General features: G+C 43.2%; 1 protein-coding gene across 1 annotated transcript; it reads right to left on the reverse strand.

Annotated features, from left to right (window-relative positions):
* Positions 1-2,925: 2,925 nt before the first annotated feature.
* On the reverse strand, positions 2,926-50,676 carry ahr2b (aryl hydrocarbon receptor 2 beta). The gene is given in 11 exon segments (NM_001123556.1): positions 2,926-3,755; positions 3,978-5,889; positions 5,980-6,121; positions 7,831-7,940; positions 8,196-8,398; positions 10,826-10,965; positions 11,156-11,276; positions 16,011-16,100; positions 16,771-16,871; positions 43,683-43,870; positions 50,092-50,676. Coding segments are annotated over 11 exon segments (3,177 nt in total). The 5' UTR covers positions 50,151-50,676; the 3' UTR covers positions 2,926-3,644.
* Between the last annotated feature and the right edge of the window lie 21,413 nt (positions 50,677-72,089).

Raw genomic sequence — 72,089 nt, forward strand, 5'->3', positions numbered from 1 at the left:
ATCAGGGGGGTCTGTTTGTGAACAATGCCCACTCTCTCTCTATATATATATATGATTAATGACTAAGTAACAGTCAGAGTCTGCGCCAGGGCTTTTATGTGAGTTGTGCCTACGGGCTGGGCCGGGCAGCATGGCCCTTGTAGGGTATGACTGACGTTGCTGTGTGCCAACCTGTGGCTGCAGGGGCATGGAAACCTCATCAAACCCAGCCGTCTCTGTCTCTCTGGTCTCTGCCTGCCACAGCGCAACAGCCCTGATCCCATCATTATAAAACCATACCAAGACTAATTCACTGATTGAGGATAGAAGTGGTTTCGGGGCAAGTTCAACTCATGCAGATCCAGAAAGAGGGATTTTGGATGGGCAGGGTGGGGTGGGGTTGCGAGGTGATAATGATGCCATAATGCAAACCCATTGAGAATGGTGCAAAGAGGTTTTATTTATTGGCACATACAGTACTTGTCTGTGAGTGATTGAAGTTTGGCATTCATCAATAGGACCAGGTTCTTTCATGTCTGTTTATGGTTGCAACAGATATTATCTCATTTAATTTGTTTTAATGTCAATGGTAACATTTGCTTAGATTTTTTTATTTATTCAGGAACACCTTCAGTTACAGTTGATTTAACATCTGTGTATTTAAAGCGTTGGTGGTCTGTCTGTTTGTCAGAGCATTTAAGTTAGGGAATCTGTTGGGCGCCTAACTTTCCTCTAGCTCAGTCTAGATTTGTTTTAGCTCTAAGCACAGGGCATCACTAGTTATTACAGTCACAATGTCCTAAACCCAGCCTATTTCTAAAATATATCTTCTTAAAATTTTATTTTAAACTTAACCCTAACCTTAACCCTAACCGTAACCACACTGCTAACCTTATGCCTAACTCTAACTTTAAATTAAGACAAAAAAAAAAGCACATTTTGGTTTTCCTGAATTTAATACGATATAGGCACTTTTGGTGGCTGTACTATAGCGGCAGATAGCCTAGTGGGCCAGTAACTGGAAGATCATTGGTTCAAATCCCAGAGACAGCTCGGACAACTGCTCCCCGGGCATTGATGATGTCGATAAAGGCAGCCCCCCGCACCTCTCTGATTCAGAGGGGTTAGGTAACATTTTGGTTGAATGCATTCAATTGAGCGACTGACTTGGTATCCCCTTTCCCTAGTGGAAATCCTAAACATGAGTCATGAGTCTTCTCATTGCACTGTTTACATAGGCCAGTGAGATGAATGTTATTCAGTCAACAGTGAAGAGATGCACCCTCCAGTGGCTAACAAGAGTATTTCACTTTAACAATGACCAAGTAACACAGTAGTAAGTTATTAGGAATATTTTTAATATTAAATTGAATTGTACAATTAAGAAACAAATGGTAACAAGTAAGTTGGTAATTATCAATACATTGCATACACTATACTTGGCTAAATACAAGTGAACTACACTAAATTATATATTTAGGTGGAAATAAAGGCTTACAAAGAGAATACATGTCTAACAGATGTTGTAAGGCCACTAGACATAATAAGAAAACATACAAATAAACAAACATACAACCAACAAATGCAAAAATGTAAATATTAATAATATATTGATGCTGAACTCTGCAACTGCCTGATGTTGAAGACTGTTGAAGAGTGCGCTTAAAGAATAGCTATATGGCTCAGGGCTAATATACAGTATACTGTATAGTATACCCTTCCCTTTCCTTTATATAAGCTTTGATACGAGAAACTTTATCGACATTTCAAGGCAGGCACTTTGAAAGCTTGTATATCAGCTGGTTAAAGCAACAAGAACAATTACTAAATACAATTTAAAAGCCAAAGGTAAATGTGAATATACCCAATACATACAATAGCTCCTTTTACTATGTGTACTTTCCTCTGCCTTACTGAGCTGAGTGAGCTGAAATGGTGAGAGCAGTTTGGCAGGAGAGGCCCTCTAGTTGGCCAGGTTTAGTTTCCTCCATATTCCTCTCATCTGTCTTGCCCTTTCATATGAGCAGAATGAGGAAGTAGGTCAAGGGAAATGAAAGGTGGGTGGCCATATTGATTTAGTCTCAGAGCCCTCTGAGGGAGACAAGAGATGAGTGATGACGGGAGACTTCAGTGTCAGGGGACATTTCAATTGGGAGGATCTGCCATGTTTCTGTCAATCATCGACTGACATGGACTTCCATTTGTTGAATATGCTGAGTCATCATGGCAGCCTCGTGGGAAGTTCGACTTCTAGTCCCATGTCTGTAGTAACTGTGGTTACTATACTAGTCCTTATAGGACTTCTACGTCTCCTGCGTCTCCTATAGATGCAGCATTAGGGCCCGCATTCCTCCACAGTTTGTATTATGACCACAAGAAGTTAGTGTATGGCTTAGTGAAGTTTAGATAACACCAAAATAAAACAAAAGCAAAGAAAAGCAAAAAAAGGGTTTACTACTATTGATATAACATTATCAACATACTGCATCAGAGTATTGTCAAACTGTAATGACATTTGGATACCAATAGCATTACAAGGGGTATCATCTGAAAGCACATGCCTTGCATGGTTAGTCATACTGCCTACTCTGCAACCAATGCAGACATTTCGATGAAATACATCGTCTTTTCCTCAGAACGTCTATTAGTACATTTACATTTTAGTAATTTAGCAGACGCTCTTATCCAGAGCGATTTACAGTATAGAGTCCATACATTTTCATACTTTTTACACACTGGTCCCCCTTGGGAATCAAACCCACAACACCGGCGTTGCAAGTGCCATGCTCTACCAACTGAGCTACACGGGACACTTGTACACTGCTTCATTCACTCTCCAGAACAAGAAAACACAAACACACACGAACACCTTTGCACACGCACACACGCTGTAAACATAGTCATATTCATCACAGTCATAAACACAAGTGCACTCACATCGTTTTACATAATATCTTTATATAAGAATATAGATTCAATTTCTGTATTTACACTCCATACAAAAATGTTTGTTATGACTTTATTTTTGTGTACAATTTTAGTATTTTGTTTTGTTTTCCCATGAGTGAAAACTTGAATGGTGTCCTATCACCATCCGACTATAACGTAAGTGCACAAGAAACAAACGTAAAAAAAGAAATTAATACGGCTTGCTTCATTAGAATATCACTTTGGGAATTGGTCATGACCTTAAAAAGCCATGTAATGCTCCATTATAACGCAAGCCAAATGCACTAGTGAGGATTCATACTTCATTCATATCACTGAAGGCAATTAAACAAACAAGTTGTGACAGAAACTGTTGTTACACAGTAATAAAAACAAAGACAAGGCATCAGCAAACAAAACAGAAGACAATGCAAAAATACAAAGAAAACCAGTTCAATTTGAAGTTGCTGCTTTTTGTTCCATTGCTGACAAAATTGACAAGGGGTAATTAAAGGAGTCCTTGTATTTACTGCAAACACTGATATAGGGAGATGGATGGTGTGTTTGACCACACATGATGAGGGGATGGCTTGTCTTCACAACACCCTCACTGAGACATCTCTTAAGGCAGAGGGTTGTCTATGAAAGCGTACAGACGGAAGGATGAATAGATTCATGGATGGCTTCCTCCTCTCTCTGTCCGCCATTTTTACCTCGTAAGGCAAAGTGACGCATGTTTAGAAGTTGCAATAGTTGGTTTGGTTGTGCTCTGTAAAGCACATTGATCCATTTACAAGGGGTGGTAAAGAGAATATTCCATTGCTGTCTATAACAGGGAGGCTTGGAATCTGTTGGGAGAAGAAGTATGACAAAAGATAGAATCAGATGTCTGGTTGTTTCATAAAGTTTCATATCATAAAGTAAAAATGACTCATATCAAGAAATTACTTCATAACTATTTAGGGCCCTGAGTTTTCCTATCTGCGTGAAAACCAGTTCATTTGGTAAGGAAAAAAATCACTGCTCCATCTATAACAGTAGCAGCAGAGGACGAGAGGGGGCTTAGTTACCTGTGTCTGTCCGACTCCGCTGCATCCAGCCAGGTACTGCTGCATGGCCAGTAGGCCCTCAGGGGTGGTTATTTTGGCCACCAGCGGGCGAGACAGGGGGCTGGTGCTGGCGTTGTCCTGGATGACGGCTGACGTGCCCACCACCGGCTCACTGGGGCCCCACTGGAAGTAGCAAGAGCCCTGTGGAGGACTCTGGTCCTGGGGGTCCACCATCCTACTCTGGCATACAGACAATGTGGGGGCCAGCCTGGTGCCATCCACGTGGCTGTTTCCATTAGGGAGGGGGGGTGAGATGTTCTCAAACATGCAGCTACTGGATGGAGCAGGCTGGCCATTGGCCAATCCCCCCTGCTGGGTTCGGTGGTACAGTCTGTTGGGGTTCTGTGGCCAAAGGCCTGTGATAGGGACCCTTTGGGTCTCTGTGGCTTGACTGTGACAGTCAGGGATTAATTTGTGTCCATTTGGCATTATTCCATTCTGTATTGTGCTGGCTGGGGGTGGCAGCTGCTGCTGGTTCTGGGGCCACTGCCGAACTCTCTGGATTTTGAGTGACTGAAATGGTGCACTGTTTCCCTGAAGGCAAGCAGTCGGAAGGGGATTAGATAGATTGAGATCGCTAGATTCAATCTGGGGTGAAACAAAGGCATTACTGGGAATCATGGATGCCCAGCCATCCACCAGACTAGGTGCTACATGGTTGGACTGCGGAACAGAGATCTGCTGTGGTCCGTTTGGTGCCATTGTAGCTGGCACGCCATTATGAGTGAAAAACTGTGGAGGTGACTGGTTAGAGTGGACCTGGCCAGTGATACCCTGAGGGCTTCCCATGTGGTTGTTTGGTGCCTGAGCACAGGATCCAGCCATGTTGGTGCCAAACGTAACAGCCCCGTTCTGGCCTGAGCTGTGTGGGATACTGAGCTCGGGGAGCTCCAGAGAGGGGGTGAAGATGTCGTTGAGCTGTAGCTGCTGCAGGGTGGGGATGTTCAGGTCCATCTGAGGGATCTGGGGGCCAAAGTGGGAGAGCCTCTGGGTGCTGTTGAACACCTGGTGTGGTCCTGCCTGGTTCTGTCCTGCCAAACCATCTGGTCCATTGCCTGTTACCTGACCAATTTGACCGTTCACTGGGGAGCCATTATGGATAAAGCTGCGACTGTCAAGCAACCCGGGCTTGCACTGTCCGACACCTGTAGGGCTTACCATTCCTGTGAATGGTCCATCCTGGTTGTTGTTGTTAAACATCTCTGTGAACAGGTTTAGGTTAGGGTTGTTGTTGACCATAATGGAGCAGTTGGGCTGGTTACCGCTCCCCTGGCTGCTCTCCTTGAACAAGGCTTCCTCCACGTAAGAGAAGATGTCGTTTGTCATGATGTCATCCAGCTCCGGGGAGGTATTCCCGCCACCAGTCCCGTTGGATTCCTGGCTCAGCCTGAGGAGGGCACTCTCCCATTCCATCAGCTCGGCCGCGTCCACGTCCAGCCCCTGCAGCGCCTCACACAGGTCCCCATCTCGTGCCATCTTCTGCAGGGCGTCTATCATGGACACCACCGCCCCCTTCTGCTTCACCTCACTGGGGCCGTCACCATCATCATCCCCGTCGGGCCCCTGGGGCTCCATGCTACTCTGCCAGGAGTTACAGGCCACATTGGTGAGCGCTCGGCTGTCCATGAATGCCTGGTCTATGGGTAGCTGAGGCTCCTGTGGCTGGGTGTAGACGGACTCGTCCTGCGTCAGTAAGGAGCCCAGCAGAGACTGGGGGTCCAGGGACTCCACCTTGCAGATTTTTGGGGAGTTGGTTTGGAATTCATTGGCATCCAGAGTGGGGCCGGTCTCGTACAGCAGGGCCTCCCCGGTGGTGAAGCTGAATGGCAGCTGCATCTTCCTCTGGCGTAAATGCTCCTCTCCCTCGGAATTACTGTATCATATGTATGAATGAATGAATATACAATCATATATTTTGAGAAACAATAAAAAATGATGATACAGACAGATACTGATAACTCACAGCAAAGCTCTCTGGCGTGCAATGATGAAGTCAGGCCTTCCTCCTTTGTAAATGAGCCTGGCATTGGCCTGGACCCAGACCCAGCACCCGGTCTTCTGAAGTAGTCTGAATGTTGTCAGACCACTCTCTCCTGTCTTAATCACTGAGAGAAGAAGATTCATAGCATTAGACAAATCTGCAAAAAAATATTGATCAAACGAATAAAGGGTTATTATACAGTTGAAGTCGGAAGTTTACATACACTTAGGTTGGAGTCATTAAAACTAGGTTTTCAACCACTCCAAAATGTTCTTGTTAACAAACTATAGTTTTGGCAAATCTACTGTGTGCATGACAAGTAATTTTTCCAACAATTGTTTACAGACGGATTATTTCACTTATAATTCACTGTATCACAATTCCAGTGGGTCAGAAGTTTACATACACTAAGTTGACTGTGCCTTTAAACAGCTTGGAAAATTCCAGAAAATGATGTCATGGCTTTAGAAGCTTCTGACTGACTAATTGACATCATTTGAGTCAATTGGTTGTGAACCTGTGGATGTATTTCAAGGCCTACCTTCAAACTCATTGCCTCTTTGCTTGACATCATGGGAAATTTTTAATAAATCAGCCAAGACCTCAGAAAAATAATTGTAGACCTCCACAAGTCTGGTTCATCCTTGGGAGCAATTTCCAAACGCCTGAAGGTACCACGTTCATCTGTACAAACAATAGTACGCAAGCATAAACACCATGGGACCATGCAGCCGTCATACCGCTCAGGAAGGAGACGCGTTCTGTCTCCTAGAGATGAATGTATTTTGGTGCGAAAAGTGCAAATCAATCCCAGAACAACAGCAAAGGACCTTGTGAAGATGCTGGAGGAAACAGGTACAAAATGATCTATATCCACAGGAAAACGAGACCTATATCGACATAACCTGAAAGGCCGCTCAGCAAGGAAGAAGCCACTGCTCCAAAACCGCCATAAAAAAGCCAGACTACGGTTTGCAACTGTACATGGGGACAAAGATCGTACTTTTTGGAGAAATGTCCTCTGGTCTGATGAAACAAAAATAGAACTGTTTGGCCATAATGACCATCGTTATGTTTGGAGGAAAAAGCGGGAGGCTTGCAAGTCAAAGAACACCATCCCAACCGTGAAGCACGGGGGTGGCAGCATCATGTTGTGGGGGTGCTTTGCTACAAGAGGGACTGGTGCACTTCACAAAATAGATGGCATCATGAGGGCAGAAAATGTGAATATATTGAAGCAACATCTCAAGACATCAGTCGGGAAGTTAAAGCTTGGTCGCAAATGGGTCTTCCAAATGGACAATGACCCCAAGCATACTTCCAAAGTTGTGGCAAAATGGCTTAAGGACATCAAAGTCAAGGTATTGGAGTGGCCATCACAAAGCCCTGACCTCAATCCTATAGAAAATCTGTGGGCAGAACTGAAAAAGCATGTGCGAGCAAGGAAGCATACAAACCTGACTGAGTTACACCAGCTCTGTCAGGAGGAATGGGCCAAAATTCACCCAACTTATTGTGGGAAGCTTGTGGAAGGCTACCTGCAACGTTTGACCCAAGTTAAACAATTTAAAGGCTATGCTACCAAATACTAATTGAGTGTATGTAAACTTCTGACCCACTGGGAATGTGATGAAAGAAATAAAAGCTGAAATGAATCATTCTCTCTACTATTATTCAAACATTTAACATTCTTAAAATATAGTATTGATCCTAACTGACCTACGATTTTACTAGGATTAAATGTCAGGAATTGTGAAAAACTAAGTGAAAATGTATTTGGCTGAGGTGTATGTAAACTTCCGACTTCAACTGTAAATGATGAACAAAACCTACTTCTGACATGGTTGTCTGCGCAGTACATCATATCAGCTGCATGGATGAACTGATAACCAGAGCCTCTCATACACAACTCCATCTCTGAGTAGCCCAGGACAACCTTCCCCCTGTAGAGAGATGACAACACAGGACACACCATATGAGCATTAGTGGAAAGTACAGCACATAACACATGTTCACCTGTGAAGTCATCCCTCAAACATGTTGAATATATAAGTGAAATTGTGACATATTTAAAAAAAAAAGTCATACATTTGATCAAGGCACAGGTTAAATACTACCATACGTCTTTCCTAAATGTAGGCCAAGGCTTCCAACTTTTTGGGACGCAGTGAGAATTAGTTTCAGGCCTTTAGAGTCACCTGGCATCAACACCCATGGGGGTGAAGTCGAGCTTGTGTTTGGTCTGGAAGAAGATTGTCTTCGTTCTGATCTCCAAAATGGACGGGTTCTGGACAGCGGTGGCGATGGTGAACAGGCCCAGGTTGGGCTGGTTGCGTGTCCCGTCATCCCCCAGCATGCTCTGGGTATGGAGGAACTTGAGACGCCCCTGGAAGTTCAGAGCCTGAATATGAGGAGAACAAAGGGATGTTATACTCAGAATCTTGGCTAGTGACTATAAACATTTTAGCCAAACTTTGCCAAGATCCACCACTCACTTTATACTGTCAGATTAATCAACGGTGCTGATATGTGTTATTATCAGGGTATCAAAGGCAGGGTATATTACTGGAAACTTTCAAAGCTTACCAGTAAACTACCAGAATTTTGGAAACTTTCAAGGATTTTATGTAATCCATCATAAGACATCTAGTGGCCCTTTTGGGTACTTCAGATTATCACTAGTTTCTGTAAGTATGTCTGGCCCTCTCTATCTGGCCTTATCACATGTCAAATATATAAAATAATTCAATAAGATTATTTACACAAAAAAATAGAATAACAAAGCTGGAAAGCATTATCCTAAATATAAACCATCAACTTATAGTGAATAACATTGGTGTTTTTAATGTGAGGCTTTCAGCATGATATATCGTTCATCTTTTTTTTTACAGACTTATTTATTTTACTACAGTACCAGTTTGGACACACACAGTCATTCAAGGGTTTTTCTTTATTTTTATTATTATTCCACATTGTGGAATTTTTAATTTGAGATTCTTCAAAGTAGACAGCTTTGCACACTCTTGACATTCTATCAACCAGCTTCATGGGGTAGTCACGTGGAATGCATTTCAATTAACAGGTGTGCCTTGTTAAAAGTCAATTTGTGGAATTTCTTTCCTTCTTAATGCGTTTGAGCCAATCAGTTGTGTTGTGACAAGGTAGAAGTATTATTCAGAAGATAGCCATGTTTGGTAAAAGACCAAGTCCATATTATGGCAAGAACAGCTCAAATAAGCAAAGAGAAACGACAGTCCATCATTACTTTAAGACATGAAGGTCAGTCAATCCGGAACATTTCAAGAACTTTGAAAGTTTCTTCAAGTGCAGTCACAAAAACCATCAAGCACTATGATGAAACTGTCTCTCATGAGCCCTGCCACAGGAAAGGAAGACCCAGAGTTACCTCTGCTGCTCAACTGTTCAGAGGGGACTGCGTGACTCAGGCCTTTATGGTCGAATTGCTGCAAAGAAACCACTACTAAAGGACACCAATAACAAGAAGACGCTTGCTTGGGCCAAGAAACACGAGCAATGGACATTAGACCAGTGAGATTTTTGGTTCAAACCGCCATGTCTTTGTGAGAAGCAGAGTAGGTGAACGGATGATCTCTGCATGTGTGGTTCCCACTGTGAAGCACGGAGGAGTGATGTGATGGTGTGGGGGTGCTTTGCTGGTGATACTGTCTGTGATTTATTTGGAATTCAAGGCACACTTAACCAGCATGGCTACCACAGCATTCTGCAGCGATACGCCATGCCATCTGGTTTGTGATTAGTGGGACTATCATTTGTTTTCAACATGACAATGACCCAACACACCTCCAGGCTGTGTAAGGGCTATTTGATAAAGAAGGAGAGTGATGGAGTGCTGCATCAGATGACCTGGCATCCACAATCACCCGACCTCAACCCAACTGAGATGGTTTGGGATGAGTTGGACCGCAGAGTGAAGGAAAAGCAGCCAACAAGTGCTCAGCATATGTGGGAACTCCGTCAAGACTGTTGGAAAAGCATTCCAGGTGAAGCTGGTTGAGAGAATGCCAAGAGTGTGCAAAGCTGTCAAGGCAAAGGGTGGCTACTTTGAAGAATCTAAAATCTAAAATATTTTAATTTGTTTAACACTTTTTTCATTACTACATTATTCCATATGTGTTATTTAATAGTTTTGATGTCTTCACTACTATTCTACAATGTACTGTATGTCAATATGTATTTGTTTTCAATATGTGGTGAAAAAGTCAATCATTGTACGATTTGCAGAGATAATTGAAAATAATGCCATTGTTGATTATATACTTTTTTCATTAATTAGGCTATATTCTCTTAAACCATATGGTCTTTCTACTAGAAACCCATGGACAATATGGACACAGATATAAAAAAATATATATTATATATGAAAACATTTTTTATTTTACCTTTATTTATCTAGGCAAGTCAGTTAAGAACAAATTCTTATTCTCAATGGCGGCCTAGGAACAGTGGGTTAACTGCCTTGTTCAGGGGCAGAACGACAGATTTTTACCTTGTCAGCTCGGGGATTCAATCTCGCAACATTTCGGTTACTAGTCCAACGCTCTAACCACTAGGCTGCCTGCTGCCCCAAAGTTATTCAAAGTTATTCAAGTATAAATTACCAAAGTTACAATAGATTGCCATAGAGTTTCTGTTAATTACCAAAATTACTGAAGATTCTACTAACTTTGGTAAATTATCGGTAGCTTTGCAACCCTAGTTCTTATGACACAATAAAGTGTATGAGGTACTTTCTGGTGATAATACAAAGTGGATGTTTTCTCTACAGCCCTATAGATGAGTGACTCACCAGGAAGCCAGAAGAGTTGTCGAGGAGGCAGCGGAAGCGACACACAAAGTTCCTCTCCAGGAAGGAGGAGTTCTCTGGGGGGAGCTGCTCAGGGTTATAGGTCACAATGTTCCTGGTGATGTCACTGCTGCTTTCCATGCCTGAACATAAAAACAGGGTGAAAGATCGTATAATGAGAGTTTATCATCAAAAACATGGGGCAAAACTTAACTTGAAATAAACACACCTAGCTTGAACAGGCTCCCATTGACATCAATCGATGACTTACACAAGAATTCACTGAAAAAACTACCCAAACTGTCCACAAACCATTCCCTCCAGATCACTCACCATCTCCTCCCTGCTCTGGGTCAAAGGGCTTGGGGTTGAGGGCAAAGTGAAGCTGTCGTCTGAACATTGCTCTGTCGTCTGTGTGGATCAGCTCAAACACACTCTGGTGGACCACATCTGACTACAGACAGACAAAGAGAGAGGGCAAACTCAATGATTGTACTCTATCAAAGTTAAAAGACAATTCCACCCCAAAACTATATTTTGGTATTTGTTTAATTAGTCCATTGTTGATATAGTCCCAAAATGTTTTGCATGTCAGCAATCAAGTTAAGAATTTGTATACCGATTGTATAAAACATTAGGAACATCTGCTGTTTCCTTGACATAGGCTCACCAGGTGAATCTAGGTGAAAGCTATGATCCCTTGTTGATGTCACCTGTTATATCCACTTCAATCCGTGTAGATGAAGAGGAGGAGACAGGTTAAAGAAGGATTTTTAAGCCTTAAAACAATTGAGAAATGGATTGTGTATGTGTGCCATTCAGATGGGGAATGGGCAAGACAAAATACTTAAGTGCCTTAAAACAGGGTAGGGTAGTAGGTGCCAGGTGCACCGGTGTGAGTGTGTCAAGAACTGCCACGCTGCTGGGTTTTTCATGCTCAACAGTTTCCTGTGTGTATCAAGAATGGTCCACCACCCAAAGGACATCCAGGCAACTTGACACAACTGTAGGAAGCATTGGAGTCAATATGGGCCAGCATCCCTGTGGAATGCTTTGGACACTTTGTACAGTCCATGCCTCGAATAATTGAGGCTGTTCTGAGGGCTGAAGGGGGTGCCACTCAATATTAGGAAGGTGTTCCTAATGTTTTGTTCCTAAGGTTATATATCTTGAAAACTTGATTGCTGACATGCAAAACATTTTGGGACTATATCAACAATGGACTAATGAAACAAATACCAAAATATAGTTTTTGGATGGTTTTCCTTTAAGTCTAGTTTATGACAATGGCTGTAGCCTCGATTATTATGGTAGACACATACTAATAATGGTGTCTACAGGCCATATCAGGGTTACTTCATGACATGTGTACTTTACAAGTAGTCTGGCCTCCACTGGAATGGACAACTAATAGGAGCCTTTAGAAGGACTTAAAATAGGAAATGCAACTGTGCTGCCCACCACTGCGAAACTATAACGGCAATGTAATGGAGCTCAGCTTATGTCTGTTATTAAGCAAACAAACCCTGAAGCCACAAGACTAAAGTGGGTTCTGGACACTGTTTGTTTCTGGTTTCATCGGATTCACTTATAATTTAGAATTCTGGCGCTCTCTTCAGAACAAGAGGAACAATGTGGTTTGTGGTCAAAGCCATAGTGGACTCTTGGAACCAACAGAGTAACATCACATGGCAGATGGCACTGATATACAGGTAACTGTCAAAATAAAGGAAACACCAACATAAAGTGTCTTAATAGGGCGTTGGGCCACCACGAGCCGACAGAATGGGTTTAATCTGCCTTGGCATAGATTCTAAAAGTGTCTGGAACTCTATTGGAGGTATGCAACACCATTCTTCCACAAGAAATTCCCTCATTTGTTTTATTTATGGTGGTAGAAAACGTGGTCTCAGGTGCCGCTCCAGAATCTCCCATAAGTGTTCAATTGGGTTGAGATCTGGCGATTGAGACACACACACACACACACACACACACACACACACACACACACACACACACACACACACACACACACACACACACACACACACACACATCCTTTAAGCTCCCTATGCTCCTTTGAAACCCCTTTTTCAAACTCACTGAGATCTCTTCTTCTAGCCATGGTAGCCAAAATAATGGGAAACTGGGCATGTTTATACGTGACCCTAAGCATGATGGTATGTTTTAATTGCTTAATTAACTCACCTGTGTGGAAGCATCTGCTTTCAATATACTTTGTATCTCTCAATAGTCAAGTATTTCCTTGATTTTGGCAGTGACCTGTATTTTCCCTTGGTCAAATTTAATTAACTGAAACAATGCATTTCTACTGAAAACCAACGCGAAAGGCTTCGTGCGAACTGTAACTCTAAATATAATCCAACTACTATAAAGACTGTTTGTCTTCTGATTTGTGGCAGAAGTAAGCTCTGTGTGTGTGTTTGTTGTGCTAAACTCCAAAGGCTTGTATTAATACTGACATCCCTCTCAGTGGGGCATCATAGTTACCTGTCAACACTGAATACACTCTATACTATATAACTGTAACGAAAGAGGGGATAACGCATAAATATATTGGACGAGGAGGTCAATAACTGTCAAGCTAGTAGGATTATTCAAGCAAACTACACTGCTCAAAAAAATAAAGGGGACACTTAAACAACACAATGTAACTCCAAGTCAATCACACTTCTGTGAAAAAAAAAACTGTCCACTTAGGAAGCAACACTGATTGACAATAAATTTCACATGCTGTTGTGCAAATGGAATAGACAACAGGTGGAAATTATAGGCAATTAGCAAGACACCCCCAATAAAGGAGTGGTTCTGCAGGTGGGGACCACAGACCACTTCTCAGTTCCTATGCTTCCTGGCTGATGTTTTGGTCACTTTTGAATGCTGGCGGTGCTTTCACTCTAGTGGTAGCATGAGACGGAGTCTACAACCCACACAAGTGGCTCAGGTAGTGCAGCACATCCAGGATGGCACATCAATGCGAGCTGTGGCAAGAAGGTTTGCTGTGTCTGTCAGCGTAGTGTCCAGAGCATGGAGGCGCTACCAGGAGACAGGCCAGTACATCAGGAGACGTGGAGGAGGCCGTAGGAGGGCAACAACCCAGCAGCAGGACCGCTACCTCCGCCTTTGTGCAAGGAGGAGCAGGAGAAGCACTGCCAGAGCCCTGCAAAATGACCTCCAGCAGGCCACAAATGTGCATGTGTCTGCTCAAACGGTCAGAAACAGACACCATGAGGGTGGTATGAGGGCCCGACGTCCACAGGTGGGGGTTGTGCTTACAGCCCAACACCGTGCAGGACGTTTGGCATTTGCCAGAGAACACCAAGATTGGCAAATTCGCCACTGGCGCCCTGTGCTCTTCACAGATGAAAGCAGGTTCACACTGAGCACATGTGACAAACGTGACAGAGTCTGGAGACGCTGTGGAGAACGTTCTGCTGCCTGCAATATCCTCCAGCATGACCGGTTTGGCGGTGGGTCAGTCATGGTGTGGGGTGGCATTTCTTTGGGGGGCCGCACAACCCTCCATGTGCTCGCCAGAGGTAGCCTGACTGCCATTAGGTACCGAGATGAGATCCTCAGACCCCTTGTGAGACCATATGCTGGTGCGGTTGGCCCTGGGTTCCTCCTAATGTAAGACAATGCTAGACCTCATGTGGCTGGAGTGTGTCAGCAGTTCCTGCAAGAGGAAGGCATTGATGCTATGGACTGGCCCGCCCGTTCCCCAGACCTGAATCCAATTGAGCACATCTGGGACATCATGTCTCGCTCCATCCACCAACACCACGTTGCACCACAGACTGTCTAGGAGTTGTCGGATGCTTTAGTCCAGGTCTGGGAGGAGATCCCTCAGGAGACCATCCGCCACCTCATCAGGAGCATGCCCAGGCATTGTAGGGAGGTCATACAGGCACGTGGAGGCCACACACACTACTGAGCCTCATTTTGACTTGTTTTAAGGACATTACATCAAAGTTGGATCAGCCTGTAGTGTGGTTTTCCACTTTAATTTTGAGTGTGACTCCAAATCCAGACTTCCATGGGTTGATAAATTGGATTTCCATTGATTATTTTTGTGTGATTTTGTTGTCAGCACATTCAATTATGTAAAGCAAAAAGTATTTAATAAGATTATTTCTTTCATTCAGATCTAGGATGTGTTGTTTAAGTGTTCCCTTTATTTTTTTGAGCAGTATATTTTCAGCGCACAACAGGATGCAATCATAGCTGTCATAACTGTAGTTTATAAGAAAGCATCATCTTTGATCTATTTTCGTTTGAAAGACATCCTTGCCCTGTCTCTACTGTATGTACAGTATGCTTAGTTGCAAGTTACTATAACATAGGCCATAGGGTTCGCCACATATGTTTGAAAATGTATGCCTCAGTACTGAGTTGTAAGTCTGTAATCTTACTATATGGATGTGGCAGCAATGACAAAGGATCAAAGCATTACCCCAGCTATACGTCACGTTCTTGTGGGCTTCGCAGAAAAGTATAGATGCAGTAGAAATAATGACAGAAGGCATGGCTAACACAAAGCACATGTGCTACAATAGATCATATAGCTCAGTATGGAGTAGAAGTAGGCTAGTGCATCCACAACAATGGGATTTCTCTTCGTCTGTGGGAAAGAATGTCATGATCATGGTTATATAAGGAATTCTCAAACTATTATTTCCAAGAGAAAGGCAAAGCGCAACTGCAAATTTGCTACAAGACGCTTCCTTCAACAACTGCTTATTTTGGTTAGTTAACAGGTGGTTGAGTTGCACATTCGCTTTCCTTGATGATAAATGGAAATCTGGATTGTTACCAAGTTATGCAGTGGGCCGTAGCTCTCCAGCAAAGATGGTGCATTGCCTTGCTCACATTGATTAACAACAAATGTTGCCTTTGGTTCTCTGTCTCTTAGAAGATTAATTCTCAAAGGGATTCAACTATCCAGAGCAGACATTCAACAAAAGCCCACTTTATCCCCCTAATTCCTAAATGTAATCTGTTTCCTTCATTCAAATGTCTTGCCTTTGTATTTCAATATCAATCTTCACGACACCCGATAATTATTTTTTACAAAGACGGAAAGTGGTGAGGTTATGCAGTGATGAGGAGCAAGGCTTACATATGTGATGTTGCAGTTGTGTTATGCTACAGATGTTGGAGTTGTTACCTGATGGAAGCCCAGGTAGTCTTGGATAGTAGGAGAGGCATAGAACACATGTCCTTCAGCTGTGACCACCAGCACAAAGCCATTCAGAGCCTGCAAGAATAAAATACAGTGTTAAAACAGTAACACACTCACTTATATACACACGCACATACACACTGATAATCCTCTCACTTTCACTATAGTCGAGCTACATCCACAAACACATCAATTAGAGTGTTTCATTGAAGAGGACATTTTGTTTATCTGGGGTATTATAATCTGGCAACCTGTTAACTTGCTATCAGTTTGCCGACAACTGCCTCTGATGCTCTGCCTTCACAGATCCCTCAGCATTGACTGATGATCATAACAGCCTCCATCGTGAGAGAAGAAACCCAAACATGCCATTCATCGCTCGGTGTGAAAGTGTACCTGACATCTGAGTGTGAGTAAACAGTGTGCTATAGAACTAGAAAGTGTTCACTTTGTTTAATGTAGTAAACCGTGACCAGGCCTTGGCATAAAGCACCAGGACAACCTATTTCACCTATCAGAACTTCGTGCTAAATGGATGGTCCTGGATTATAACTCAATCCACCTGGATTAACAAACAAATAAACAATGTCTGGCTCTAGAACTACGTGTCTGTCTGTCTGTCTGTCTGTCTGTCTGTCTGTCTGTCTGTCTGTCTGTCTGTCTGTCTGTCTGTCTGTCTGTCTGTCTGTCTGTCTGTCTGCGTTGGTCCTGTGAAGTCAGTGGTCTGTACTGTACTGTATTGTACCTGGAGTAGTAGGTCCCCCTTGGAGAAGGTTGTGGCTTCCATCCCATTAATGTTCAGCCCATTCCCACTGGGAAACAGGACACTGCTTTTCTTCATGGTTGCTGCAGACAGAGAGGGGAGGAGAGGGATAGGGGGAGAGGAGGGCGGTAGAGGGGAGGAAAAACAAACTCACATCAGCACGCTATCCTGAAAGCAATACGCACGGGAGTCTGGGGAGTCTGGCGTTTCTGGGGTTTCTGGGGTTTCTGGGGAGTCTGGGGTTTCTGGGGAGTCTGGGGTTTCTGGGGTTTGGACTTTTGGCACTTTCACTTTTTCTTCGTTTTTGTTCCCTCAGCCAAGTTCTCCAGTAGGGCTCATGTGTTGGCGCTCAGTAAAACATACCGACTCCCTCTCTCACCACTTCTCCTTCACATCCCTGCCCATCTCTCTCTTCCGCCTTTTTCCACTCTGGCTGCCACTCATTCTCCCTCCCTCCCTCCCTCCCTCCCTCCCTCCCTCCCTCCCTCCCTCCCTCCCTCCCTCCCTCCCTCCTTTTCTTTCAGCCTTTGAATGAATACAACGTCGCCCGGTTGGAATATTATCGCTATTTTACGAGAAATATTGCATAAAAATTGATTTTAAACAGCGTTTGACATGCTTCGAAGTACGGTAATGGAATATTTTGAAAAACAATTGTCACGAAATGCGCTCGCCCTTCGGATAGTGACCTGAACGCACGAACAAAACGGAGCTATTTGAATATAACTATGGATTATTTGGAACCAAAACAACATTTGTTGTTGAAGTAGAAGTCCTGGGAGTGCATTCTGACGAAGAACAGCAAAGGTAATCCAATTTTTCTTATAGTAATTCTGAGTTTAGTGAGCACCAAACTTGGTGGGTGTCAAATTAGCTAGCCTGTGATGGCCGAGCTATCTACTCAGAATATTGCAAAATGTGCTTTCTCCGAAAAGCTATTTTAAAATCTGACACCGCGATTGCATAAAGGAGTTCTGTATCTATAATTCTTAAAATAATAGTTATGTTTTTTGTGAACGTTTATCATGAGTAATTTAGTAAATTCACCGGAAGTTTGCGGTTTTTGATATAAATATGAACTTGATTGAACAAAACATGCATGTATTGTATAACATAATGTCCTAGGAGTGTCATCTGATGAAGATCATCAAAGGTTAGTGCTGCATTTAGCTGTGGTTTTGGTTTTTGTGACATATATGCTTGCTTTGAAAATGGCTGTGTGATTATTTTTGGCAGGGTACTCTCCTGACATAATCTAATGTTTTGCTTTCGCTGTAAAGCCTTTTTGAAATCGGACAATGTGGTTAGATTAACGAGAGTCTTGTCTTTAAAATGGTGTAAAATAGTCATATGTTTGAGAAATTGAAGTAATAGCATTTTTGAGGTATTTGTATTTCGCGCCACGCTTTACCATTGGATATTGGTGAGGCGTTCCGCTAGCAGAACGTCTGTCCCTAAAAGGTTTTAAGGTCACTCTCTCTTATGGCTTTATCTGTCCTTTACTGACTGTCCTCCTCACCTCTCCTCTGTCATTACCCATTAATCCACCACACACCCCCTCTCTCCCCTGTCCTCTTCCTCTCCTTCTTTCTTGGACAGAACCACAGAGTTTGTCTCCAAGACACAATGCTTATGTGATTCTACTGGACACAATAATCAGTTTCTATGATTTATTTTCTCTCCCTGCAGGGTATTTCTTCTTCTCATCCCTGTCCCTGTACCACAGCCAGACAGAGTGGGATTAGATGACGCTGAGTGAAAACAACTGGCATGTGTAAGATTACATCATGAGAGATGGTTCTGCTCTCGCTCAATGGGTTTGAAGCCCTGCCATCGCCTAAAGGAAAATCATGGTGCTGCGAGGAAATTCCATCGATCATGATCAGGACTGAACCTCAAATGTTTCTATCTTCCTCTGAATGACATATTGTTGGATGCCAGTTCGCACACATCTGTCGAAGTACCAGCAACATGGGCTATCCATGTTTAGTCTGTAAAAAATATCCAGACTTTTTTGGTGAACAAGTCAACCTGCCATGTTTTCACTGGAGTGAAAAACAGATGGGCACCAGGTTTAAGGAGGATGCCTTTCCTTGCAATATTAATTATGCATATTTCATAATAGGCTTTATGAACCGTGTAATATTGTTGCAAGACAAAAAAGCAAATGGTTTTATTGCAGCTTGCTTGTGGACATTATAGGCATACCATCCCATTTCAAAGACAAGGCCAACCTGATGGGTTCAATACTCCATATCATATCAGATCAAAGCACAACTCACTGAAATCAAAGTATGTGAACGAATCCAATTCCATGAAAATCCTTTTTCATGATATAAATGGGACTGTACTACCAACCAACTGCTCATATTTCTGGGGCTTCACAGTTATGTGGACTTGCTTCAGGGAAAACATGTAACCCTATACAAACAACTGTTATGATACGCAATTAAAATGAACAAGGACATCCACTAATACATATAGAGAAGCTATTCCTAAGATTGCCAAACAGATATGGCTTTCATAACTTTCATAAATGTCCCATTTTAATGACAACTAAATATTTACATAGAAGCTAGCAGTTGTAATGATTATAGTTGTGAATACTCTCTCTCTCTGTGAAAGGGTTCTTCTTTAGACAACATGAGCGACAACCAGTCAAACCATGCATTCCTCTGAGAGAAGATTAAAGAAACAAATCTGTCATAAAAACAAAGAAGTTTCCAAACAGGACAAATAACAACACATTATATACAATCTTTTGCAAGGAGTTAAATATGTGTAAAAACTATAGTATGCAGATTTGTTTATGTGAGAATGAGAATGGTATGATACGTGTGGATGTGTGTGACTGACTGTGTGTGGTAAATCGCTTTTAGGCTCCTGGATTACGATTCCCAGGCTTTTCCCGACCTGGGAAGACTTTCAGAAGAAAGAGTACTAAACAGCCCAAATGATACCATTTGTTTTGTTTTAAAAATACATTAAGGGTTTCTTAACATGATCAGTGTTCTGGCTGCAGTTTGACATTTCATCAGCAGTGGAAAAGCCTGAAATGAAAAGCTTTCCACTGTAGTGAAATGTTGGAAGCGCTTCTAGCAATAGGAAAATCAAAAGCTACTCCACCTGTGGATATTGGGAGGTATCGTATAATCCAAGTCAAATATGTGACAAATAAAACGTTAATGTCTTTTTTATTACGTAGAACAAAAACTTTTATAGACAAATGTCTCAGATCACAATTTTTTAAACCCGTCTAAGACCTTCTATGCTGTCTCTACAACTCTTTCAAGATGCCAATCATTTTCACATAGTATTTGAGGAGTCTATCTGTGGGTACACGTCAACAAACATTCTAGGGTCTTGTCCGTACTATACAGAGTGCACCACTCTTAAATCTGTGATCACCCTTCATTTAAGCAAAGGAACGACGAGGTTGATTGACCGGGGAAGTTGTGAAATGGGAGTGACAAGACGCCACTGGTCTGTGCCTGAAACACTGTGTGACATTCCCAAGAGAGCTACAAAGCCTGTTAAGACAACCACTTCCAGTCAGGGGATTACAAAAAGCGACTTTTGGCACAGCCTCAGTTATAAAAGGAAGGCTGAGATCCCACTGCTTATGTTGTTAATGGCACATACAACGCCTGGGGCGAGAAGCAGCAGGGAGTCTGTAACTTTGTTATTACTGCACAGCATTTCCAGGGAGCGAAAGAGTGAGAGACAGTGTGTGCCAAGCTCGCCTACTGGCATTCAGCTTGTCTGTTTGTTTTGGCTGTGCTGGGCCTGTGCCCCCTTTGCCAATGTGAGTGAAGTGCCACATCAGCAAGTTGAAAAGCTCCCAGAAAGGTGGTAGACCACTGAAACTTGACTCATTGTTCACAACCTCATTTACCTCAACATCCACCCCCTTCCCCCACTAGGGGGCTCCACTTGGTAACATATACACATGCTAGCAAAATTGACCCATCTCAATATCTTTCCTTATTTTTCCTAAAACCATGCCCAATCTACATGACGCACACTCACACACACACATTACACACACACACAGCTCAGTCCACCTGAGCCCACCCAATCTATGTGAGTTCAAAGAGTAAATCCCCACAAGCTGAATGGAGCTTTTGTTTCCCCCTGGTGTCTGAGTGGCATGCATCATCAGTTGATGAGCAGGTTCTGACCTGCAAAACAGCTTCAGAGAGAGAGAGAGATGGGGAGAGAGAGGGAGAGCGTAGACAGAGCCAGAAAGAGTGATGTGTGTTGTAGTAATGTACAGTGTGTTCATGTGCTGTACAGTCTGAGTGAATGAGCATAGGAGTTACCATAGGACAAGAGCACGTGACGGTTTACTACACTGCCGGTTTCCTATTGGGGGAAGCATATTAAACCTTGTTTGTTTTTCTTTGAGGTGGTTTTTCCAGCATTAGGCCTGCAGTGTTCTTCTGTAATCAGTAGATTTACTGATGTCTTTGGACTTGTTCTATACTCTCTGAGTTGACTCAATAGATTATACAACCAGTTTAATCTGGTTTAATGGTACAAAAAGAGAGAAAAAAACCCTACAAAGTGCATGGGACTGTCTGGGACATACAGTTCAATTATGTTCATTATTTGCGGCTGAAGGACTGACAGCCAGGGATGCTCCTCAACCAGAGGATGTCTGTACGTCCCCTTCCCCCTGACCTTCCTGACCTTCCTGACCCCACTGTGTCTGGTTCACTGGGGAGCTAGCCTTTCCCGATTGTGTCTGCTGGGTCGTGGGACCCCCTCAGCCCTCTCCGTCTCAGCCTCAGGAACTCCACTGACCTCCCCAGTCTGGCAGCCAAGTGGTTGGCCAGGACTCAGGAGCAGCACAGGAGAGCAGTAACCGTTCAGTACTGCACAATGCACCGCCACACATAACAGTGCAATAAACGCTAGCAGTTAACAATGGGAAAAAAAGAAGAACACAATGCACTGGGAAAGAAAACCAGACTCAAAACACACAGAGCGCTGCTAAGGGCCCACTTACTCACGCAAACAGTGAGGAGGGCAAAAAAACAAATAGGATGTGTTGGATCGTCCAGATTCTGGCTTGGATTGGCCTGCCTTGCACTGTGTGTTTTGGAGAGCGTGCCTGTCTATGTATGAGAGAGGCAGTAGGGCTACACAGTAGGTAGAGGCAGTGTGTTTGTCATTAGGTCTGATATTTAGTCTGTTTTCATTTGTTTGGTCGTTTGATGCGCAGCTTCGTTTGCCTGGGAGCTTGTTCAGAGACTTGAGCCTGAGCAGCGTTCATTATGTGTGTGCTTGTTAATGTCTGTTTCTAGATGGACATGACTTTATGTGAGCATGTTAGCATTCACTTATGTGTGTGTTATACTGTATGTGTGTCTGTTTGTGTGCTCTGTGAGCACTTTCCAAGAGGAGGCAGGCAGGGGGGTGTGTGCTCAGGGGGCCCCTCTCACCGCTAAAAGCGTTGCGTGACTAGAGTGGACGGATGGGCTGGGGAGAGGCCACATCCTGGGATTTTCCTGCGGCAGCTGCTCAGATAAGGGAAACGCTCTTGTCGGTATTGCTTACAAAAGCCCTGGGGGCCCATGCGGTAGGAGGGAGGATGTGTGTGTGAAAGTGTGTGTGTGTGTGTGTGTGTGTGTGTGTGTGTGTGTGTGTGTGTGTGTGTGTGTGTGTGTGTGTGTGTTTGTGTTTGTGCAGGCTGCTAGATCAGTCCTGCAGCTTTCAATGAGAAAACCTGTCTTTTGGCACAGACCCAAGGTTTAACAATCAAAACCCGACACTGCCAGATAGTCGGCTGGACTGTTTTTGCAAGCGTAATTTTGTGTGGTCTCACACGAACACTGCAAAGAAGTTTGGCGGTCATCCAGATCCTTACAACCCCTACGATGTTTTCTCTGTACTTTGTACTTTTCAGTTCAGCAAAGTCATGACAAATACATGTAAAAGACAACAAACGTGCTGTTTTCATGCTGTGAAAGACATGCACCGAGTACTGTTATGACTCTTGTCCTTCACACAGCCAGTTACCTATGCAAATACCTTCCCATAATACCTGCATTGTCTTTTAGGAAAACAGATTAGCCATGAAATAAAAGACACATTTGCATCAATGTGTTTATAAAAGCCACAGCTGATTTGTAAACACAAGTTTTTCAAAGGGCCCTGAATGGGCCTACATACAACCGATGTGCCACCACCCACATGAAAGCACACATCATTTGTTGATTCTTCTAAAAGCCTGTCTAGTGAAAAGCCTGTTTAGAGTCCATGTCATTACAGCATGTGTTGACCTAGCATCCACCTTCATCCACTGCCCCTGCCATTGGTTGATTCCTGTTATCATACTCTATCATGTATAAATCCAGGTGATTCACGTTAAATAACAGTAAGCACATACATGATTAGGTTAATGGTTTGGCAGCAGCTAATGGTTTGGCACACAACCCTACTGTAGAATAGAAAACAAATCAATCTCCCTTACTGCCCTCCAAGTGTTACTAAACTTGCAGCAGATGTTTGATAACTATATCTGATATCTTCATCCACCCAATGATGTTTAGCTAGACTGAAGAGGAGGACATTTTGACCTTTTTAAACCGTGGCTGATTGTCCATGAAAGTGTTTTTCAGTATGCCTGGCTATGAAACCCGACACCGCTCTGACAGGGCCTTAACCACCATCCCACTGTGGCCTCCCGTGTCTGTTACTACCACCATTATAGGATTCTATAACCGTAGAACATGAGCTTCACTCCAGGCAAGACTTCCTTGTCATTCAGTGTAACAGGAACTGGTATAGCCCTTCAAGAACTTGATATCTTCTCAACGGTATATAATTAGCTGAAATTAAAATAAAAAAGAGGGGAGGTAATACAGCTGGTTCGGCTATTTAGGAGAGATCTGTCTACAGTATATTATGTACAGTACATGAAAGACGTGACTTGATGGCCCAAAGACGTGACTTGATGGCCCACTACAACTTATCATGTGCAATGTTGTGCTTAGTAGTGCCTGAATAATACACTATATGCATACTTAAATCTGGACATTGACTTGCCTAGTTAAGAAAAAGGTTAAATAAAAAAATGTAATACATAATCTGGACACTGACTTGCCTAGTTAAGAAAAGGTTAAATAAAAAAAGTAGATTTATGAAAGAAAGACTGTGCTAGCCAGAAAGAGAGGCTGGGTACGAGCTCTAAAAAGTGAAAGACTGAAAGAAATGCGGTTGAAGGGACTGGGACTGACAGAGAGTTTATAAAAGGCAGATTGTGCAAGAAAGAGAATTAATGAGTATAAATGAAAGTGCACGACATTGTCGTAGAGAGAGAGGGGCTGGGAGAAGCGCAGTGCCAGAAAGAGAGGGAGAGAAATGAAAACATGCCAGCTATGCATAGGGGAATATTATCTTGATTTGAAAACATTTAGTTCCAGCAGATTCAGTACACAGATCTCTGTTCTCACGCAGATGTGCAGGAAGTGGCAGGCAGGGACACCATGCACCCCAAAAATCTGAGCGGGAACAAAGTACGTGAGGACAGCTGGTAGGTGGTCCGGAGGGGGGCTTGGTGAATTTTGCATCTTTTGAACACCTGAAACAGCTTTTTCCTGCAATGTAGAGCCATAATTATTATGCTTTATTCTATCTAAATAAATATGTCTATTTTTCAGCATATCTATACATACTGTACCTATTGAGTTGTCTGTATCCTCCTGATTGGTGGTTATTTTTCTAAAGAAACGAAATATGTTTCTCTGCATTCTGCTAAATTCTGATTCAAAATTTAAAGGAATGCAAGTCTTATTCAGTACATTTCGTTATTGCTTGCTTTTCTAAAGTCTACCAAACTTGCCAGCAGGCATGCCAGCTAAAATAGTTTGACAAGCTAGCTACTTTAACTTGATTGATAGCCTGAAAAGGCTTCTTGGTAGCTAGTTATGAGGTTGGGATATTGGGAACCTATCTGGGCTAGCTAAAGCCAACTTCATACAATTGCTAAGTGGCTTGTAATATTACAGAGAAAAAACTAAACCCATTTTTATTTTATGATTTTTTTTTAAACAGGACAAATCTGAGGGGGCACATGCCTCTATGGGCATGAAGCCTGTGGGGGTGGGGATAATGACACAGCGAGAGCCAATGGGGTGAGCTAGCTGCCCTATAGGGCCAGCCCTCTGTCACTCACTTGATTAATGTTCCTGTTACTTCCATGACTGGAGGGAAAGGCAACATCGTCTGCCTTTTCTTATCATAGTACAGTGCCACGAGCTGTTCTCTCCCTTACCGTGGGGCAGACGGTATTGGAGGATGACCAACAGGCTCAGAGACAGTTTCTATCTGCAAGCCATCAGACTGCTGAACACTTGAACTGGACTGACCACATGCTCTGATTCTCCGCACCTTAGCACATCACTGCTGCTGCTGCTACCAGCACATCACTGCTGCTGCTGCTACCAGCACATCCCTGTTGCTGCTGCTACCAGCACATCACTGCTGCTGCTGCTACCAGCGCATCACTGTTGCTGCTGTTACCAGCACATCACTGCTGCTGCTGCTACCAGCACATCACTGCTGCTGCTGCTACCAGCACATCACTGCTGCTACCAGCACATCACTGCTGCTGCTGCTGCTACCAGCACATCACTGCTGCTATCAGCACATCACTGCTGCTACCAGCACATCACTGCTGCTACCAGCACATCACTGCTGCTGCTACCAGCACATCACTGCTGCTGCTACCAGCACATCACTGCTGCTGCTGCTACCAGCACATCACTGCTGCTACCAGCACATCACTGCTGCTACCAGCACATCACTGCTACTACCAGCACATCACTGCAACTACCAGCACATCACTGCTGCTACCAGCACATCACTGCTGCTACCAGCACATCACTGAAGCACATCACTGCTGCTACCAGCACATCATTGCTGCTACCAGCACATCACTGCTGCTACCAGCACGTCACTGGAGCACATCACTGCTGCTACCAGCACATCACTGGAGCACATCACTGCTGCTACCAGCACATCACTGCTGCTACAAGACTCTTATTATACTGCTCAGTTTATACATCTGCACCCCATCTCCCCTTCCTCAATACACGTGTATATATTTTACTATAAATTGTGCCTTCCTGTATTATACTTATGATATGTTTATACTATTCTACTGCCATTTACTTTGTTTAAAAAAAATCTTATTGTTGTTGCATTGTCAAGAAGGAAACTACAAGTAAGCATTTCTTTAGACGATGTATACCATGCGTATCCCATACATACAACTAATAGAACTTGAAACTTGAAGTGTAGTTGAGGTACTTGAGATTGGTAAATGTCTTTGCTATAAGGCTAAAGTTAAAATTGGTGGTCAAGTTAGTATTGGCCATCGTCTGAAGAATTGTTGTCAGTTCATTTTCTTAACCCACGACTGCATGGCCAGGCATGACACCAACACCATCATTAAGTTTGCAGACGACACAACAGTGGTAGGCCTGATCCCCGACAACGACGAGACAGCCTATAGGGAGGAGGTCAGAGACCTGGCCGGGTGGTGCCAGAATAACAATCTATCCCTCAACGTAACCAAGACTAAGGAGATGATTGTGGACTACAGGAAAAGGAGGACCGAGCACGCCCCCATTCTCATCGACGGGGCTGTAGTGGAGCAGGTTGAGAGATTCAAGTTCCTTGGTGTCCACATCAACAACAAACTAGAATGGTCCAAAACACACCAAGACAGTCGTGAAGAGGACACGACAAAGCCTATTCCCTCTCAGGAAACTAAAAAGGTTTGGCATGGGTCCTCAGATCCTCAAAAGGTTCTACAGCTGCAACATCGAGAGCATCCTGACTGGTTGCATCATTGCCTGGTACGGCAATTGCTCGGCCTCTGACCGCAAGGCGCTACAGAGGGTAGTGTGTACAGCCCAGTACATCACTGGGGCTAAGCTGCCTGCCATCCAGGACCTCTACACCAGGCGGTGTCAGAGGAAGACCCTAAAAATTGTCAAAGACACCAGCCACCCCAGTCAAAGAGTGTTCTCTCTACTACCGCATGGCAAGCGGTACTGGAGTGCCAAGTCTAGGAAAAAAAGGCTTCTCAACAGTTTTTACCCCCAAGCCATAAGACTCCTGAACATCTAATCAAATGGCTACCTGGACTATTTGCATTGTGTGCCCCCCCCAACCCCTCTTTTACGCTACTGCTACTCTCTGTTCATCATATATGCATAGACACTTTAACCATATCTACATGTACATACTACCTCATTTAGCCTGAATAACCGCTGTCTGTGTGTAGCCTCACTACTTTTATAGCCTCGCTACTTTTAAAGCCTCGCTACTTTTATAGCCTCGCTCCTGTATATAGCATGCCTTTTTATTGTTGTTTTATTTCTTTACTTACCTATTGTTCACCTAATACCTTTTTTGCACTATTGGTTAGAGCCTTGGTTAGAGTCTACACCTGTTGTATTTGGCACATGTGACAAATACACTTTGATTTGATTTATGTTAGAAGTACTACTTTATGAAGAACTGCATATTTTTCTTTTACCTTTATTTAACTAGGCAAGTTAAGAACAAATTCTTATTTTCAATGACAGCCTAGGAACAGTTGGAACTGCCTTGTTCAGGGGCAGAGCGACAGATTTTTACCTTGTCAGCTCGGGGATTCGATCTTGCAACCTTTCGGTTACTAGTCCAACCATCTAACCACCTGCCGCCTCATGAAAGCCAACTAAGCCATCCTGGATGAGGGGTTCATCCAAGTAAATAAACAGTGTTTAGGCACCATTCATAACTCAATATGAGAGACGCATTGAACAATTTGAGTTCTTCTCCGTGTCTGTTAAAAAATTATGTTTGATGGGGGCACTCAGGGGGGCACAATCTAGGATAGGAATCTTCCTCCTTGGCAAACGTGAATATGATCTGGCAACCCAAACTAACTCTGTGCCTGGTGTGCTCTAGATATCACACTGCCATACTGATCCTTATCACCTTGTATGCAGTTGATCAAAGCTGGGAGAAAGAACTCATTGTGCCGAGACGTACGGGAATAGTTTGAAGACCAAAAAAAACACGTTGAAATTGGCCCATATCTCCCGTCTAAATTTAGCCTCTCAGATCAGATAGTGTTTGGTTGGGATGGTAGTGAGTAACAGCGGAGGAGATTAGGCTATGTCTGATAGAGTGTGAGTGGTAATGGTGGTTTATATTCCTTCAGTGACCTGCCCTTTCAGAGAAGAGAACAGAGTCAAAGAGAGGCATGTTAGGTTGTTGCATGACCTCCATGGCACACCGACAGCCATATCAGACAAAATAGAACTACTCTCCCAAAACAGGCCGCTTCTTCTTGTTGTTTATGTCATGCTTCTTTGCATTAGACATATTTTGTTTTCTTCTGAATTCTTTGCTGTTCTAGAGGAAGGGGGGGATTGGTGTCTTCTTTCCTGGCTTGTATTTTTTTTGTTGATATTTCACAATTCTTCAATGCTTTGAGAGAGATTTGAATCACAGAAAGACTAATGCATCCTCCATTTTTATCATTGCCTGAGAATTCTCTATAAAGCTCTGAAATGGTTCATAGTCTGTTGATTATAGTTTTAAATAAACAGAGTGGTCCTCTGTGGGAGACGTTAAATGTCAGCGTATAAACCATGGTAGCAGGCCAGCCTGAAGGAAGCCAACAACAACACAAAGGCAGACAATGAGAGGGTGAACGAGCACAACAGCAATGGATCTACTAAACATTTGACCACCACCTGCCTACTTCAGGTCAACCTTCCAACATAAGATGAGTAATCATAATCTATGCCCTTTTATAACATAAGTTACCCAGGCTATATTTGAATCAAATTACATTTTTTTTGTCAGCTGCAAAAAGGTTGGCATTTAGAAGGACCAATCTTTATGCATGTGTCCTGAGCAGAATGGTGTGCAGGTTCTAACGCCTAACGTTCTTATGATCCAAAATAAGGCAGAAAATGGGAGTATCGTGTCGGCAGTGGGAGCCAGATCATAAGCCGTACACCAAATTTGGTTAGTAGAAATGAAAACATCATTAAAACGACTTCCCAATGGTCGTTTGGATTCTCACGCTATACTGAAAGGCGAGCCATGGAGTGAGAGCCAACAGGCAATTGTTCAATGAAAATAAAACCTGTCACTTCAGTAAAATGGTCTTTCCTGGAGATGTTGATATTAGGTTGACAGGTGAATTACACTGGAGTTTAAAGAGAGTTTTACCCAAAACAGCTTGTCCTTCAAGAAAATAGACTGATGGTCAGTTAATCATGATTCAATAACAAACAACAAGACTTCTCCAATACAAATGCTCTTGCCTCTCCCAAGTAGAAGGCTTTTAGAAGTTTTTACCCCATTCTCAAATGATTGTGTTTTTGACGAGTGTTCTTGTTGTTTTGATACACTTTGACCTTGTTTGGGTTGGTCGGTTTGTGTCAATGTGGGTGCTTTGTGGACATTCCTAAGACATAGAAATGAACAGCGAGCGATTTGACATCAACAAAGCCGCTATAATGGCAAACAGACATACTGAGGATTTTTTCAATTAACTTGAAAAGACGCTCCATTATTTGCTTTTTTACAATGACACACAATGTGCCGCCAGGAGAATGTCCTACAAGTGTTCCAAAATATCTAACGTTACCTCATAAAGTCTCGATACAAAGCCAAGACACACATACAATATGTCGTTTTCAAATCAGTTTGGGCCATATCAGCCATTTAAAAAGGAATTTGAAAAGGAAAAACAAAGACACACACATCAAGCTTTCATAAACGGCTCTTTAAATGTAACTAGCATCCATCAAATATATTTGGTTCTGCCATTTCTCTCCCAAACCGTTTACAGGATCTTTATCAGGTCCCTAAACCTGCCCCCACTTGAGCTCTACCAGTGTTTGTTTTGACTGGGGGGAGCAGTACAGAGTAGACCTTGCTGGCTGATACTATCTGTATTGTTGCCCAGGCAAAGCCCCTCTGAAACCATGCAGTGGACTTGTTTTTGTGCTTCTATATCTGTTGTGCTTATATTCGCCAATGGCATGAGGATCAACACATTCGGTCAATCTGAGAATGAAGAAAAATGCTCCTGCGAAAATATATATATATTTTTTTGTGTATTAAATAATTGTGTGCAATGTTTTCACCAGAAAATGTACGATGGAAACGGCTGGATCCTTTCCCTAGTGTTCTACACTACTGGTCAATAGTTTTAGAACACCTACTAATTCAAGGGATTTTCTTTATTTTTACTCTTTTCTACATTGTATAATAATAGTGAAGACATCTAAACTATCAAATAACACATACGGAATCATGTAGTAAACAAAAAAGTGTTAAACAAATCAAAATATATTTTATATTTGAAATTCTTCAAATAGCCACCTTTTGCCTTGATGACCGATTTGCAAACTCTTGGCATTCTCTCAACCAGCTTCACCTGGAACACATTTTTCTAACAGTCTTGAAGGAGTTCCCACATATACTGAGCACTTGTTGGCTACTTTTCCTTCACTCTGCGGTCCGACTCATCTCAAACCATCTCAATTTGGTTGAGGTCGGGGGATTGTGGATGCCAGGTCATCTGATGCAGCACTCCATCACTCTCCTTCTTGGTGAAATAGCCCTTACACAGCCTGGAGGTGTGTTGGGTCATTGTCCTGTTGAAAACAAATGATACAGTAGTCCCACCAAGCCCAAACCAGATGGGATGGCTTATTGCTGCAGAATGCTGTGGTAGCCATGCTGGTTAAGTGTGCCTTGAATTCTAAATAAATCACAGACAGTGTCACCAGCAAAGCACCCCCACACCATAACACCTACTCCTCCATGCTTTACGGTGGGAAATACACATGCAGAGATCATCCATTCACCCACACCGCATCTCACAAAGACACGGCGGTTGGAACCAAAAATCTCCAATTTGGACTCCAGACAAAAGGACAGATTTCCACCGGTCTACTGTCCATTGCTCGTGTTTCTTTCCAAGCCAGTCTCTTCTTCTTATTGGTGTCCTTTAGTAGTGGTTTCTTTGCAGAAATTCGACCATGAAAGCCTAATTCACACAATATCCTCTGAACAGTTGATGTTGAGATGTGTCTGTTACTTGTACTCTGTGAAGCATTTATTTGGGCTGCAATTTCTGAGGCTGGTAACTCGAATGAACTTATCCTCTGCAACAGAGGTACTCTGGGTCTTCCATTCCTGTGGCGGTCCTCATAAGAGCCAGTTTCATCATAGCGCTTGATGGTTTTTGCGATTGCACTTTTAGAAACTTTCAAAGTTCTTGAAATGTTCTGTATTGACTGACCTTCATGTCTTAAAGTAATGATGGACTGTCATTTCTCTTTGCTTATTTGACCTGTTCTTGCCATAATATGGACTTGGTCTTTAACCAAATTTGTCTATCTTCTGTATACCCCACCTACCTTGTCACAACACAACTGATTGGCTCAAATGGACTAAGAAGGAAAGAAATTCCACAAATTAACTTTTAAGAAGGCAAACCAGTTATTTGAAATGCATTCCAGGTGACACCTCATGAAGCTGGTTGAGAGAATGGCAAGAGTGTGCCAAGCTGTCATCAAGGCAAAGGGTAACATTTGAAGAATCTCAAATATAAATATATTTTGAATTGTTTAACACTATTTTGGTTATTACATGATTCCATATGTGTTATTTCATAGTTTTGATGTCTTCACTATTGTTCTACAATGTAGAAAATAGTAAAAATAAAGAAAAACCCTTGAATGAGTAGGTGTTCTAAAACGTTTGACCGGTAGTGTAGGTCCATACTAAACTATTCTGTGAGATTTTCAACTTCACTCCATAACACAGTCTCTGGGAATTCAACCCGGCCGACGGAAACGGAGACAATGAACGACATCACAATGAATATCAAAGCTCTTTGAATACTTTACAGTGTGGACCATGAGACAATGCAATGTGTGATGATGCAATCTGCTATCGCCAAGTGTACAAATGACCCACTTTCCGGCGTCTATTGTTCCATCATATCAAATAAAGAATGAAAAACGTCAACAATGCAACTGAGGCCCTTTAATCACCGATTCAAAGTCGCTAAGCCCAGTTTTTAAAAGACCATGCCACGCAAGGCTAGAGTTGGCCGGGTGGGGCTGAGACAAGTGTGCAAGGTTTCAGGTGCTGCATGTCCATAACATGGAGTTGGGTCAAAGGGTGAGGGGTTACATTGGCATGTATTGTATGCCCATAAAAATGCCACTAATAGCAGTATACAAATTATGCTGCATTGGGCCAGTGCCACTATGTGTCTGTTCCTCCAGCACATGGGAAAGTAGCCTCACAGTGTCAGGGAAAAAACCTGCCCATTGAACAAATTGTTAGGCTTCATATGAAGATTTTTGATTTAGTCTAGTCTAAGTAATTTTGACTAAAATATCATCAAGTCTTAGTCACATTTTTGTAATTTCAATAATGTCTAGTTATATTCAAAATGACAAAACAGTGAGCCATTTTAGTCAACTAAATGCCCTTTCAAAGTCTCCCAGAACCTGCCGTTGAAAAACTTCCCCAAAGCATTATGCTGCCACCATCATGCTTCACCGTAGGGATGGGGCCAGGTTTCCTCCAGACATGACGCTTAGCCTTCAGGCCAAAGTTCAATCTTGGTTTCATCAGACCAGAGAATCTTGTTTCTCATGGTCTGATAGTCCATTATGTGCCTTTTAGCAAATTCCAAGCGGGCTGTCATATACCTTTTACTGAGGAGTGGCTTCCGTCTGGCCACTCTACTATAAAGGCCTGATTGGTGGAGTGCTGCAGAGATGGTTGTCCTTCTGGAAGGTTCTCCCATCTTCACAGAGGAACTCTGGAGCTCTGTCAGAGTGACCATCGGGTTCTTGGTCACCTCCCTGACCAAGGCCCTTCTCCCCCGATTGCTCAGTTTGGCCGAGCCGGCAGCCAGCTCTATGAAGAGTCTTGGTGGTTCCAAACTTCTTCTATTTACGAATGATGCAGGCCAAAGTGTTCTTGGGGACCGTCAATGCGGCAGAATTGTTTTGGTACCCTTCCCCAGATCTGTGCTTCAACACAATCCTGTCTCGGCGATCTATAGACAATTCCTTCGACCTCATGGCTTGTTTTTTGCTCTGACATGCACTGTCAACTGTGGGACCTTATACAGACAGGTGTGTGCCTTTCCAAATCATGTCCAATCAATTGAATTTGCCACAGGTGGACTCCAATCAAGTTGTAGAAACATCTCAAGGATGATAAATGGAAACAGGATGGCCCTGAGCTCAATTTCGAGTCTCATAGCAAAGGGTCTGAATACTTATGTAAATAAGATATTTCTGTTTTTTATTTTTTATTTTGAATACATTTGCAAAAATGTCTAAAAACCTGTTTTTGCTTTGTCATTATGGAGTATTGTGTGAAGATTGATGAGGATTTTAAAAATCAACATTTTTAAAATAAGGCTGTAACGTAACAAAATGTGGAACAAGTCAAGGGGTCTGAATACTTTGCAAATGCTCTGTTAATCACTGACTTCCATGTGCACAAACATACATAGCCTTGTCCTATCAACATATTTTTCTGCATAACATCCAATTATCTTCCCAACAACAGAAATATGACAAACATTAGGAACACCTGCTTCTTCCATGACATAGACTGACCTGGTGAATCCAGGTGAAAGCTATGATCCCTTAACGATGTCACCTGTTAAATCCACTTCAATCAGTGTAGATGAAGAGGAACAGACAGGTTAAAGAATGATTTTTAAGACTTGAGACAATTGAGGCATGGATTGTGTATAGTATGTATGCCATTCAGAGGCTGAATGGGCAAGACAAAATATTGAAATGCCTTTGAACAGGGTATGTAGTAGGTGTCAGGCCCAACAGTTTGAGTGTGTCAAGAACTGCAAAGCTGCCGGTTTTTCACGCTAAACAGTTTCCCGTGTGCATCAAGAATGGTCCACCACCCAACCAACTTGATACAACTGCGGGAATCATTGGAGTCAACATGGGCCAGCATCCCTGTGGAACGCTTGTAGAGTCCATGCCCCGAAGAATTGAGGCTGTTCGGAGGGCAAAAGGGGGTGCAAATCAATATTAGGAAGGTGTTCCTAATGTTTTGTACAATCAGTGTATATAAGAAAATATAAGAATTATCTGGCCATGTAAATTCCTACTTCAGCCTTGAGATAGAAGCTGTTTTCTGTCTCTTGGTCCCAGCTTTGATGCACCTGTACAGACATCGCCTTCTGGATGGTAGTGGGGTGAACAGGCAGTGGCTCGGGTGGTTGTTGTCCTTATTGTACTGTATTTTAGTCAATGCCACTCCGACATTGCTCAATCTAATTTTTATATATTTCTTAATTATTTTACTTTTAGATTCAGGTGTATTGTTGTGAGCTGTTAGATACTACTGCACTGTTGGAGCTAGGAACACAAGCATTTCGCTACACCTGCAATAACTTCAGATAAATATGTGTATGTGACCAATACAATTTAATTTGATATGATTTAGATAATGCACATTACATACAAAACAGACACACACAAACACAGAGAGAGAGAGAGAGAGAGAGAGAGAGAGAGAGAGAGAGAGAGAGAGAGAGAGAGAGAGAGAGAGAGAGAGAGAGAGAGAGAGAGTAGCACAATCACAAGATGGTGCCGCAAAGTAGTATGGGTTGTACCTCGGTCACTCGCATAATTTCCATTGTTATCAACACTCCACAGACACCACAGTGGACGTAGTGGAGTCACTAAACCTCAAGTCCAAATCGAGTCCCAATTCCCCTGTGCTCGAGTACAAGTCCAAGTCCGAGTCAACAATGGTCGAGTCACGAGTTGAGTACGAATCCCTATGGCTGAAGTCCAAGTCTCAGTGCTCGAGACCTGGTCCAAGTGCTGAAGTCTAAGTCACTGGGTCCACTTTGACTCAAAATAAAGCTATTTACACAGTCAGATATAGCGTAATGGCAAGAGGAATATAGTCAATAAATTGTTTGCTATCCCTTTTCATTTCTTTCTGTGCCACCAAATGTTTGCATATAGGCTACTGGTAATGTTACCAGGGCCATGTTCAGTTGCAAAACGTTCTTGAACGTTGCAGATAGAAGTTCAGAGAGGCATTTTTGTTCTACATAGCATATTTCTATCTGAACGTTCCAATTCGTTGCATCCTGTTGAACGTGCTTCAGGTTGTTAGCAATAGCTAGCTAATGAGGTAACATGACTGAACAAGGTGTAGCCTAAACAAATGGTTTATGCTCTGGTCTGCAAGTAGCCTAGTTTTAGAACGGCCTGCAATATGCTTTATGAATGTAAAATGTGGCCCGAAAAATGCATGATAGAAAGAAAAGAACGTAAAGTCAGTATTATAGGTCATATCTTTTGAATAGTAAGGGCTAGAATCAAGCAATCTTCTCTGAGAAAAAAAGGGAGACTTGGCTACATTGGCTACAAAACATTGCTATGAAATGCAGTGGGGAAAGTGGGAGGGTTGAGCCAGACTACAAATTCAAAGACAGACAACTTTCTATACTCAACAGAGAGAAAAACATACCTAGACTGTTGTATTAAAATTAAACTCAATGCTGCTATCGTATTTCATTTTCTAAAGCAGCTTGTGTTTCTTAACCAGGCAAAGGGTATCTAAAGCAAAGGGAAGCATAGGAGACTGTCTGCCCACACTCATCGCTTGCTCCCCTGCAGCTCACTAGCTGATGTAGGCTGTGTGTGTCGGGTGTGGCATGTCCTTCCTACTGCTGAACAGAACTGCGCTGAGATGCTGTGCTGCTAATATTAATTGTGCTTATCACTGAAAAGCTCTCAATCTCTCAAAAAACTCTTGTCCAGTACACTTAGTTGTCAGATTTAGATAATTTTTCTTTTAGTCAACTGAAATGAAAAGTCAACTGAAATAAAAAATAATTTTTGTTTAGTTAGAGTTTTTCTCAGGGTCTTTTTAGTCAGTTATATTCTCATCAATTGCCACTGGAAAATGTTTGACAAATATTTTAGTCACTATGTTTGTTGATGAAATGAACACTGACACACACAATTTACACATACTGTCACACCCTGATCTGTTTCACCTGTCTTTGTGCTTGTCTCTACCCCCCTCCAGGTGTCGCCCATCTTCTCCATTATCCCCGGGGTATTTATACCTGTGTTCTCTGTTTGTATGTTGCCAGTTCGTCTAGCGTGCTTTCCCATCTTCCTATTTCTTAAGATCTGTTTCCTAGTTTTCTCAGTTCTGACTATTCTGCCTGCCCTGACCCCGAGCCTGCCTGCTGTCTTGTACCTGCCTGACTCTGGCCTGATCACGAAACCCTAACTGTCCTCGACCTGCCCTTTGCCTGCCTTGTGTTCATAATAAATCATCTGAGAACTGTACTATCCGCCTCCTGTGTCTGCATCTGGGTCATATCCTGAGCCGTGATACATACAGATAACTGCCGAAATAAAGAAACACTTGAGTAAATGAGGGATACAAAGTATATTGAAAGCAGGTGCTTCCACACAGGTGTGTTTCCTGAGTTAATTAAGCAATTTACATCCGATCATGTTTAGGGTCATGTATAAAAATGCCCAGTTGCCCATTATTTTAAATACCATGGCTACTGTAGAAGAAGAGATCTCTGTGACTTTGAAAGAGGTGTTACAAAGGAGCATAGGGCGCCTCTTGAGCTTTATGGCAGAATGTAGATTTCCGTCTAAATAGACATTCCCAAAAGTAATTATTTTTCATGAGATGGCCATAAACAATAACTAGTAATGCTGCATAGTTCTTGAAAGGTCCGGAACTTTTTGTTAAAAATAGTTATAAATTGCTGAGGTGCACTCACTTTTGATGACACAAGCTCGAGTACATAGTACAAATATAATGAAAATATATTCAACAACTGTGGGTGAATAGGGCTTGAAATGACTGAAATGCTTTCTAAATATAGTAACAATCAAATTACAAATGACTTACTATAAGATTTCACCTTTCTTATAACTATAGAATAAATATGATCATATTTAGTGACAGTACAAATTTGGCCCCATTTCATATAACTGACGACAGAGCATTTTCTGCCAAGCATCCTCTGAGCAATGCAGAGACACCATTCTAATGTCTGCAGACTCGTTAAAACTTCAGTTTTATGCAAAAAGTGATTTTGTCCCTCTGTGACCAAGGGAAAGTGGCCGTGTTTCAATTCTATAAAATGATGTTGAGAGCTCAAAATCCTGCTGAGAGTATCACAGTGAGATGAAACCACGATTGCTGGATTTGCTCTGTCGCTCAGAGGTAGAGAAAATGTATTATTTTTCTGGATAGGCCAGAAAACCACTCAATGTCCCCTAAATAGGGTAGGGTGTGTGTGTGTGTCTCAGTCACCAGATCTCAACGCAATCTGGAACGGTGCATGAGACAGCGTTTTCCATTATCATACATTTTTGAGAGAGAGAATTTCTTATGGAAGAATGGTGTCGCATCCCTGCAATAGAGTTCCAGACACTTGGAAAATCTATGCCAAGGCGCATTGAAGCGGTTCTGGCAGGTCGTGGTAGCCCAACGCCCTATTAAGACAATTTATGTTGGTGTTTCCTTTATTTTGGCAGTTACCTGTATATTAGGACCGTATCTATTCAACTTCCTGTAAGTCAAGTGAAAGCCCAGTCTAACTGAAAGTTCAGAAACAGTATGATGTTTGTTCCTCCACTCCCACTTTGGGACAGGGATGTTTTTCCTGTTGAAAACGGACTCCCAGGAGGGAGGATAGAAGAGGAGGAGTGTGCCGGGGCCGGGGGAGAGGGGAAGGGGAAGCTATGTAACATCTCACTGAACTTTCTGAACCTTGACCTCTGACTCGTGAGTGCAGAGAGGAGAGAGGAGGGGAAGGGAGCTGTTTCATTATTTTAATTCTCCTGCCTCTCATTCCTTTCTAAATTGTAAAAAAATAGAGCAACTTAGGCATTGAGCATCAAAGAAGTGTAAACACTCAACAAACCAGCTGTGTATGAAGCATGTAAAGCTATCATTCATTGTGTATTAAAAATACCTCCTACAAGTACTTTAAAAAAAGTCAGGGCAGCTTTTCTACTCACTACCATCTGTCTGCATGATTTAGAGGTGCCAACAAAATGCCAGAGGAACAACACAACTGCGAGAGAGAGAGAGAGATTACACAGATCCACAAAGAATTTGAAAACAAATCCAATTTTGATAAACTCCCATATCTACTGGGTGAAATACCACAGTGTGCCATCACAGCAGCAAGATCTGTGACCTGTTGCCACAAGAAAAGGACAACCAGTGAAGAACAAACACCATTGTAAAATACAACCCATATTTATGTTTATTAATTATCCCTGTTGTGTACTTTAACTATTTGCACATTGTTACAACACTGTATATAGATATAATATGACATTTGAAATGTCTTTATTATTTTGGAACTTCTGTGTGTATAATGTTTCCTGTTCATTTTTATTGTTTATTATCTACTTCACTTGCTTTGGCAATGTTAACATGCTTGCCATGCCAATAAAGACCTGAAATTGAATTGAAAGAGAAAGAGAAAGAGAAAGAGAAAGAGAGAGAGAGAGAGAGAGAGAGAGAGAGAGAGAGAGAGCGAGAGAGAGAGAGAGAGAGAGAGAAAGGGCATTGCCTCCCTCACAGACACCTTTATCATTCTCCTCTTTATCCACTTTAACAGCGCGGACCAGAATCATCCTTCAATCCTTCATAGCTCACCTGTGTAATTAAACATGAATGGAACACAGTTTATGAATCACCGGATCACACGCTTATCCCACGCAAAGGTGACATAAGAATTTCTCTATGAGAGGGAATTTAAATTATATCTCGTGTGGGAGAGAAAGGGGTGAGAGGGCGCAATGATGTATGAGGAGGAGTCAACTCTCTTCAGGAACGTCATCACCTCTGGTTTGAGATGAGCAGAGCTGTGATTTGTCTTTCAACACTTTAAAACCTATCCATCCTTTAAATCAGCAAGTCTTGCACTGTACACAGACCAGGGACTTTCCAGAGCTAAATAGAGTGTGAGAAGAGAGGGATACAATTTAAATAACTAGTTCTAACAGCTCATAAATCTATGGGATGTGAGCTTGTCAATGCCTAGCCCACTACAGGACCTCATGTTGGCGCCTACGGCGGTAGAGGTTGAGGGCTGAGTTATTGAGGATTCACTGAGAATGTGAATAAAGAAGTCATTGGTTTTCTAAAGCTTAAACTGCCCATCGACACTCACCAATGGCCAGGGTTATGGTTCTGGCCAGGGTTGAGAGTGTAAGAAGACATGGAGACTGAGAGGATATGGTGGCTGTGCCAGAGGCGCCAAAATCACTGACTCAGCAATTCCTCTGCCAACACTCCGGCTTTGATGTCTGTTAACCCTCAATGGCTGCCATGTTGAGGTTGTTGGAGTTGGTTTTTTAATGATTAGGCATCTTATGAGTCACCTGACATTGCTCTGCATCATATAGAACAAAACATTTGGTATGTGACTGTCCCGATCCCAGTCAATCATTGTTAGGTAATATGGGCCAGTGGCCTACGCTTATGTAAATTCCACCACTGCTGTGCTCAAAACTCAATTTTTATCGATTAAGCCTGTGATGTTTTAAGTAGTATCCATTTAATTTTTTATTGTATAATATGTTGTGTGATTTGGGGATGTGATTCCTTGGGGGGGGTGTAAAGTAATGACTGTTGAGGATGTGCTCTTTCCCTTCTATCAGATTCCTAGCATGCCATGCATTCTTAAGTAGATTTCTCTCGCCAATGTGCCGAGAGCAGTAAAACACACCTGTCTGTTTCAGGACTCTTTCCTATCGATTATCATCACCACAACAACACAAGGTAAAAAGAGTTAAAGATTTGATGATCTGGAATTCCAATAAAAAGTTAGAGAGATGGACCACGAAGTCATGGTTCCTTTTCCGAGATACAGTACTGGCTCAAGACATATGCTGATTGGAGTATTTAGCTATAATTTATGTCTCTTTTTTATTTTGTCTCAGGAATTATGCTATCCGTGGCCTGTTTAAGTAAGTATTTTTATTGCCACGTTCCCTATCATAGCCATGACGTAACAGAGAGATTCACTGATGTATGGTATTGAAACTATACAGCATAATAAAAAAACATCCCATTATGTTGTCTACCAAGTGCATTACTGGCGACACGTTTGTTGTGTCTGCTTCGAAAGTAAAAATGGCCCCAAAGGCTTCAAACATTTAGGTGACCCAGGTTAGACAAACAGAGTGACGGGGGCAGGCTTGGGCACATTTCTACAGATGCAACAACATCTTGATTTATTCATGTCCGCGCTCTGTGGCTGTCCTGCTGCCAACCCACTAGGGGAGCGCAGACTTTCAACAGTACATAAAAATAGTCACGGAACAAGGAAATACAAGATAGCTCTTTCAGATGTGTTTACAAATGGCCCTTGTTTAGAGAAATTAGCTGGAATCAGGGCCTATCGTGCCATAGTAGGATTGTTGTGATTCTGGGAGCCAAAGGAAGGCCTAGTACTGCTGTGTATGCTGTGTTGGAGATTCTAGTTAAATTGTTGTCATGTCCTAGGTCAGCTGATGCTCTGCTAAATGCTGCAGTCAACCACACAACATTTCCTCTAGCTTTACCTCCACAAGAGTCTTGAGTTTCTTACGGCATATTTGTATTCTCCTTGGGTTACTTTTACACTGACAGAATGTACACGACACCATTTATTCACTCTGTCCTTAACTACTTTGTAATACGGAGACTGCACTGATCTTTAATGACATATAAGTTCTTAATTGTCTGTTTGCGGTGCTTGACTTGGGATGGAAGAAATGCAGGAGCTGTCTTTTTCCAAGTGAGACCATTAGATTATGTTCACCGAAATTCACAAATGACATTATGCTATAGAGATCTCTGAGTATTCACTGTTAACAGTTTACACATTTTCAATGACTTCTCCATGACTTAACCAAATTTTCATGACTATTATTATAACCTACATGAAAAAGTAAGACTTATTGACACTACAAAGCTGCTGTGTCTGATCCCATGTAGACCTACCACCTCCTGCTGTTGTGCCCTTGATCAAGGCACTTAGTCATACAGTTGTACAGTTGAAGTCGGAAGTTTACATACACTTAGGTTGGAGTTATTAAAACTAGTTTTTCAACCACTATAGTTTTGGCAAGTCGGTTAGGACATCTACTGTGTGCATGACACAAGTAATATTTCCAACAATTGTTTACAAACAGATTATTTCACTTATAATTCACTGGGTCACAAGTTTACATACACTAAGTTGACTGTGCCTTTAAACAGCTTGGAAAATACCTGAAAATGATGTTATGGCTTTAGAAGCTTCTAATAGGCTAATTGACATAATTTGAGTCAATTGGAGGTGCACCTGTGGATGTATTTCAAGGCCTACCTTCAAACTCAGTGCCTCTTTGCTTGAAATCAAGGGGAAATCAAAATAAATCAGCCAAGACATCAGAAAATAAATTGTAGACCTCCACAAGTCTGGTTCATCCTTTGGAGCAATTTCCAAACGTCTAATCGTAGCATGTTCATCTGTACAAACAATAGTACGCAAGTATAAACACCATGGGACCACGCAGCCGTCATACCGCTCAGGAAGGAGATGCGTTCTGTTTCCTAGAGATGAACGTATTTTGTGAGAAAAGTGCAAATAAATCCCAGAACAACAGCAAAGGACCTTGAGAAGATGCTGGAGGAAACAGGTACAAATGTATCTATATCCACAGGATATCGACATAATCTGAAAGGCCGCTCAGCAAGGAAGAAGCCACTGCTCCAAAACCGCCATAAAAAAGCCAGACTACGGTTTGCAATTGCACATGGGGACAAAGATCGTACTTTTTGGAGAAATGTCCTCTGGTCTGATGAAACAAAAATAGAACTGTTTGGTCATAATGACCATCGTTATGTTTGGAGGAAAAAGGGGGACGCTTGCAAGCCAAAGAACACCATCCCAACCGTGAAGCTTGGGGGTGGCAGCATCATGTTGTGGGGGTGCTTTGCTGCAGGAGGGATTGGTGCACTTCACAAAATAGATGGCTTCATGAGGAAGGTAAATTATGTGGATATATTGAAGCAACAACTCAAGACATCAGTCAGGAAGTTAATGCTTGGTCGCAAATGGGTCTTCCAAATGGACACTGACCCCAAGCATACTTCCAAAGTTGTGGCAAAATTGCTTAAAGACAACAAAGTCAAGGTATCGGAGTGGCCATCACAAAGCCCTGACCTCAAACCTATAGAGAATCTGTGGGCAGAACTGAAAAAGTGTGTGCGAGCAAGGAGGCCTACAAACCTGACTCAGTTACACTAGCTCTGTCAGGAGGAATGGGCCAAAATTCACACAACTTACTGTGGGAAGCTTGTGGAAGGCTACCTGCAACGTTTGACCCAAGTTAAACAATTTAAAGGCAATGCTACCAAATACTAATTTAGTGTATGTACACTTCTGACCCACTGGTAATGTGATGAAAGAAATAAAAGCTGAAATAAATAATTCTCTCTACTATTATTCTGACATTTCACATTCTTAAAATAAAGTGGTGACCCTAACTGACCTAAGACAGGGAATGCTTACAAGGATTAAATGTCAGGAATTGTGAAAAACTGAGTTTAAATATATTTGGCTACGGTGTATGTAAACTTCCGACTTCAACTGTAGAACTGCTCTGTTAGTCACATGTTGTCAACATATGTCCACATGGAGAGCTCCTAGGTGAGCAGGCATGGCTTTTTCAACATTACAACCAAATACTTTTGTCTTTATAAAATGATTCCCTCATTCAATAAATCTGGGATCAAATGGATAAGGTAGACTACTTCAAGCACGATATCTAACTAGGCATGTTTATATATAAAGCTTAAATATTCATGTTTCGGGGGAGATCTATGCACAGCAAGTTATTTGTCCATTAGGCTATTTTTACGTTGTGACAGTTACGTGGCTACTGTTTAATAGAGGGGAATCCCAGCTTTCCAATGGTGCAGATTTATTTAGGCTCTACAGCGCCAGTGGAAAGGCAACAACAAAATGAATGCTTAGGTAGCTATAGTTAACTAGCAACATAACTGCTACAAGTTATGTTTTGAATTGGTGATCAAGTTAGTCTGTCCGTCATTATTTTATACCTGCTGCTGTATATTTTAAATAAATACAAACATTTCGCTACACCCGCAATAACATCTGTTAAACATGTGTATGTGACAAATAAAATGTAATTTGATTTGAAATGTTGCTCTCTCTCTCCTCGGGCAACGGCCTACTCTCACAAGCACATATGCAGCACCACAGACATGTACTGAAGGGTCATTCCTATAACGGCTGATATGTCGTTTTTTTTATTGATTGATCATATTTAAAAGTGTGCCTTCATGAATTACATGAACAACAATTATGAAACTAATTGCCATGACTTTTGATGACCTTACAAACCATAATTTGACAACATGGAACAGCGCATCATGTCATTCAGGCGGGCACATTTTCAATCTGGTTCAATCTCAAACAGCCTACCGTCACTCACAGATTCACAGACTAGCTGAAAATAAACTTCAACAAAGCGGAATCAGGAAATGAATGCCTACTCTCCGTTGCTATTCAATGAAGATCCCACCTTCATTCCACTTTGATCAACCTTTTTTGCCTCGGTGTGTGAATCTGGGCCAGCGATAGGCTACTTTGCTTTTATAGAGGAGCCGGTACGCAATTCCCAAAAAATGTGAAGTGCCGGTATGGCGTTCCGGACAGCTCCGGCCCAAGTCAAGCAATGTTTGTTTGATTCATTTGGTACTTGACTGGCACTTGAGCTGACACTCACCTTTGAAGAAGCTCTTGACCTTCAGGTACCCAACGCTGAGGCGGAGCACGGAGAGTTTGTCCAGGCGAGAGCACACATCCTCAGGGAATGGTAGGAGGCCCGTCAGCCTGTCCAGCTCCCCGTTCAGCCGATCCCGGTGGCGTTTGGAAGGGTTCGACTTAACCACTTCTGGAGCAGGGGTTTTCTTGCTGAGAGGCAAAGAGACATGATCATTGTGGTTAGTTTGTTGTAAAATGCACTGTACTTCTTAATGGCCAGTGTACACATCAATCTTTAGACTGTAGCTTACCTAAAATATGTGTCTATGACATATGTTATTATAGCTAAATGTCATAAGCTTTAAATGCCTGGCAAGAGTGACATCCACTAAAACAGCTTCCTGTGATGAAATAAGAAGCATGAAGCATTTAACAATAGAAACATTTCGTAACACTGTCATAAGCAGAGGGGAACAGGAACTTTAAAAACGAAATGAACCAAGACTGACTCACTTCAGTCATCCTTGCCTGCAGGCCCTGCCAGGGCGTGGCATCCTCTGAGTTGGGGGTACGATAGGGATGTACAGTTCATAAACAATTTGTTATTTTTGAACAAATTCAAATTGTTTTTCCAAGTGACTCTTTCATTTGAATTGTTCATTTGACCTGCTGCTGGCCGTAATGAGTCCTACAGCAGGATTAACACGTGCTCCCCAGCTCAGCGGCTCCGGAGACGTGCTCCTACCAACAACTGTCTTTCACGTGCACACAGAAAATAGTTCATGCTGCAGGCCGCATAGAGAAGGAAAAGGCATATATTTAACGCATAACTGATCACATGGTGCAAAAAACGAATGCAATTAATTGATTATTGTTTGTTATCGATGGACACAGCTTTCTACCAAAACATACACAGGCTGCCTCTGCTCAACACTCGAACTTGAGAATTAACTAATCATTTGGGGGGGCTTCTGGAGTTCGCAAAACGATTTTGTTGTGCTAATCTCCCTCGCGCAGTCAAGCAATTGCATTACGCCAAGAGTCGTTCACAATCTAGTCCGTTTGCGGCCGCAATTACAACTTGTTTCAAAGGTGTCAAGAAATAATCTTATTTGTATGCCTAGCAATCAGAAATGTACATTGTTTTGAAGCACACTTTCAGAATTCTCAGTCACAAACGACAGCTCCAATAAGACCCCTATGGCGAACTAGAGTCTTGTAGAATCATGATTCTTTCAAATTTTTGGGGTCCAGCGTGCTCTGGGCATTACTGAATCAAATAAACAAATTCATGTTTTTTGGACTGAATGAGTTGAAAAGTCGGTAAAAACAGCCAAACTTCCCATCACTGGTGTATGACACACTAATAAAAACATGAACAGTATCGAAACCCAGTGAGCAATAGTGGTGCGCCGCTTACATTATTGAAACCCACTGTGCAATGTGGTACGCCACTCTTGCCCGAACGCAGGAAAGACGATGCAACTCATAAATGTGACTAATAAACATAGTGAAGCACACTGTTTTATAATGTGAGTCATCATGCATCATTAGCCTACTGAGATAGGAGTCAGACGAGACAATCGCAGCGCCTAAGGCCAGAGTGATGGCCTGCTTTAAGTAGAAAAGCATTGAACACCCTACGGTGCAGCTGCTGGCATGCATTATACAAATATCACTCCTCTCTACAGTTTATCCAAGATTAAATGTCCTGCAATGCAAAAAAAGCCTGTATAGTGGAAAAATAACAATTAACAAAGATGGACAGTTGTTAATGTCTACAAACGTTCACATCTATTTAATAATCCCAATGCAACCTTGAGGCCTTAAATTAGATTTTCTTTCTAATTTCCAGTGTGTCAAAACCGAGTATTTTTGGCCACATCAGAGGCTACTCATGGTCTTTCTTTGTTTTGTTGAGCTTATGTTCTATTTCACTTCAGGAGCAACTGTGTGATGAAGTCTTGGGACCACCATTGTTGACCACCACACATGTCATTAATTGCAAATCAGACACACATGCTCAGGCTCAAGCCAAGCATGCTGGGACTGGAAGAGAGGGAGGGAGGGAGATGACACATACCCTAAACCCAAATCATGGGAGCCAGGAGGCTACAACTCCCCTCACACCTGCTGGAGCAAAAGTGGACGACTTCAGTACACCATTAAACGTTTTCAAATGTGGGTTAAGGGTTGGGGGAGTGGCAGCTGCTATTTATCTCAAGGGCTTTGTTCTAACGGTGCCTGTAAGACATACTGTAGCAGTAAGACAATGAATTCTCAGGGGACAAAATGCATATTCACACCAACTGGAGAAAAACCATGATAAGGGGGCTATATAAGGTTTTAATCCATTTCAATACAACAGTCCAACTCAACACAAGACCCAACCCAAAGTAGTGTAGGCTAGTGAGCAGCAGGAGATAACAGCTGCTGGTCAAGTTCAACAACCACACATCTCCCCTCCTCCCAAATTCAAGGGTTCCACCTTCCTCACAGAGCTGTTTCTGCCATACTTTGTGTGACTTTCCCATTACAGAAACTGCCGATGATCATATGTCGTTTTTTTTCCCTTTTCCCTATTAAATGACCTGCAGGGAATACAGCCATAATTCAATTCCCGGCCTTAGACCCAAGCAATACCTAACCAGAAATAGAGCAAGACTGACCTCACTTTTCAAAAACGCCTGCGGAGACAAAAGCCAGTATTCAGACCCATTTTTTCCACCTTCAGTTGCAGTGCATCTTGGGACTCCATACACAGACATCACGGCAGTCATTGTTAGAGTGAGAGCAAACTAGGTTTACCTCATCTCTCTCTTCCTCTCTCATGGATAGCCTATTTAAAGTGCAAAAAGACATGGCTGAACCCAAAGACCCTTCACTCTGATTCAAAGGGATTCATGTTGCACAGAGTACATTGTAATGCAATCGGCATGCTTTTGTCTGCTCAAAGTGGGTGGTTTGGGGATCATGAAAGTATTTTGAACAGGCCGAGAATACATCCAAAAATGCGTAGGATACACCCATAACTTCAATCATGCAATCAGATCTAACAACTTTGAAACCATGGACTTATTCAGCCACATGGTGGACTGGAGTGGGCACTCACTCAAACAGCACACGACATTTAGCATAAGCGGCCACTGAAACACTCTAATGAAGGATAGCTTACTACACTACAGAAACCCTGAAGGAAAGGCTACACACACACAGAGAGCTACTTTATTTTACAATATCCACCCGCCGACATCTTCCTTCCTTGTATCTGTTCCTGAGGTGCTCTGAACATTCCTTCCACCTAAGCTCTGTTATTTGCGGATGAAAATGGATTGATCCGTTTCATCCGCTACGGCTCCACACCACCGTACCGTATGGACACCCCACTTCAAGTTGTCCTGTAGCCAGCCAGGAGGGCATCTCTCCTGGCAAGGAAACTGAGTGAGTCCCCCTCCCCACAAACCCCCAGGGAGCTGCAGTCTGATCAGCTGATCCCTACCACTAGAAAGACTGAGGGCTGCTGCCTATACGAAAAAGAAAGACTGGCTATGAAGGCTGGTATCACCATGGTATTACCATCCTTGTTACTCTGTTCAAAGAAACTGTTTCTTGTCTCGAACTAAAACCCATTCCCCAGATCAGTGGGGGCAACATAAAAGAGACAGTGTAGCGTTATTAAGCATTATTTAAGGTTGAAAGTAGAGTGTGTTTTTTCTCTCTCCACATAAACAACAGTAGCACACTCAGGTACATTACTAAACTACAAGTTTGTTAAAATATGTCTTTGGTCTGACATGTAGGCTGCAGTTAGAACTAACAGGTCCTAGTGAATTTCTGTTGTGGCCTAAGTTCAGCTGAGAACAGTGACTTGATGTATACAGTTGAGGCTGTTGTGGAGGCCTCCCTGTACATATGAGACAACCATAGAACAATAAGCCACTATGCTGTTGTGCAGAAGATTTGATTTGGCTTTCTGCCTCATCTCTATCAGCTAGACTGTGTGTACACACACACACACACACACACCTACCTTTCCCCCATTGTTAGTTAGTAGAGACATACTAATCCCCCTACCTCGCTGTTGGCCAACAATAATGTTGACACCAGCGGAACATGGTAAGCACTCTCATAATAAGCTTTTTGTCACGTTCTGAAACGGATTAACAACTGTAACACCATAGAAATCATTGGAAATCTACTTATGAACTGCCACAAAATTAAACATTCAATAATACATTTTATCTTAATCATCTGTAACTCTCACACACTCACAAACATACACAAACACACACACGCTACTTAAGCTACCATGCAAACACAGAAACACACACACACACACACACACACACACACACACACACACACACACACACACACCACTTTCCCACTATTTTTTCCACAGAGACTTTAATAACCTTTAGGAAATAATTAAGTCATATTGTCACACAGTGGGCTCTGGGAGTAATCACAACCTGATGTAGAAATGTCTCAGATATACTGTATATGTTAAACACTTTAATTCAGGTTGGCAACTTAACTATGCAATTACAATAGTACTAATGTGTAAGTTGTCCATGTACTTTTTAATTGTACATTTTAGAGGCCTAACAGAACAATCTGTAATTTATATGGAAAGAATAGCAAGTTACTAAAAATATAATATTGGATATCTTTACTGTAATGCACATATTTGGTCTAACATGATTAGGCCTATAACCACTTGTAGAATGCTTTAACTTACTGAAAACACGTGGGCAGAAACTTATGAAAGCATGCCATAGGCCTATGAGCAAAGGTGAGAGAAAAAAAAGAGAGATTCAGATGGACAGAACCCTTTTGGAATGCTACTATGCAGTGACCACAGCCTTTTACAGTCAGACTCATGGTGCCATTGTGCTGCAAAACCCAGATGGCTGTCCAGGAAACCTTAGGCCTCTCTGAACAGCCCCACATCTTCACAAAGGCAGAGACATAAGTCTGCACAGGCACAGGTCTAAAGTTACTTATTTTTTGTTGGGATTTATACTGGGAAAGGGAAAATTTGAAAAAACTGTATATGATTTCACTTACATGGAGAACATAGACGTTTAACAGACACAAGCACACACGCACACATAGCTGTAACACATTCCATCAAATCTCAAGGTTGTTTATGGTGAACACCAATTTTGTCTGGTTGTTTGACAAATCCTACATGTCATGCCTAAAGAAAATGTATTTAGAATGCATAAAAAGAACTGCATGAAGATGGTAATGAACTAATATTAACCTGGTTAAATCAACGTTTTTACATTTAATTCTTAGGATATATTATAGTAAGCAAATACGTATCTAGGTGTTATTAATTATTCATGCATGTGAAACATTCTCAATACTTTATTGGAATCATAAAAAAAGGGGAAACAGTGGAAAAGTCATGTCATAGCATACTAGTAGCCTACAACAAATACAAACATATTGCACCGCTTTAGTTTTCCATGAAGGAAAACTTTTTTCTCTCCTTCCAGCCAAGCTATTAGTAAATCTCACTTAGTCGCGAAAAACTGCATTATAAAACATACGTTTCTTTTGTAACTGGGTTGTGTAATAACAGCGCGTGTCAAAAGATATGCTTAAGCGAAAAAAGTAGGAAAGACACAGAAGTGTTTTCGCATAATGAGAAGAAACCGTATCAGATTACAATAACATACTTCCGGCCAGCGATCATCCCGCGCACCCCGCCCTCCTTTAAGCATCGCGTGAGAGCGCAGCCGACTCTCAAACTTGATTGTGATTAATACAAGAGAACTATTTCCATGCCAGACCAAAACTATACACGATGAGAGATTCTTAAGGTGACCCGGTGAAAACTAAATGGAGGCACAAGAACTTCTGGTCAGGCACAAATTTACAGCAACACATCAACACAACACACATGCACTATTACTAGCTGTGTGTGCGTAAACGTGAGACTTTGTCCACTGTCTGTGTAGAAAGAAAGCCAGTTACCCCAGAAGATAGACTAGAAAACTAGCAATAGACCAACACTAATAACCATTTATGAAGAAAATAATCAAACAGCACGAAGTAAATGATTATATTTAGCTGCATGGATAAATATGCAATGTATAGCCTAAACATATTAATTATATCTCACCTGGCTATTGGATACGATATTGAATTGACTGTTACTGAAATTACATCGAACGAGAGTTAAATAACTCACTTGACATTATAATGTATGTAATGCACACATTGTATGTGCATTAGCATATTCTTGAGAAATTGCATTATAAAATGTCAATATATTTGATATATATGGTCGGGAAAAGACATGTAGCAAATGTTATAATCATGCACGATTCTGTACACTATCTAGCTCATGCTAGACCTAAATCAGACTTCCCAAAATATTTATTGTCAAGTCAAACAGGTTTAAATGACATCCTTACATTTTCTGAACGGGCTTCTTCCGCTTTTTGACAGCATAGACTCCAGCGTTACTCAACATGGTGACGCTTCTGCTGTAAATCGGCTATAAAATGTTCAAAAACACCAACAAAATAACATTCACTGTCTTCCTCACAGACAGTTCTCAAATAACAAGGGAAGTTAATATCCAGACATCAGTGAATCCCTTCAAAGATAATTTGTTCTTAACTGACTTGCCTAGTTAAATAAAGGTAAAAAAAATTAAAAAAAATAAATAAAAAACGTTTAAAAATAGAGAGGTCTCTTTGTAACGCAGATCTCCCGCAACGCGACGTAGACAGTCCCAGGCGGTCAAAATCGACCGTGTTAGATGCGCGGTGAAAATCCAGAAGTGTTTGGGGGATTAAGCAAGTTCAGGAAAATTCCCCTAAATGAATAGCCTAATATGTGCGTGACCCTGTTCTTTTTCCGTGAGAAGTCCAGTCTCTCCAGACCCCCAAACAAACAATAAAATAGTTATTCTAAAGGGGTAGATTTTGCCGTAGCCCAATCCAACCCCTTGAACAGTTTCGGAGCTGCTCCTTTACAGCAGGTAAAATTGGCCTATCGTTTTTGGCATGGGGCGTTGTCAGGAAATCATACACGGACAGTCAGAGCACTTTTAAGGTGGACCAGAATAGAAGTGGAGAGCCGAGAGCAGTAGAAACAGCGCAAAGCACCCCCAACGTTTGTCGCGTGCATTAAATCGATTATAAACACATTCATTTTCATTTGGAAGTCATTAGCAGTAGAATCAGTTAAACATTTACATTTTCAAGTAATGTTATTAAATAATTTTAGTAACTACAGAGTTATAACAACTTTCAATATGACATGGACAAATAATATAACCATGTAGGCCAATGCTTGTCCTCTAACATGCTGACCACACAAAATACATTTACACATACATGTTATTCAATGAGTTCATCCACACTGCTCAAGTCAGGGAGCATCTGGGTAGCCAGGCACTAAAATAGAATTTGGTTCTATTTGTGATGCTTGCTGCATGTCCCGCCTCTCCCATCTCACTGGTTTTTAGGAGCATATACCCAATTTTACGGTATTTTACTGTGTGTCATTTTACTTGCCACCGAGCTGACTGTAAGCTTCTGTCAAATTCACAGTAACGTCTTTACAGTGTACTGTATGCAGGTGCGCCAACTCAACATCATCATGGGTGTCACATCTGACCAGGGGGAACCATAGCTTAGCTGGTAGAGTTCTTACAGATATTTTTGGATGGATCCGTGCCTGCATTAGTGAAAGAAAAGTAATAGTGGTTTAATTGTACAATATCATGGTAATAATAAAGTAATAACCTACTAATTTAATGTCAATACATTTATTTCTGACAATGATGGGCTGACATTTGCAGCGTGGTTTCAAGCATCAAGTTGGTGCAAGCCTCATTTATTTAATGACAAAAGCCTGGAGAGTGAGAGAGATTGATAAAAAGTTCAACTTAGCCCCATGCAGAGCCCTGGTGGCTGTCTATATGTTGTAGAGCATATAGACCAAAGAACACAGCCCATATCTCCACACATCACCACACCTCAGTGACAGTCAGAAGCCGTGCGTGTGGCACCCAGAGACAGCATTTCACACTCCCAGCACTCCCTGTGGCCCTCTGTAAACAGCATGTTTATCTAGAAAACCCTGTGACACTTCCTCATAGCAAGCATCTGTCACCATGTTCCCATCCTGTACCTGAAGTATGCCAGTAATTCAGACAGGGAACTCCATTCTCCTCCCTCTCCATCAGTGAACGTAAGCTACCATTGCCTTTCACAAACAAAAGATGAACAAACATTGCTCAACATCTGCAGCATGATCTCATACAGATGTAGGATCTTAATTTGATCACCCTGTTGCAGGAGAACTTTCCTGCAATGCAGAACATTGAAAAATTGGAGGTTTAAAACAGCCTCTGAAGTTCATAATTTCCAGTTTAAAATTTTCTGACTTTAATTTCCTGTAAGAAAAATGTATCAACCCCTACAAAGATGTCCATTAATTATAATCCACATAATAATTAACATTTCCTGATGTAGCAAAGTGGCTCAAATTAAGATCTTACATATGTACACTCATGATCTACTACTGTGGGCCATGATTGAGAGGTGCTATAGGTGTATGTATGGAGTATCTGCCATGTCTCTATCATTGGGAGAGGATACATTCTGTCCTAGGGCCATGTAAATCACTTCCCTAACAACCAAACAAATAGTAAAGGAAGAGAAAAAAAAGGCTGAGTATTTGTGGACGTGTTAAACTTTGCGACGTTCCAAGGGTGACCTGATTTTCAAGTCTGGCTTCTCTATTACCTGTACAGGCCCATTACCTGTTACCTGTAACCAACCATCCACTCATAAACTCGCTGTAAGCTATCATTACAGAACATCAAAGGGCGGTGGGAAATGACTGTACTAAACACAACCGTGAGAGTTGTAGCATAAACGAGGGAGGGAGTGTTTTTGTGTGTGCCTTTGTCAAATTGTATTTTTCCAACATTTCATCTTTTGTTAAACTCCTGTTGCCATTACGCTGCAGGCGGGCCAACCTAGCTCTGTGCTCTGCTTTACAGTGAGCTAGCCAGCCAGCCTGCCTCTAATTTCAGCAGCAGTCCAGTGGTAATGATAGTTTTACTCGTGCAGAAGAATAACAATTCAGACAAAGTGCTATTCAGACTGTGGGAGCTGAGGAACATGGTTGCTGTCCTTGCCACAGAATTCTGACCGTGGTAGTGGAGAGGCCTATCATGCAGCTGTTCCCATGTGATTCATTTATTATGTGCCACGGTAATGTGGCCACGGTGCATTCCTGGGTGACAGTCACCAATGAAGGGCAATAGACGCCGTGGCAAGATGTCTTTATAGATAGATTTGGTCTGAAGGAGAAACTACATGGTTGACTGGCTGAGTTTTTGTGGACATGTGTAACAGTGTAGGTTCCGTCCCTCTCTTCGCCCCAACCTATTAGTGCGCACCACCGCTAACTAACTAGCCATTTCACATCGGTTACACATGCAAACAACCTCACTCACTATCTTTTATTGTCCTGCTGTTTTTAGCTGCAACAGATAACACTGTTCTCTGTTGTTGTTATTGACAATATTTTTTAAGTACTGTATATCTGACAGATATATTATCCATACTATTTTTATGCACAGCAATGTTAAGTTAGGTATCTCTTAGACAAAATGGGAGGCTACTTTAACAAGGTTTATTTAAGTTTGAGTTGGTAGCTTGTTTTTTTATACGGGCACAGGCTTCAAACACATGCATCACACCCAGGATTAATAAACCTGTTCCTCCAATAGCATACTGGTTTGAGTCTCATTAAAGCCTACAACTGGTATTTAATAGTAAAGGAAATGCAGGAATGCACCAGAATGCATGACTTAAAGGGGAAAGTTGGGTAAGTTTAGGTTTATATTCAGCATTACTCTGTCAAGGGAAATATAGTATCATTTCTAACAAAGCTATCTACATTCAGTGCATTCGGAAAGTATTCAGACCCATTGACTTTTTCCAAATTCTGTTACATTACAGCCTTATTCTAAAATGGATGAAATCATTTTTTTTCTCATCAATCTACACACAAACTGAAATATCAAATTTACATAAGTATTCAGACCCTTTACTCAGTACTTTGTTGTGCTTAGTGTCATCGTCCTGTTGGAAGGTGAACCTTTGCCCCAGTCTGAGGTCCTGAGCGCTCTGGAGCTGGTTTTCATTCCCACAATCCTGACTAGTCTCCCAGTCCCAGCTGCTGAAAAACATCCCAAGAGCATTATGCTGCCACCACCATGCTTCACCGTAGGGAGGGTGCCAGGTTTCCTCCAGATGTGATGCTTGGCATTCAGGCCAAATAGTTAAATCGTGGTTTCATCAGACCAGAGAATCTTGTTTCTCGTGGTCTGAGAGTCATTTAGGGGCCTTTTGGTAAGCTCCAAGCGGGCTGTCATAGTCCTTTTACTGAGGAGTGGCTTCCGTCTGGCCACTCTATCATAAAGGCCTGACACGGCTTGGTAATCGTGGAGGAGGAATGAGGCGCAGGAAGCAGCGAACACAGGGTAGTGGTGTTTTTAATATACACTCACACAAAAACAAATGTTCCCAAACACAGGTTGAGAAAACACATACGGCGTAAAACAACGCCGACACGAACATAAGCCGTCTGACAAGAAACAATCCCGCACAATAATTAACTAAACTGAACACAGGTGCCCAAAACCAAAAAAAGGGAAAACCAAAAAGGGAATCGGTGGCAGCTAATAGGCCGGTGACGACGACCGCCGAGCGCCACCCGAGCAGGAGGGGGCGCCACCGTCGGTGGGAATCGTGACGCACGGCTCTCGCAGCGCGCTGACACCGGCTTCGAGGTCGACCCGGAGGGCAAGGCGCAGGGCGATCCGGACGGAGGCGATGGAAATCCTTCAACATGGATGGGTCCAAGACGTCCTCCGCCGGCACCCAGCACCTCTCCTCCGGGCCGTACCCCTCCAAGTCCACGAGGTACTGCAGGCCCCTCGCCCGGCGTCTCGAGTCCAGAATGGCCCGTATGCTGTACGCCGGGGGCCCCCCGATGTCCTGAGGGGGCGGAGGGACCTCCGGCACCTCCCCTTCCTGCAGGGGACCAGCTACCACCGGCCTGAGGAGAGACACATGAAACGAAGGGTTAATACGGTAATAGGAAGGGAGTTGTAACCGATAACATACCTCGTTTATCCTCCTCAGGACTTTAAAGGGCCCCACACACTGCGGCCCCAGCTTCCGGCAGGGCACGCGGAGGGGCAGGTTCCGGGTCGGGAGCCAGACCCTGTCTCCCAGTACGAACATGGGTGCTTCACTGCGGTGGCGGTCAGCACTCCTCTTCTGCCGAGCACTGGCCTCCTTCAGAGAGTCCTGGACAGCTCTCCAGGTTTCCTTGGAGTGCTGTACCCAGTCCTCCACTGCAGGAGCCTTGGTCTGGCTCCGGTGCCATGGTGCCAGGACCGGCTGGTAACCCAAAACACACTGAAAGGGTGACATGTTAGTAGAGGAGTGGCGAAGTGAGTTCTGGGCTAACTCAGCCCAAGGAATGTACCTCGCCCACTCCCCTGGCCGGTCCTGGCAATACGACCTCAGAAACCTGCCCACCTCCTGGTTCACCCTCTCCGCCTGCCCATTGCTCTTGGGGTGATAACCGGAGGTCAAACTGACCGAGATCCCCAGCCGCTCCATAAACGCTTTCCAGACCCTGGATGTGAACTGGGAACCTCGTAGTGCCGGAAGACGTGGGTAAATAGGGCCTCCGCAGTCTGCAGGACCGTAGGGAGACCGGGCAACGGGAGGAGACGGCAGGACTTAGAGAACCGATCCACAACCACCAGAATCGCAGTGTTCCCCTGAGAGGGGGGAAGATCTGTCAAGAAATCGATAGACAGGTGCGACCATGGCCGTTGTGGAACGGGGAGGGGCTGTAACTTCCCTCTCGGTAGATGCCTAGGAGCCTTACTCTGAGCGCACACCGAACAGGAAGAGGCATAGGACCTCACGCCCTTAGCCAAGGTGGGCCACCAGTACGTCCCCCTGAGACTCCGCACTGTCCTCGTCACACCAGGATGCCCCGCAGTAGGTAGCGTGTGCGCCCACCGAATCAATCAATCACGAACACCGAGCGGCACATACATGCGCCCCACGGCCACCGGTGCCACCAGCCTAGACGCTGGAATGATGGGAGTTGGATCGATGGGCCGGTCCTCCGTGTGTCATAGAGACGGGACAGCGGCTCTTGTGTTCAGGGAACCCGGTCTATAGGAGATAGTGAACCTAAACTGGGCAAAGAACATGGCCCACCTTGCCTGACATGGATTCAGTCTCCTCGCTGCCCGGATGTACTCCAGGTTTTGGTGGTCGGTCCAGATGAGAAAGGGGTGCTTAGCCCCCTCAAGCCAGTGCCGCCACACCCTCAAGGCTTTGACCACCGCTAGCAGCTCCCTGTCCCCCACATCATAGTTACGCTCCGCCGAACTGAGCTTCTTCGAAAAGAAAGCGCAGGGGCGGAGTTTCGATGGCGTACCCGAGCGCTGTGATAGCACGGCACCCACCCCAGCCTCGGATGCGTCCACCTCCACTATGAATGCTAGAGACGGGTCCGGGTGCACCAACACGGGTGCGTCGGTGAACAGCGTCTTCAACTTCTTGAAGTCTCCATCCGCCTCCGTCGACCATCGCAAACGCACCGGCCCCCCCTTCAGCAGTGAGGTAATGGGAGCCGCTACCTGGCCAAAACCCCGGATAAACCTCCGGTAGTAATTGGCAAAGCCTAAGAACCGCTGCACCTCCTTCACCGTGGTTGGAGTCGGCCAATTACGCACGACCTTAACACGGTCACACTCCATCACGTGGTGGAAATGCGATAACCCAGAAAGGAAACGGCTCGTTTGGAAAACACACACTTCTCAGCCTTAACGTATAGGTCATGCTCCAGCAGTCTACCAAGCACCTTGCGCACCAGGGACACATGCGCAGAGCGGGTGGCGGAATATATCAGAATGTCATCGATATAGACAATCACGCCCTGCCCGTGCAGGTCCCTGAGAATCTCGTCAACAAAGGATTGAAAGACGGCTGGAGCATTTTTCAACCCATACGGCATGACGAGGTACTCATAATGGCCCGATGTGGTACTAAAGGCGGTTTTCCACTCGTCTCCCTTCTTGATACGCACCAGGTTATCCGCGCTCCTGAGATCCAGTTTTGTGAAGAACTTTGCTCCGTGAAATGATTCCACCGCCGTAGCGATGAGAGGTAGTGGGTAACTAAACCCCACCGTAATAGCGTTTAGACCTCTGTAATCAATGCACGGACACAGACCTCCCTCCTTTTTCTTCACAAAAAAAGAAACTCGAGGAGGCGGGTGAGATGGAGGGCCGAATGTACCCCTGTCCCAGGGATTCCGTGACATATGTCTCCATAGCCGCCGTCTCCTCCTGTGACAAGGGGTACACGTGACTCTTGGGAAGCGCAGCGTTAACCTGGAGATCTATCACACAATCCCCCTGTCGATGAGGTGGTAATTTAGTCGCCCTCTTTTTACAGAAGGCGTTCGCCAAATCGGCGTATTCAGGGGGAATGCGCACGGTGGACACCTGGTCTGGACTCTCCACCGACGTGGCACCTATGGAAACTCCTAGACACCTCCTTGAACACTCCTCTGACCACCCCTGGAGAACTACCTGTTTCCACGAAATACGGGGATTGTGACCAGCCAGCCAGGGAACCCCCAGCACCACCGGAAACGCAGGCGAATCAATAAGGAAAAAACGAATGCGTTCCTTATGATTCCCCTGCGTTACCATGTCCAGTGGCACCGTAGACTCCCTGACTAGCCCTGACCCTAATGGTCGGCTATCTAGGGAGTGCACGGGGAAGGGGGAATCTATCGCCACCCGCGGAATGCCCAGCTTAATGGCAAGTCCACGATCCATAAAGTTCCCAGCTGCGCCTGAATCGACTAGCGCCCTATGCTGGGAAGAGGGAAAAAAAATTGTAAACACAACAGGTAAGAACACGTGACCAACAGGGGGTTCTGGGTGAATCTGGTGCTGACTCACCTGGGGTGACCGAGAAGTCTGCCCTCTCGACTCCCAGACTGGCTCCTCCAGCACCGGTCGGCCGTGTGTCCTCTCCGACCACAGCTGGTGCAGGAGGAGCCACCTCCTCCGGTGCCCCTTGGCACGGCCCCCCCTACCTCCATAGGGGTAGGGGCGGGGGTGCACGGAGGTGGAACGGGCAGGACCCTCTCCGAACGCCCGCGGGCAGCCAGCAAATTGTCCAGATGTATGGACATGTCGATCAGCTCGTCCAGGGATAGAGCGGTGTCTCGACAGGCCAGCTCCCTGCGGACGTCCGCCCGGAGACTGCATCGGTAGTGGTCTATGAGGGCCCTGTCGTTCCACCCTGCCCCAGCAGCCAAGGTCCTGAACTCCAACACGAAGTCCTGAGCACTCCTCGTCTCCTGCCTGAGGTGGAACAGCCGTTCACCCGCCGCTCTTCCTTCCGGAGGGTGGTCGAACACGGCCCGAAAGCGGCGGGTGAACTCTGGGTAGTGGTCCCTCGCCGAGTCTGGGCCATTCCAGACCGCATTAGCCCACTCCAGAGCTCGGCCCGTCAGGCAGGAAACGAGGGCACTCACGCTCTCCTCTCCCGTGGGAGCAGGTCTGACAGTGGCCAGGTACAGCTCGAGCTGGAGCAAAAACCCCTGGCACCCAGCCGCCGCCCCATCATACTCCCTCGGGAGCGCCAAACGAAACGCGCCAGAGCCAGACGTAGTGGGAGGCGAAGGTGGCTGCATCGGAGGAGGTGGATGTGGAGAGAGGAGACCACTTCTCTCCCATCGGTCCATCCTCTCCATCATCTGGTCCATTGCTGATCCGATGCGGTGGAGGACCGTAGTGTGGTGGAGCACACGTTCCTCCATCGAGGGAAGAGGGGTGGCCGCTGCTCCCGCTGATTCCATGCCTTTTATTGTGGTGCGGGATTCTGTTACGGCTTGGTAATCGTGGAGGAGGAATGAGGCGCAGGAAGCAGCGAACACAGGGTAGTGGTGTTTTTAATATACACTCACACAAAAACAAATGTTCCCAAACACAGGGGAGAAAACACATACGGCGTAAAACAACGCCGACACGAACATAAGCCGTCTGACAAGAAACAATCCCGCACAATATGGAAGCGGGCCAGCTAAATTAAATAGCCCCGCTAATTAACTAAACTGAACACAGGTGCCCAAAACCAAAAAAAGGGAAAACCAAAAAGGGAATCGGTGGCAGCTAATAGGCCGGTGACGACGACCGCCGAGCGCCACCCGAGCAGGAGGGGGCGCCACCGTCGGTGGGAATCGTGACATGGTTGTAATTCTGGAAGTTTTCTCCCATCTCCACAAAGGAACTCTGAAGCTCTGTCACCTCCCTGACCAAGGCCATTCGCCCCCATTGCTCAGTTTGGCGGGGCAACCAGCTCTAGGAAGAGTCTTGGTGGTTCCAAATTTATTCCATTTAAGGATGATGGAGGCCACTGTGTTCTTGGGGACCTTCAATGCTGCAGATATTTTTTGGTACCCTTCCCCAGATCTATGCCTCGACACAATCCTGTCTCGGAGCTCTACGGGTAGTTCCTTCAACCTCATGGCTTGGTTTTTGCTCTGACATGCACTGCCAACTGTGGGACCTTATACAGACAGGCGTGCGCCTTTCCAAGTCATGTTCAATCAATTGAATTTACCACAGGTGGACTCCAATCAAGTTGAAGAAACATCTCAATGATGATCAATGGAAACAAGATGCAAAGGGTCTGAATACTTATGTAAATAAGGTATTTCTGTTTTTTATTTTAAATACATTTGCACCAAAAAAAACTTGTCTTCACTTTGTCATTATGGGGTATTGTGTGTAGATTGATGAGGAAAACAATTAATTTAATCAATTTTAGAAAAAGGCTGTAATGTAACAAAACGTGGAAAAGGAGAAGGGGTCTGAATACATTCCGAATGCACTGTATATTTCAAGATGTTGTGTATCCCGGAAATAATCAGAATTAATGTAAACATTACAGTTTTGAAAACATAGCCTGTCCAAAAAAAGTGGTCTCTTGGCACAACTTACCCCGGGTATGGGGTAAGTTGAGCTGTGGGACAGGGTAAGTTAAGCTGCCTACAAATTTTTGTTCTGAATGAAATATTACCACTACCTATTAAAACATGTCTATCTTTACTTACCAAACACAATTCAATAGAATCACAATCGCTTTTTTGTCTTTTAATCATTTTTAAGCATCTTTTAACACAGGCTTGAAGGGATACTTCAGGATATTGGCAATGAAGCCCTTTATGTACTCCCCAAGAGTTAGATGAACCCATGGATAAAAAAGTATGTCTCTCCATCCAGTAGGAAGGAAGTTAGTAGTTTTGCAAGCCAATGCTAACTAGCCCTAGTGCAATGACTGGAAGTCTATGGTATCTACTAGCATGCTAGCATTTATCATAGACTTCCAGTCATTGCGCTAATGCTAGTTAGAAACTTCCTTCAAACTGCACGCAGAGACATAAAAATGGTGTCCACGAGTTTATCTGACTCTGTGGAAGTATCCATTGCCAAAATCCTGAAGTATCCCTTTAACACCTAACAAACACTGTACTTTTTTAAAACACTTTTAACATAGGCCAGGACAAGTTGTTACCTTATATCCCAGCGGTAATGTCTTGCATTACACCTGGGAAGAAAACAAGAAAATGTTCTCAACTTGCCATTGGCTCAACCATTGTTAAACTTAGCCCTTAGCAATTGGCTCAACTTTCCCGAAGGAAAACATTTAGCCTATATTAGCCTACACAGCTACAAGGATATTTCATACTAGGTTTAGGACCTCATATTAAAGTTTATAGCAACCCCTGATATACACTGCTCAAAAAAATAAAGGGAACACTTAAACAACACAATGTAACTCCAAGTCAATCACACTTCTGTGAAATCAAACTGTCCACTTAGGAAGCAACACTGATTGACAATAACTTTCACATGCTGTTGTGCAAATGGAATAAACAACAGGTGGAAATTATAGGCAATTAGCAAGACACCCCCAATAAAGGAGTGGTTCTGCAGGTGGGGACCACAGACCACTTCTCAGTTCCTATGCTTCCTGGCTGATGTTTTGGTCACTTTTGAATGCTGGCGGTGCTTTCACTCTAGTGGTAGCGTGAGACGGAGTCTACAACCCACACAAGTGGCTCAGGTAGTGCAGCTCATCCAGGATGGCACATCAATGCGAGCTGTGGCAAGAAGGTTTGCTGTGTCTGTCAGCGTAGTGTCCAGAGCATGGAGGCGCTACCAGGAGACAGGCCAGTACATCAGGAGACGTGGAGACAACTTACCCCATACCCGGGGTAAGTTGTGCCAAGAGACCACTTTTTTTGGACAGGCTATGTTTTCAAAACTGTAATGTTTACATTAATTCTGATTATTTCCGGCCGTAGGAGGGCAACACCCCAGCAGCAGGACCGCTACCTCCGCCTTTGTGCAAGGAGGAGCAGGAGAAGCACTGCCAGAGCCCTGCAAAATGACCTCCAGCAGGCCACAAATGTGCATGTGTCTGCTCAAACGGTCAGAAACAGACTCCATGAGGGTGGTATGAGGGCCCGACGTCCACAGGTGGGGGTTGTGCTTACAGCCCAACACCGTGCAGGACGTTTGGCATTTGCCAGAGAACACCAAGATTGGCAAATTCGTCACTGGCGCCCTGTGCTCTTCACAGATGAAAGCAGGTTCACACTGAGCACGTGACAGACGTGACAGAGTCTGGAGACGCCGTGGAGAACGTTCTGCTGCCTGCAACATCCTCCAGCATGACCGGTTTGGCGGTGGGTCAGTCATGGTGTGGGGTGGCATTTCTTTGGGGGGCCGCACAGCCCTCCATGTGCTCGCCAGAGGTAGCCTGACTGCTATTAGGTCCCGAGATGAGATCCTCAGACCCCTTGTGAGACCATATGCTGGTGCGGTTGGCCCTGGGTTCCTCTTAATGCAAGACAATGCTAGACCTCATGTGGCTGGAGTGTGTCAGCAGTTCCTGCAAGAGGAAGGCATTGATGCTATGGACTGGCCCGCCCGTTCCCCAGACCTGAATCCAATTGAGCACATCTGGGACATCATGTCTCGCTCCATCCACCAACGCCACGTTGCACCACAGACTGTCTAGGAGTTGGCGGATGCTTTAGTCCAGGTCTGGGAGGAGATCCCTCAGGAGACCATCCGCCACCTCATCAGGAGCATGCCCAGGCATTGTAGGGAGGTCATACAGGCACGTGGAGGCCACACACACTACTGAGCCTCATTTTGACTTGTTTTAAGGACATTACATCAAAGTTGGATCAGCCTGTAGTGTGGTTTTCCACTTTAATTTTGAGTGTGACTCCAAATCCAGACCTCCATGGGTTGATAAATTGGATTTCCATTGATTATTGTTGTGTGATTTTGTTGTCAGCACATTCAACTATGTAAAGAAAAAAGTATTTCATAAGATTATTTCTTTCATTCAGATCTAGGATGTGTTGTTTAAGTGTTTCCTTTATTTTTTTGAGCAGTATATATAATCATCTTAAAATTATCTACTTTGGTTCAGATACAAGCATCATGAAACTTCTAACACAAAAAAATTATTTGCCTTTGTGAAAATCTGTTTTTTGGATCTAACTTGCTTACCACTTGTTCCATGTGGTTTCTTCCTTCACAGACTCCATGAAATAATGACCTATTTGGTCCAATTATACATTTTGTCGATGATTTCCTAGAAACAAGGGAGGCTGAACTTACCCCATTGGCTCAACTTACCCCACTCTCGGCAGCAGCTACTCTTCCTGGGGTCCAAACAGGAATAGAACAATTACATCACAACAAAACAACAGCCTACATAAACAATTAAACAATACATCATACAAGACATGATTACATTATTACTCTATTATTACAAATTTAAAATATAACATTTACAATACTACAATAATACAATATTACAAAATGTGTGTGTGGAGTGTGTGTGTGTGTGTGTTTGTGTGTGCGTGTCTATGCGTGTGTGTATCTTCACAGTTGTGCCGTGAGGTTTTGTTTTATCAGTTTTTTTCCAATCTGATTTTATTGCTCTCTTGAGTTACTTGACGTTGAAGAGTGTTCTATGTAGCCATGGCTCTTACTGTAGTACTGTCTGTTTTCTCAGTGTCTGTTCTGGACCTAGGGACTGTAAAGTGACCACTGGTGGCGTGTCTTGTGGGGTATGTATGAGCCATGTGTCAACTGTTTGAACGGACAGCTTGGTGCTTTCAACACAAAGTGATGGAGTCAATCGCTCCGCTAACTTTGAGGCAGGAAAGATTGACATTCATTTTGTTGATATTAGCCTTCCGTGTATATTTATGGGCCAGAATGTGTTGCTCTGTTCTGGGCCAACTGCCTTCTTTGTGGTGCTTGACCATATAACTGGGCAGTAGTCCAGGTGTGATAAAACTAGCCTCTGTAGAACTTGTCTTGTTGATTGTGATGTCAAGAAAGCAGAGAAGCGCTTTATCACAGACAGACCTCTCTTCATCTTAGCTACCATTGCATTAATATGTTTGACCAGGTCAGTTTACAATCTAGGATTACACCAAGCAGACTAGTCTAAATTGACACATCATTCATTGCAAGATTTAGATGAGGATTAGCAAATTATTTGACCCAAATACAATGCTTTTAGGTTATTACTATCCACCCATTTGTCACACCCTGATCGGTTTCCCCTGTCTTTGTGCTTGTCTCCACCCCCTCCAGGTATCGCCTACCTTCCCCATTATCCCCTGTGTATTTATACCTGTGTTCTCTGTTTGTCTGTTGCCAGTTTGTCTTGTCTTGTCAGGTCTTACCAGCGTGTTTTCCCGTCTTCCTGCTTTCTCAAGTTTCTGTTTCCTAGTTTCCCCAGTTCTGACCATTCTGCTTGCCCTGACCCCGAGCTTGCCTGCCATTCTGTACCTGCCTGACTCTGACCCATTACGAACATCTGTGATTCTAGCTGTCTGAATCTGGGTCTTATCCTGAGTTCTGATACCATTCTAAAATTAACTGCAGCTCTTTGTTAAGTGTTTCAGTGATTTCACTTGCTGTATTAGCTGACGTGTATAATGTTAAGTCTTCAGCGTACATTGACACACTGGCTTTTCTCAAGGCTAGGTTATTAGTAAAAATTGAAAAGAGTAAGGGGCCAAGACTGCTACCTTGAGGTTTGCCTACAGTTACTCTACCTGGTTTACATTATAGAGGCATCCATTAAAGAACAGCCTCTTTGTTCTGTTAGATAGGTAACTCTCAATCCACGATATGACAGAGGTTGTAAAGCCCTAACATATACAGTGCTTTCGTAAAGTATTCAGATCCCTTCCCTTTCTCCACATTTTGTTACTTTACAGCCTTATTCTAAAATTGATCAAATATTTTTTTTCATCATCAATCACACAATACCCCATAATAACACATTTTAGCAAATGTATTACAAATAAAAACAGAAATACCTTATTTACATAAGTATTCAGACCCTTTGTTACGAGACTCAAAATTGAGCTCAGGTGCATCCTGTTTCCATTGATCATCCTTGAGATTTTTCATCAACTTGATTGGAGTCCACCTCTGGTAAATTCAATTGATTGGACATGATTTGGAAAGGCACACACCTGTCAATATAAGGTCCCACAGTTGGCAGTGCATGCCAGAGCAAAAACCAAGCCATGAGGTTGAAGGAATTGTCCGTAGAGCTCTGAGACAGGATTGTGTCGAAGCACAGATCTGGGGAAGGGTACCAAAACAATTCTGCAGCATTGAAGGTCCTCAAGAGCACAGTGACCTCCATCATTCTTAAATGGAAGACATTTGGAACCACCAAGACTCTTCCTAGAGCTGGCCACCCAGCAAAACTGAGCAGTAGGGGGAGAAGGGCCTTGGTCAAGGCTCCAGAGTTCCTCTGTGGAGATGGGAGAAACTTCCAGAAAGACAACCATCTCTGCAGCACTCCACCAATCAGGTCTTTATGGTAGAGTGGCCAGACGGAAGCCACTCCTCAGTAAAATGCACATGACAGCCCACTTGGAGTTTGCCAAAAGGCACATAAAGTACAATCAGACCATGATAAACAAGATTCTCTGGTCTGATGAAACCAAGATTGAACTCTTTGGCCTGAATGCCAAGCGTCACGTCTGGAGGAAACCTAGCACCATCCCTACGGTGAAGCAAGATGGTGGTAACATCATGTTGTGGGGATGTTTTTCATTGGCAGGGACTGGGAGACTAGTCAGGATCGAGGAAGGATGAATAAATTACAGAGAGATCCTTGTTGAAAACCTGCTCCAGAGAGCTCAGGACCTCAGACTGGGGCAAAGGTTCACCTTCCAACAGGACAACGACCCTAAGCACACAGCCAAGGAGTGGCTTCGGGACAAGTCTCTGAAAGTACTTGAGTTGCCCAGCCAGAGCCCAGACTTGAACCCGATCTAACATCTCTGGAGAGACATGAAAATAGCTGTGCAGCGACGCTCCCCATCCAACCTGACAGAACATGAGAGAATCTGCAGAGAAGAATGGGAGAAATTCCCCAAATACAGGTCTGCCAAGCTTGTAGTGTCATACCAAAGAAGACTTGAGGCTGTAATCGCTGCCAAAGGTGCTTCAACAAGGTACTGAGTAAAGGGTCTGAATACTTACGTAAATCTGATATTTCATTTATTTGTATTTTTTTTGCTAACATTTAAAAAAAAACGTTTTGCTTTGTCATTATGAGGTATTGTGTATAGATTGATCAGGGGAAAACAACTATTTTATCCATTTTAGAATAAGGCTGTAATGTAACAAAATGTGGAAAAAGTCTAGAGGTCTGAATACTTTCCCGAATGCACTGTACGTTTTTTTCAGCAGCAGACTATGATCGATAATGTCAAAAGCTGCACTGAAGTCTAAAAAAAACATCTACCGACTTCTTAATATCAATTTCTTTCAGCCAATTATCAGTCATTTGTGTCAGTGCCGCCGTACATGTTGAGTGCCCTTCCCTATAAGCGTGCTGAAAGTCAGTTGTTAATTTGTTTACTGTGAAAATGTAGCATTGTATCTGGTCAAACACCATTTTTTCCAAAAGTTTACTAAGGCTCAGTAGCGTGGTCGGTTGTTTAAACCAGTGAAGGATGCATACATGTACTGTACCGTGTTTCTGACAAACAAAAAATAAGCAACATAGCTAGGCTATCGTAACTTCAAATGCAGTCCTTTCTCCTCATCCCTACTTCAGCTTCTGTGCAGGGCACTGCAGACTCATATGAAAACATGATGCTAGCTGTTCCTGTGGGAAGGCAGTAGCGTGTGAATGCTGCAAATGCATTATAATAACACCTCAACTTTTGACTCAGTCCTTCTATAGACTATAAAACTGCAACTATTACCATCAGGTCATATAATGTGTCCAGGGAGTGTCATGGTTTCTGCCGATTTGGACTGAAGCGGTCGAGCTGTAAAGGGTGATGTTATTAGCTAACTATGGCAAATGCTTCTGTGTGTTCTGAGCTCGGGAGAAACCACAAAGTCTGTCATGCAGGGTAGCAAGGACCATAATTGTTGCCCCATGTGTTGTGTTTTTTCTGCCTTTTGTGTTTGAGTCTTCCTCTGCTCCCTATGGACAAGAAACAGATTGTGTTGTCAACTATTAGCACCCTTCTCCTCTTGACTGGAATCTGTTATTAAGAACAAAAATGTTCTAATAGTGAAAAATAACGTTCTGTTTCATTACACAGAAGCAAGGGTATCTCTATCAAATGTACTGTAGACTGTCTTACTATAGGTCAGCAATATTAATAATATGAAATGGAAGTATGCAGCTGGGTTACACAGATTAGATAAGGGCTGTAAAGAGTGATGATAAGAACAGCAATATATGTCAAATCAATATAAATTCCTCCCATAAAGTAACTATTTTCAGTTAAAGCACCGGGTTGAACGCTTAAACCTATTTTTGTTGCCATGGGCCTCCAGTTGTTTAATGATAAACAAAGCAGGCAAATTGCCTCCCTATTGGCACTGTAAAAGCCACTCTGAGCTGCAGAAAAGTTAAATAAAACCTGCCATAAACCAGGGGAAATTTGGCAAAGACGCATTGCCAAATCCCACAACTGGCCTCACAGGGCTTAAGCCGTGAGACCTAAATGTGGCATATTGTTGTTTTACTGCACTGTACATTATTTACCAATTACCTTGGTTCCTGTAGATAAGTGTGTGTGAGTGCGTGTCTGTGTGTCTCCACAAGCATGTGTGTGTGGATGGGTGGGTGTGGTTGTGTGAACTTGTGTGCACTTGCATGTGTCTATGTGGGGATGGGGGTAATAGTGAGAGGGTGGGTGTTTCTATGCTTTGTATGTGCTTATTTTTTTTTTGTTGCACAGCATAGTTGTTGGCCTCTACTGTCATACAGTGTTAAGATTTACTCTCTGCCCATCTTCATTCATGTAAACTATCTTTAATAAAGCGTGGCCTAAACAAATATTAGTCTTCAATCTCTGCAATAATTGATGAGGTGTGCCCGGATTTCTTTAGTGTCCTTGAAATCTTTCCCAACCTTTTCAAACCAAGTTTTGGCAGGTAATCACACATGTTTACCTTTTTTCACTTTGAGGATTTTTCTTGCAGAAAATAGGTGAGGAATGTTGGCTTGAAGTCGGAGGAATGAAATATGGACGACTGGGGCTGACAGTAGGCCATGTTTACATTCATGGTCTCCGGGACGACAGGGATAACAGCCGCCGAGTCACGCTCAGGAGCTGACAGTAAGGAAGCCGAGAGAGCTACAGGTGTTTCTCCAGGGTGCTAGTGGTGTGGCAACAGGGATCAGGGACGGCTCTAGGCATAAGCGACATAAATGTTAGGTTATTTGTATTTTATTTTTGGAACTCAGTCGGAATCTCAACTTACTGTTGAGAGTTAGAATAGAAGAATACACAAGGTGAAAGTTCTAAATTTGGTTGTGCATCAGACACTGACAGTCACTCAATAAGCCATGTCAGCTAACAATTTTTAGATTGGTAAGCTAGTTTAGCCAATTATCTAAACAATTGATTTATTATTTTCTTCTTTTTTTACTTTTACCCCTTTTTCTCCCCAATTTCGTGGTATCCAATTGGTGGTTACAGTCTTATCTCATCGCTGCAACTCCTGTACGGACTCGGGAGAGGCCAAAGTCAAGAGCCGGACGTCCTCCAAAACACAACCCAGCCAAGCCGCACTGCCCGCTTAACCCGGAAGCCAGTGGGACAAGAACATCCATGCCGGCCAAACCCTCCCCTAACCCGGACAACGCTGGGCCAATTGTGTGCTGCCCCGTGGGTCTCCCGGTCACGGCCGGCCACGACAGAGCCTGGACTCGAACAAGGATCTATAGTGGCGTAGCTAGCACTGTGATGCAGTGCCTTAGACCACTGCGCCACTCGGGATGCCTCCAATTATCAAAACTTGTAAGAATCATGGCCAAATACCGACCGGGTATGCAGGGAACGTGCCCAGGGGCCCTGACCTCCAGGGGGCCCCCATTGAGTGAGTCACTCTCACTCAGATATCATTAACATGGCATAAGTAGAATTGCAGGAAATTAGCTTTAAAACTGCAAAAATGTCTCTCCACCCCATGTCAAAATGGATAGATTTGCAGGAAATTAGCTTTAAAACTGCAACATTTTCTCTCTGCCCCATGACAAAATTAGTACAATAAGAATAGCACAACATTTGTTATAAAATTGCAGCATTCTCTCCGCCATTGGAAAAATGTGTAGAACTGTAGAAAACTTGCTTTAAAACTGAAACATTTACTCTACACCCCAAGGCAAAATGTGTAGAATTAGAGAAAATAATCTTTAATTCTTAACTTTTTCTCTCTGCCGTCAGGAGAGGGGCCACTAAAACATTTTACCGTTTGGTGAGGGAGCCCCCCAACCAAATCTCGCTTAGGGCCCCCAAAAGGCTAGAGCCAGCCTTGACAGGGGTCAACAGATGTCTGCATCATCAATAATACAGCTTTTTTATTCAAGGCTCCAAATACAGGCAGCAATGATCTACTTAGGGCTTAAATCAATGCTATTGCACTACATTTATGATAGTGTGTATATAGACTTTAAAAGGTCACTAAAATGAATGAGTTTAAAGGTCAGTTTAGTTTTAGGGTTTGGGTTAATACTAGGGTTGAGAAACTGTGTCTAGGACCAGTGCTTAAGGGCACTTAGTGTGGTTGACATTGGTCAGGGATTCATTTCCTACTCGGGACCACAGTGGTTAAACTTGCTGCTGAAACATCAACATTTAAATCTAAGACCCCATAAAACCAAATATACATATTTTTTTAAGGGAATGCTCTCGGTTCATAGAACTCAATATTTTCTGCTTAGCTAAGTTGGCTTGGTGTAGGCCGATGGACGTTTGCCACGAACAAGCATGAAATGCACTAAAGTTTTACAATAAAAAAATACTGTTGGAGGCATGTCAGAAGGGAATAGAGAAAATAACTTGGCGATCATCTCAAGATAAGCAACTGTAGGGTCTGGACATGTAGAATGCTCCTTCCAGAAAGAAAGTAGTTATTCTGTAAGCGATTGTCTGTCACGTGAACAATAGTGCTTAATACTATCTTTCCAAAATAATATTTATAATAATAGAAAATATATGTATTCATTAAGTTTGTTAACATCTTCACATCTAAAAATAAACAGCTACATAAAATATATGTTTTTCAATCTCATAATTTGACCAGCACATCCTCCCAAGCAGATATGTTCTGTCCAGGATACAGTAACATTGAACTTGATTTATTTTTAATTTTTTTATTTAACCTTTATTTAACTACGCAAGTCAGTTAAGAACAAACTGTGTTGAGAATTTGAAAAATATATATTTAGCACTTTAATGAAATACCAGTAGCAAACAGACAAATAAACATAATCTATTACTCTAAGATACACTTAACAGATTTTTCGTTAACCCATGTTGATATACTGCAGCCTAATGCATCCAATACAGTAGCTGTATTGAAGTTATCATGGCAGCATAGTACAGGGTCAGTTAGCACCATCTACTGGATTTACAGCAGGCCTACATCTGCTCTGTGTTGAATAAAATATTCTCTACTATAATGACAAGATAGTCGAGTGACCGTTCTAACAATGGAAATACATGTCCTCAAAGATGGAGAAGGAGAAGGCGAGATCAGGTGGGACCATTCTAGCCAATGAGAGGGGAGATACAGCTCGAACAACAGGCACAACAGGCACAACTCACAACTTTTTTTTAAGTTGCCCGAAATGCCACGTGTGTCCACTTAAATCAGTGCGTTCATAACAACCTAACAATTACGAAACTTATATTCGATCAATTAAGCCTCATTGGGGTGCAGTTATCCTAGTGGTTAGAGTGTTGGGCCAGTAACCAAAAGGTTGCTGGATTGAATCCCTGAGCTGACAAGATAAAAAAAAAATGTTCTGCCCCCAGTACAAGGCAGTTAACCTGGTAGGCCTTCATTGTAAATTAGAGTATGTTCTTAACTGACTTCCTCCTTAAATTAGCAATTAAATTTTTTGTTGACCAAATTCAACACGCTCTCATTGACTTCCATACAAAAATGCCAAAATGGTCTTATTTGGGTGGACAGATTTAGTCACTTCTTCCTGTCTGGTTGAAATCAAATGAAATTAAATCATTTTTATTGGTGGCATACACATATTTAGCAGGTGTTATTGCGGGTGTAATGAAATGCTTGTGTTCCTAGCTCCATCAGCACAGTAATATCTAACATTACACACAAATCTAAAAGTAAAATAATGATTTGCTCCTTGATCTCTTCAAGGAGCACGAAAAGCACCTTGGTTGAACGAACCCCAGTAATAGAAACAAACAAACAAAATAACTAACACTGCTATAGTTTGCTTGTATTTTTAGCATGAGCACTCATCTTTTCTTACTTGCACAGCTTTCACTGATAATGGCTTTATTGAAGAAAGTATTACTTGAGAAGACTGTGATATGTGGTTTACCTAGTTGAAGGCACTCTGGATAAGACTGTCTGCTAAAATGTAAATGTTGTCTGTTTGAAGTACAGTTGTAGGCCTACTTGTAGACCAACATATCTGTATTATCAAAGCTTAGTGTGCATGGGTGAAGTAAGGGTGGAGACCAGTGGAGGATGCTGAGGGGAGAAAGGCTCATAATAATGGCTGGAAAGGAGCCAATGGAATGGCATCAAACCTATTGTGTTTTTTTGTTTGTTTATTTGCGTTGTTTGTAACTTTTTTCTTGTACAAATTTTGTACATAATGTTGCCGCTACCGTCTCTTATGACCGAAAATAACTTCTAGACATCAGGACTGCGATTACTCACCACGGACTAGCAGAATCCTTTTTCTTCTTTCACGACTCTGACGAGCCCGACGCGAAGGATATAATGCTTTCTCAGATCCCCGCGATTTGTGTGAAGAGGGGGCAGAGAAAAAGGGGCCAAAGGGCGGGCTGCCTTCTGAGAATAAACCCCCACTTCCCTCCATTCTGCTAGCAAACGTGCAATATTTGGAGAATAAAATCGACGAGCTACGCGGAAGATTAAACTACCAACGGGACATTAAAAACTGTAACATCTTATGCTTCACGGAGTCGTGGCTGAACGACGAAACTATCAACATAGGGCTGGCTGGTTACATGCTATCCCGGCAGGATAGAACAGTGGCGTCTGGTAAGACAAGGGGCGGCGGACTATGTATTTTTGTAAATAACAGCTAGTGCACAATATCTAAGGAAGTCTCGAGCTATTGATCGCCTGAGGTAGAGTATCTCATGATAAGCTGTAGACCACACTATCTACCTAGAGAGTTTTCATCTGTATTATTCGTAGCTGTTTACATACCACCACAGTCAGAGGCTGGCACTAAGACAGCATTGAATGAGCTGTATTCCGCCATAAGCAAACAAGAAAACGCTCACCCAGAGGCGGCGCTCCTAGTAGTCGGGAACTTTAATGCAGGGAAACTTAAATCCGTTTTACCAAATTTCTATCAGCATGTTAAATGTGCAACCAGAGGGAAAAAAAACTCTGGACCACCTATACTCCACACACAGCGATAAATACAATGCTCTCCATCGCCCTCCATTTGGCAAATCTGACCATAATTCTATCCTCCTGATTCCTGCTTACAAGCTCAAATTAAAGCAGGAAGCACCAGTGACTAGATCAATAAAAAAGTGGTCAGAAGAAGGAGATGTTAAGCTACAGGACTGTTTTGCTAGCATAGACTGAAATATGTTATGGGATTCATCCGATGGCATTGAGAAGTACACCACATCAGTCATTGGCTTCATCAATAAGTGCATCGATGACGTCGTCCCCACGGTGACCATACGTACATACCCCAAC

This window comes from Salmo salar, chromosome ssa25 (genome assembly GCF_905237065.1).
Source record: "Salmo salar chromosome ssa25, Ssal_v3.1, whole genome shotgun sequence".
Classification (NCBI taxonomy): Eukaryota; Metazoa; Chordata; class Actinopteri; order Salmoniformes; family Salmonidae; genus Salmo; species Salmo salar.